A 58,483-nucleotide genomic window follows, 5' to 3' on the forward strand; every position below is an offset into this window, starting at 1 on the left:
GGGCTAAGCAGATGAGCTGAGGGGGCAGACAGCAAATGCAGAGATTTGGCAAGAGCTCCAGGGACCCCAGATGAGGAAGGTGTCTGTGTGCCTGTGGCAGAGGGGGAAAAAGCGTGGGCTGAGCCGGAGAGAGTGTAAGCCTTAAGCGTGGCACAACCTGCCTGGAGGGTGTGAGCGGCTTCCTGCCTTTGGTGCCCAGATGTCTGAGGAGCCCGGAAAGGCCCTCCACGTTTCTCTTCTCGGGGTGTGAGTGTGTGTGTGTGTGTGTGTGTGTGTGTGTGTGTACGTACGTGTGCGTGCCCACGCTTATGGGTATGTGTGTGTGTGTGCCCGTGTGTCTGTGTGCGAGTTTGTGCTGGCGTGTCTGGGCGTGCTTGGGCTCCTTGGGGGAATGGAGGGAGGTGGGGGCCTCACTGCTCTCTGGCGGTGCCCAGTCCCGCTCGTGCAAAGGGCTCTGTGCAGAGGAGACTGCGACACGTGGGGCTGCAGGCCTCTTGGCCTCCTCGTCTGCAGAGGCCCCGGCCGGCCGCTGTCCCCACCGCCCCCACCTCAGGCTCACCAAGGCACAGGGCATGACAGTTCACCTTGAGTAGACAGGGGTGCCCGGGGACGCGCTGTGGAGCGTCCTTTGCTTGAGGCGGATGTCACCGCTCAGCAGTGGGGGAGAGGCCACGGCCAGCTCTGCGTGCCTGCCACGCGGGAGCCCGGTGAGCACTGGCCCGAGGCGCAAGCCTGGGCCTTGGCTGGACGGGCTCCCGTGCCTTTGGGGCGGGCAAGGGGACTGGGGGATGAGCTAGCTGGGTGGAGGACGCAGGCGGCCAGCGGTGCCTGAGGGTGGCCGCCACCCCAGTGGAGGATGCCTGGCCTCGGTGCGAGCCGCTGGCAGCTGCCCACCCGACCCCCGACCCCGACTGTGGGTCTCCGTCTGGGCGGCCAGCAGAGCCAACGTTCGGGGGCGCTGGGCACGCAGCACACAGAAACCTGTGGCAAGGCCTCGGTGGGCGCCTGGGCGGGGATCCGAACCGGACCCCGCAGTGGGCATGTTCTCTTGCGGCCTGGGCCCCTCGGGAAGCCATGGAGTTGCGCCCTCCCGCCCCTCTGCCAGGGGAGTCCCGCCGGGGCGGGCGTGGCAGAGGCTGCAGCCATGCCCGCACCCCACCCCTCCTGGGCTGGCCTGCCTGTGGACCCCTGTCGCCGTCCTGTCTGCGGGGGCCTCTGAGAGTCCGGGCCAAGCCCCAGGGCCACCGTCTCCCGCCACCGGGGGCGCAGCCGTGGCGCGGAGGGTGGGGGAATCCAGGTGCTTCCGGCTGGCGCCCCGACAGGGACCTCAGCCGGACCCCGTGGCGTGGCCTGGCTGCTGCGCCTCTGCCCTTGGAGGTCGCCTGCTGGCCGCCCAGGCCGGATCTCCCGCTGCCCTCCCCTGTCGCCGCCCTCCTCCAGCCCACCCCGGCCCACCCCGGCCCACCCCGGCGCACCGACCCGGGCCGTGCACTCGGGGCTCCCCCGCAGCTTTCAGACCACCCGGGCGGCGCGGGCATCCCGCACGCCGGGCCACAGCGAGAGGCCACGACGGGCAAGAGGGCCGAGGCCGTGGGCGCGGATGCCACCCACTCAATCACAGACGCACTGCCCGCCCGCCCCGGTGCCCGCCCCGGTGCCCGCCCCGGTGCCCGCCCCGGCTGCCGCAACCGCTTCGCCCCCGGGCTGGGCTCCGCCCGCAAAGCAGAGCCACACCCGGGCTCCAGTCTCCCGGCTGGCTGCCCACTCCCACTCCCAGTCCCAGGCCCGCGGACCTCTGGCCTTCCGGGGCCTCGGCCTCCCTGGGCTCCGGAAAACCGCGCGCCCAGGCCCCGGAGACGTGCACCCTTCGATAGCTCAGCTGGTAGAGCGGAGGACTGTAGCCCCAACAGCCATCTGTGGACATCCTTAGGTCGCTGGTTCGATTCCGGCTCGAAGGACGTGCCTGACGCTTTTGCGTGCACACCCGCGGCGCGGCGCGGCGCGGCGCCCTGCCTGCCCACTCTCACCCAGCGCTCCGGACACCGCCACCCCGGCTTCCTGGCGCGAGCTGCACCCACGGACCCCTGGGGAAGCCGCCTGTCGCCTCCTCCCCTGCTGAGGCATCTGCGCCTTTGCCCCATCCGGAGGCACACTCGCTGGGCCAGGCCAGCCACCACCAGAGCGCAAACACACACACGCAAACACACACACACACACACACACACACACACACAAGCTCCAGACCCGCTCTTTTCATTTTAGCCCGAGGGGAGGCCGCCTCCCCTTGCACCCTCCACATGCCCTCCGGCTCCGCCACTTTGCTCTACGCTGCAGCCTTCTGCCACCTCAGACCCTCCAGCTCTCCGGACACGCCAACTGGCCCTGCACACCGCGCGCCCACCTGCGCCACACAGCCCAGGGGTGGACCCACCTGGCACGCCCCTCACCCTGCCTGCTCCACTCCACACCCCTGCCTCCCGCCTCCCTCCTTCCACACACCAAGGAGCCATCTCTTGCTGCCTCTGTCTCCCACTGCTTCCAATTGCCCAGGCTGCGCTGCTCCACACACCCTATCTGTCTCCCTCTGGCCCTCACCCTGGGTTTGGGTCTTGCTGCCTTCCTGTGTGGATCTCTGTCCAGCTCTCGGGCTAGTTTTCGTTCTCACTCTCACTCTCTTTCATTCTCTGTTTCCCTGTCTCTCTGTCTCTGGGTCTCTCTGTCTGTCTGTCTGTCTGTCTGTCTGTCTCTTTCTCTCTCTCTCTGTCTCTTTCTCTCTCTGCGTGTGTCTCTCTCTCCTTGTGATTCTTCTGAAGTGTGCCTATGGATCTAGCTGCATTTGGTATGAAGTCTCCGGGTGCTGGGCCAGGAGGCCCATGCTTGCTTCATTCCGGATGATGGTGGCAGAGATGGACGGAGGGCTGACATGTGTTTCCGGTGGCCTCCTGGCTGGAGATGGCAGTTGGCTTGCCCTGCCTAAGGTCCGCAGCCTCTCGTGCCTCACCTCGTTCCAGTCTTCCCACCACTTCCGGAGGCCGCCACCATACTGTTAGGGGAAGTCTCTGGAAGAGCAAGGCTCCCTGAGAGCTCGGTGGGAAGGGGATACAATCCCCTAGTCCCATCGGCCTGCCCCCGAGCTGAGGGCTAAGCAGATGCGCTGAGGGGGCAGAGAGCAAATGCAGAGATTTGGCAAGAGCTCCAGGGACCCCAGATGAGGAAGGTGTCTGTGTGCCTGTGGCAGAGGGGGAAAAGGCGTGGGCTGAGCCGGAGAGAGTGTAAGCCTTAAGCGTGGCACAACCTGCCTGGAGGGTGTGAGCGGCTTCCTGCCTTTGGTGCCCAGATGTCTGAGGAGCCCGGAAAGACCCTCCACGTTTCTCTTCTCGGGGTGTGTGTGTGTGTGTGTGTGTGTGTGTGTGTGTACGTACGTGTGCGTGCCCACGCTTATGGGTATGTGTGTGTGTGTGCCCGTGTGTCTGTGTGCGAGTTTGTGCTGGCGTGTCTGGGCGTGCTTGGGCTCCTTGGGGGAATGGAGGGAGGTGGGGGCCTCACTGCTCTCTGGCGGTGCCCAGTCCCGCTCGTGCAAAGGGCTCTGTGCAGAGGAGACTGCGACACGTGGGGCTGCAGGCCTCTTGGCCTCCTCGTCTGCAGAGGCCCCGGCCGGCCGCTGTCCCCACCGCCCCCACCTCAGGCTCACCAAGGCACAGGGCATGACAGTTCACCTTGAGTAGACAGGGGTGCCCGGGGACGCGCTGTGGAGCGTCCTTTGCTTGAGGCGGATGTCACCGCTCAGCAGTGGGGGAGAGGCCACGGCCAGCTCTGCGTGCCTGCCACGCGGGAGCCCGGTGAGCACTGGCCCGAGGCGCAAGCCTGGGCCTTGGCTGGACGGGCTCCCGTGCCTTTGGGGCGGGCAAGGGGACTGGGGGATGAGCTAGCTGGGTGGAGGACGCAGGCGGCCAGCGGTGCCTGAGGGTGGCCGCCACCCCAGTGGAGGATGCCTGGCCTCGGTGCGAGCCGCTGGCAGCTGCCCACCCGACCCCCGACCCCGACTGTGGGTCTCCGTCTGGGCGGCCAGCAGAGCCAACGTTCGGGGGCGCTGGGCACGCAGCACACAGAAACCTGTGGCAAGGCCTCGGTGGGCGCCTGGGCGGGGATCCGAACCGGACCCCGCAGTGGGCATGTTCTCTTGCGGCCTGGGCCCCTCGGGAAGCCATGGAGTTGCGCCCTCCCGCCCCTCTGCCAGGGGAGTCCCGCCGGGGCGGGCGTGGCAGAGGCTGCAGCCATGCCCGCACCCCACCCCTCCTGGGCTGGCCTGCCTGTGGACCCCTGTCGCCGTCCTGTCTGCGGGGGCCTCTGAGAGTCCGGGCCAAGCCCCAGGGCCACCGTCTCCCGCCACCGGGGGCGCAGCCGTGGCGCGGAGGGTGGGGGAATCCAGGTGCTTCCGGCTGGCGCCCCGACAGGGACCTCAGCCGGACCCCGTGGCGTGGCCTGGCTGCTGCGCCTCTGCCCTTGGAGGTCGCCTGCTGGCCGCCCAGGCCGGATCTCCCGCTGCCCTCCCCTGTCGCCGCCCTCCTCCAGCCCACCCCGGCCCACCCCGGCCCACCCCGGCGCACCGACCCGGGCCGTGCACTCGGGGCTCCCCCGCAGCTTTCAGACCACCCGGGCGGCGCGGGCATCCCGCACGCCGGGCCACAGCGAGAGGCCACGACGGGCAAGAGGGCCGAGGCCGTGGGCGCGGATGCCACCCACTCAATCACAGACGCACTGCCCGCCCGCCCCGGTGCCCGCCCCGGTGCCCGCCCCGGTGCCCGCCCCGGCTGCCGCAACCGCTTCGCCCCTGGGCTGGGCTCCGCCCGCAAAGCAGAGCCACACCCGGGCTCCAGTCTCCCGGCTGGCTGCCCACTCCCACTCCCAGTCCCAGGCCCGCGGACCTCTGGCCTTCCGGGGCCTCGGCCTCCCTGGGCTCCGGAAAACCGCGCGCCCAGGCCCCGGAGACGTGCACCCTTCGATAGCTCAGCTGGTAGAGCGGAGGACTGTAGCCCCAACAGCCATCTGTGGACATCCTTAGGTCGCTGGTTCGATTCCGGCTCGAAGGACGTGCCTGACGCTTTTGCGCGCACACCCGCGGCGCGGCGCGGCGCGGCGCCCTGCCTGCCCACTCTCACCCAGCGCTCCGGACCCCGCCACCCCGGCTTCCTGGCTCGAGCTGCACCCACGGACCCCTGGGGAAGCCGCCTGTCGCCTCCTCCCCTGCTGAGGCATCTGCGCCTTTGCCCCATCCGGAGGCACACTCGCTGGGCCAGGCCAGCCACCACCAGAGCGCAAACACACACACGCAAACACACACACACACACACACAAGCTCCAGACCCGCTCTTTTCATTTTAGCCCGAGGGGAGGCCGCCTCCCCTTGCACCCTCCACATGCCCTCCGGCTCCGCCACTTTGCTCTACGCTGCAGCCTTCTGCCACCTCAGACCCTCCAGCTCTCCGGACACGCCAACTGGCCCTGCACACCGCGCGCCCACCTGCGCCACACAGCCCAGGGGTGGACCCACCTGGCACGCCCCTCACCCTGCCTGCTCCACTCCACACCCCTGCCTCCCGCCTCCCTCCTTCCACACACCAAGGAGCCATCTCTTGCTGCCTCTGTCTCCCACTGCTTCCAATTGCCCAGGCTGCGCTGCTCCACACACCCTATCTGTCTCCCTCTGGCCCTCACCCTGGGTTTGGGTCTTGCTGCCTTCCTGTGTGGATCTCTGTCCAGCTCTCGGGCTAGTTTTTGTTCTCACTCTCACTCTCTTTCATTCTCTGTTTCCCTGTCTCTCTGTCTCTGGGTCTCTCTGTCTGTCTGTCTGTCTCTTTCTCTCTCTCTCTGTCTCTTTCTCTCTCTGCGTGTGTCTCTCTCTCCTTGTGATTCTTCTGAAGTGTGCCTATGGATCTAGCTGCATTTGGTATGAAGTCTCCGGGTGCTGGGCCAGGAGGCCCATGCTTGCTTCATTCCGGATGATGGTGGCAGAGATGGACGGAGGGCTGACATGTGTTTCCGGTGGCCTCCTGGCTGGAGATGGCAGTTGGCTTGCCCTGCCTAAGGTCCCCAGCCTCTCGTGCCTCACCTCGTTCCAGTCTTCCCACCACTTCCGGAGGCCGCCACCATACTGTTAGGGGAAGTCTCTGGAAGAGCAAGGCTCCCTGAGAGCTCGGTGGGAAGGGGATACAATCCCCTAGTCCCATCGGCCTGCCCCCGAGCTGAGGGCTAAGCAGATGAGCTGAGGGGGCAGACAGCAAATGCAGAGATTTGGCAAGAGCTCCAGGGACCCCAGATGAGGAAGGTGTCTGTGTGCCTGTGGCAGAGGGGGAAAAAGCGTGGGCTGAGCCGGAGAGAGTGTAAGCCTTAAGCGTGGCACAACCTGCCTGGAGGGTGTGAGCGGCTTCCTGCCTTTGGTGCCCAGATGTCTGAGGAGCCCGGAAAGGCCCTCCACGTTTCTCTTCTCGGGGTGTGAGTGTGTGTGTGTGTGTGTGTGTGTGTGTGTACGTACGTGTGCGTGCCCACGCTTATGGGTATGTGTGTGTGTGTGCCCGTGTGTCTGTGTGCGAGTTTGTGCTGGCGTGTCTGGGCGTGCTTGGGCTCCTTGGGGGAATGGAGGGAGGTGGGGGCCTCACTGCTCTCTGGCGGTGCCCAGTCCCGCTCGTGCAAAGGGCTCTGTGCAGAGGAGACTGCGACACGTGGGGCTGCAGGCCTCTTGGCCTCCTCGTCTGCAGAGGCCCCGGCCGGCCGCTGTCCCCACCGCCCCCACCTCAGGCTCACCAAGGCACAGGGCATGACAGTTCACCTTGAGTAGACAGGGGTGCCCGGGGACGCGCTGTGGAGCGTCCTTTGCTTGAGGCGGATGTCACCGCTCAGCAGTGGGGGAGAGGCCACGGCCAGCTCTGCGTGCCTGCCACGCGGGAGCCCGGTGAGCACTGGCCCGAGGCGCAAGCCTGGGCCTTGGCTGGACGGGCTCCCGTGCCTTTGGGGCGGGCAAGGGGACTGGGGGATGAGCTAGCTGGGTGGAGGACGCAGGCGGCCAGCGGTGCCTGAGGGTGGCCGCCACCCCAGTGGAGGATGCCTGGCCTCGGTGCGAGCCGCTGGCAGCTGCCCACCCGACCCCCGACCCCGACTGTGGGTCTCCGTCTGGGCGGCCAGCAGAGCCAACGTTCGGGGGCGCTGGGCACGCAGCACACAGAAACCTGTGGCAAGGCCTCGGTGGGCGCCTGGGCGGGGATCCGAACCGGACCCCGCAGTGGGCATGTTCTCTTGCGGCCTGGGCCCCTCGGGAAGCCATGGAGTTGCGCCCTCCCGCCCCTCTGCCAGGGGAGTCCCGCCGGGGCGGGCGTGGCAGAGGCTGCAGCCATGCCCGCACCCCACCCCTCCTGGGCTGGCCTGCCTGTGGACCCCTGTCGCCGTCCTGTCTGCGGGGGCCTCTGAGAGTCCGGGCCAAGCCCCAGGGCCACCGTCTCCCGCCACCGGGGGCGCAGCCGTGGCGCGGAGGGTGGGGGAATCCAGGTGCTTCCGGCTGGCGCCCCGACAGGGACCTCAGCCGGACCCCGTGGCGTGGCCTGGCTGCTGCGCCTCTGCCCTTGGAGGTCGCCTGCTGGCCGCCCAGGCCGGATCTCCCGCTGCCCTCCCCTGTCGCCGCCCTCCTCCAGCCCACCCCGGCCCACCCCGGCCCACCCCGGCGCACCGACCCGGGCCGTGCACTCGGGGCTCCCCCGCAGCTTTCAGACCACCCGGGCGGCGCGGGCATCCCGCACGCCGGGCCACAGCGAGAGGCCACGACGGGCAAGAGGGCCGAGGCCGTGGGCGCGGATGCCACCCACTCAATCACAGACGCACTGCCCGCCCGCCCCGGTGCCCGCCCCGGTGCCCGCCCCGGCTGCCGCAACCGCTTCGCCCCCGGGCTGGGCTCCGCCCGCAAAGCAGAGCCACACCCGGGCTCCAGTCTCCCGGCTGGCTGCCCACTCCCACTCCCAGTCCCAGGCCCGCGGACCTCTGGCCTTCCGGGGCCTCGGCCTCCCTGGGCTCCGGAAAACCGCGCGCCCAGGCCCCGGAGACGTGCACCCTTCGATAGCTCAGCTGGTAGAGCGGAGGACTGTAGCCCCAACAGCCATCTGTGGACATCCTTAGGTCGCTGGTTCGATTCCGGCTCGAAGGACGTGCCTGACGCTTTTGCGCGCACACCCGCGGCGCGGCGCGGCGCGGCGCCCTGCCTGCCCACTCTCACCCAGCGCTCCGGACACCGCCACCCCGGCTTCCTGGCGCGAGCTGCACCCACGGACCCCTGGGGAAGCCGCCTGTCGCCTCCTCCCCTGCTGAGGCATCTGCGCCTTTGCCCCATCCGGAGGCACACTCGCTGGGCCAGGCCAGCCACCACCAGGGCGCAAACACACACACACACACACACACACACACACACACACAAGCTCCAGACCCGCTCTTTTCATTTTAGCCCGAGGGGAGGCCGCCTCCCCTTGCACCCTCCACATGCCCTCCGGCTCCGCCACTTTGCTCTACGCTGCAGCCTTCTGCCACCTCAGACCCTCCAGCTCTCCGGACACGCCAACTGGCCCTGCACACCGCGCGCCCACCTGCGCCACACAGCCCAGGGGTGGACCCACCTGGCACGCCCCTCACCCTGCCTGCTCCACTCCACACCCCTGCCTCCCGCCTCCCTCCTTCCACACACCAAGGAGCCATCTCTTGCTGCCTCTGTCTCCCACTGCTTCCAATTGCCCAGGCTGCGCTGCTCCACACACCCTATCTGTCTCCCTCTGGCCCTCACCCTGGGTTTGGGTCTTGCTGCCTTCCTGTGTGGATCTCTGTCCAGCTCTCGGGCTAGTTTTCGTTCTCACTCTCACTCTCTTTCATTCTCTGTTTCCCTGTCTCTCTGTCTCTGGGTCTCTCTGTCTGTCTGTCTGTCTGTCTGTCTGTCTCTTTCTCTCTCTCTCTGTCTCTTTCTCTCTCTGCGTGTGTCTCTCTCTCCTTGTGATTCTTCTGAAGTGTGCCTATGGATCTAGCTGCATTTGGTATGAAGTCTCCGGGTGCTGGGCCAGGAGGCCCATGCTTGCTTCATTCCGGATGATGGTGGCAGAGATGGACGGAGGGCTGACATGTGTTTCCGGTGGCCTCCTGGCTGGAGATGGCAGTTGGCTTGCCCTGCCTAAGGTCCCCAGCCTCTCGTGCCTCACCTCGTTCCAGTCTTCCCACCACTTCCGGAGGCCGCCACCATACTGTTAGGGGAAGTCTCTGGAAGAGCAAGGCTCCCTGAGAGCTCGGTGGGAAGGGGATACAATCCCCTAGTCCCATCGGCCTGCCCCCGAGCTGAGGGCTAAGCAGATGCGCTGAGGGGGCAGAGAGCAAATGCAGAGATTTGGCAAGAGCTCCAGGGACCCCAGATGAGGAAGGTGTCTGTGTGCCTGTGGCAGAGGGGGAAAAGGCGTGGGCTGAGCCGGAGAGAGTGTAAGCCTTAAGCGTGGCACAACCTGCCTGGAGGGTGTGAGCGGCTTCCTGCCTTTGGTGCCCAGATGTCTGAGGAGCCCGGAAAGACCCTCCACGTTTCTCTTCTCGGGGTGTGTGTGTGTGTGTGTGTGTGTGTGTGTGTGTGTGTACGTACGTGTGCGTGCCCACGCTTATGGGTATGTGTGTGTGTGTGCCCGTGTGTCTGTGTGCGAGTTTGTGCTGGCGTGTCTGGGCGTGCTTGGGCTCCTTGGGGGAATGGAGGGAGGTGGGGGCCTCACTGCTCTCTGGCGGTGCCCAGTCCCGCTCGTGCAAAGGGCTCTGTGCAGAGGAGACTGCGACACGTGGGGCTGCAGGCCTCTTGGCCTCCTCGTCTGCAGAGGCCCCGGCCGGCCGCTGTCCCCACCGCCCCCACCTCAGGCTCACCAAGGCACAGGGCATGACAGTTCACCTTGAGTAGACAGGGGTGCCCGGGGACGCGCTGTGGAGCGTCCTTTGCTTGAGGCGGATGTCACCGCTCAGCAGTGGGGGAGAGGCCACGGCCAGCTCTGCGTGCCTGCCACGCGGGAGCCCGGTGAGCACTGGCCCGAGGCGCAAGCCTGGGCCTTGGCTGGACGGGCTCCCGTGCCTTTGGGGCGGGCAAGGGGACTGGGGGATGAGCTAGCTGGGTGGAGGACGCAGGCGGCCAGCGGTGCCTGAGGGTGGCCACCACCCCAGTGGAGGATGCCTGGCCTCGGTGCGAGCCGCTGGCAGCTGCCCACCCGACCCCCGACCCCGACTGTGGGTCTCCGTCTGGGCGGCCAGCAGAGCCAACGTTCGGGGGCGCTGGGCACGCAGCACACAGAAACCTGTGGCAAGGCCTCGGTGGGCGCCTGGGCGGGGATCCGAACCGGACCCCGCAGTGGGCATGTTCTCTTGCGGCCTGGGCCCCTCGGGAAGCCATGGAGTTGCGCCCTCCCGCCCCTCTGCCAGGGGAGTCCCGCCGGGGCGGGCGTGGCAGAGGCTGCAGCCATGCCCGCACCCCACCCCTCCTGGGCTGGCCTGCCTGTGGACCCCTGTCGCCGTCCTGTCTGCGGGGGCCTCTGAGAGTCCGGGCCAAGCCCCAGGGCCACCGTCTCCTGCCACCGGGGGCGCAGCCGTGGCGCTGAGGGTGGGGGAATCCAGGTGCTTCCGGCTGGCGCCCCGACAGGGACCTCAGCCGGACCCCGTGGCGTGGCCTGGCTGCTGCGCCTCTGCCCTTGGAGGTCGCCTGCTGGCCGCCCAGGCCGGATCTCCCGCTGCCCTCCCCTGTCGCCGCCCTCCTCCAGCCCACCCCGGCCCACCCCGGCCCACCCCGGCGCACCGACCCGGGCCGTGCACTCGGGGCTCCCCCGCAGCTTTCAGACCACCCGGGCGGCGCGGGCATCCCGCACGCCGGGCCACAGCGAGAGGCCACGACGGGCAAGAGGGCCGAGGCCGTGGGCGCGGATGCCACCCACTCAATCACAGACGCACTGCCCGCCCGCCCCGGTGCCCGCCCCGGTGCCCCCCCCCCCCGGCTGCCGCAACCGCTTCGCCCCCAGGCTGGGCTCCGCCCGCAAAGCAGAGCCACACCCGGGCTCCAGTCTCCCGGCTGGCTGCCCACTCCCACTCCCAGTCCCAGGCCCGCGGACCTCTGGCCTTCCGGGGCCTCGGCCTCCCTGGGCTCCGGAAAACCGCGCGCCCAGGCCCCGGAGACGTGCACCCTTCGATAGCTCAGCTGGTAGAGCGGAGGACTGTAGCCCCAACAGCCATCTGTGGACATCCTTAGGTCGCTGGTTCGATTCCGGCTCGAAGGACGTGCCTGACGCTTTTGCGCGCACACCCGCGGCGCGGCGCGGCGCGGCGCCCTGCCTGCCCACTCTCACCCAGCGCTCCGGACACCGCCACCCCGGCTTCCTGGCTCGAGCTGCACCCACGGACCCCTGGGGAAGCCGCCTGTCGCCTCCTCCCCTGCTGAGGCATCTGCGCCTTTGCCCCATCCGGAGGCACACTCGCTGGGCCAGGCCAGCCACCACCAGAGCGCAAACACACACACGCAAACACACACACACACACACACAAGCTCCAGACCCGCTCTTTTCATTTTAGCCCGAGGGGAGGCCGCCTCCCCTTGCACCCTCCACATGCGCTCCGGCTCCGCCACTTTGCTCTACGCTGCAGCCTTCTGCCACCTCAGACCCTCCAGCTCTCCGGACACGCCAACTGGCCCTGCACACCGCGCGCCCACCTGCGCCACACAGCCCAGGGGTGGACCCACCTGGCACGCCCCTCACCCTGCCTGCTCCACTCCACACCCCTGCCTCCCGCCTCCCTCCTTCCACACACCAAGGAGCCATCTCTTGCTGCCTCTGTCTCCCACTGCTTCCAATTGCCCAGGCTGCGCTGCTCCACACACCCTATCTGTCTCCCTCTGGCCCTCACCCTGGGTTTGGGTCTTGCTGCCTTCCTGTGTGGATCTCTGTCCAGCTCTCGGGCTAGTTTTCGTTCTCACTCTCACTCTCTTTCATTCTCTGTTTCCCTGTCTCTCTGTCTCTGGGTCTCTCTGTCTGTCTGTCTGTCTGTCTGTCTGTCTGTCTGTCTCTTTCTCTCTCTCTCTGTCTCTTTCTCTCTCTGCGTGTGTCTCTCTCTCCTTGTGATTCTTCTGAAGTGTGCCTATGGATCTAGCTGCATTTGGTATGAAGTCTCCGGGTGCTGGGCCAGGAGGCCCATGCTTGCTTCATTCCGGATGATGGTGGCAGAGATGGACGGAGGGCTGACATGTGTTTCCGGTGGCCTCCTGGCTGGAGATGGCAGTTGGCTTGCCCTGCCTAAGGTCCGCAGCCTCTCGTGCCTCACCTCGTTCCAGTCTTCCCACCACTTCCGGAGGCCGCCACCATACTGTTAGGGGAAGTCTCTGGAAGAGCAAGGCTCCCTGAGAGCTCGGTGGGAAGGGGATACAATCCCCTAGTCCCATCGGCCTGCCCCCGAGCTGAGGGCTAAGCAGATGCGCTGAGGGGGCAGAGAGCAAATGCAGAGATTTGGCAAGAGCTCCAGAGACCCCAGATGAGGAAGGTGTCTGTGTGCCTGTGGCAGAGGGGGAAAAAGCGTGGGCTGAGCCGGAGAGAGTGTAAGCCTTAAGCGTGGCACAACCTGCCTGGAGGGTGTGAGCGGCTTCCTGCCTTTGGTGCCCAGATGTCTGAGGAGCCCGGAAAGGCCCTCCACGTTTCTCTTCTCGGGGTGTGTGTGTGTGTGTGTGTGTGTGTGTGTACGTACGTGTGCGTGCCCACGCTTATGGGTATGTGTGTGTGTGTGCCCGTGTGTTTGTGTGCGAGTTTGTGCTGGCGTGTCTGGGCGTGCTTGGGCTCCTTGGGGGAATGGAGGGAGGTGGGGGCCTCACTGCTCTCTGGCGGTGCCCAGTCCCGCTCGTGCAAAGGGCTCTGTGCAGAGGAGACTGCGACACGTGGGGCTGCAGGCCTCTTGGCCTCCTCGTCTGCAGAGGCCCCGGCCGGCCGCTGTCCCCACCGCCCCCACCTCAGGCTCACCAAGGCACAGGGCATGACAGTTCACCTTGAGTAGACAGGGGTGCCCGGGGACGCGCTGTGGAGCGTCCTTTGCTTGAGGCGGATGTCACCGCTCAGCAGTGGGGGAGAGGCCACGGCCAGCTCTGCGTGCCTGCCACGCGGGAGCCCGGTGAGCACTGGCCCGAGGCGCAAGCCTGGGCCTTGGCTGGACGGGCTCCCGTGCCTTTGGGGCGGGCAAGGGGACTGGGGGATGAGCTAGCTGGGTGGAGGACGCAGGCGGCCAGCGGTGCCTGAGGGTGGCCGCCACCCCAGTGGAGGATGCCTGGCCTCGGTGCGAGCCGCTGGCAGCTGCCCACCCGACCCCCGACCCCGACTGTGGGTCTCCGTCTGGGCGGCCAGCAGAGCCAACGTTCGGGGGCGCTGGGCACGCAGCACACAGAAACCTGTGGCAAGGCCTCGGTGGGCGCCTGGGCGGGGATCCGAACCGGACCCCGCAGTGGGCATGTTCTCTTGCGGCCTGGGCCCCTCGGGAAGCCATGGAGTTGCGCCCTCCCGCCCCTCTGCCAGGGGAGTCCCGCCGGGGCGGGCGTGGCAGAGGCTGCAGCCATGCCCGCACCCCACCCCTCCTGGGCTGGCCTGCCTGTGGACCCCTGTCGCCGTCCTGTCTGCGGGGGCCTCTGAGAGTCCGGGCCAAGCCCCAGGGCCACCGTCTCCCGCCACCGGGGGCGCAGCCGTGGCGCGGAGGGTGGGGGAATCCAGGTGCTTCCGGCTGGCGCCCCGACAGGGACCTCAGCCGGACCCCGTGGCGTGGCCTGGCTGCTGCGCCTCTGCCCTTGGAGGTCGCCTGCTGGCCGCCCAGGCCGGATCTCCCGCTGCCCTCCCCTGTCGCCGCCCTCCTCCAGCCCACCCCGGCCCACCCCGGCCCACCCCGGCGCACCGACCCGGGCCGTGCACTCGGGGCTCCCCCGCAGCTTTCAGACCACCCGGGCGGCGCGGGCATCCCGCACGCCGGGCCACAGCGAGAGGCCACGACGGGCAAGAGGGCCGAGGCCGTGGGCGCGGATGCCACCCACTCAATCACAGACGCACTGCCCGCCCGCCCCGGTGCCCGCCCCGGTGCCCGCCCCGGCTGCCGCAACCGCTTCGCCCCCGGGCTGGGCTCCGCCCGCAAAGCAGAGCCACACCCGGGCTCCAGTCTCCCGGCTGGCTGCCCACTCCCACTCCCAGTCCCAGGCCCGCGGACCTCTGGCCTTCCGGGGCCTCGGCCTCCCTGGGCTCCGGAAAACCGCGCGCCCAGGCCCCGGAGACGTGCACCCTTCGATAGCTCAGCTGGTAGAGCGGAGGACTGTAGCCCCAACAGCCATCTGTGGACATCCTTAGGTCGCTGGTTCGATTCCGGCTCGAAGGACGTGCCTGACGCTTTTGCGCGCACACCCGCGGCGCGGCGCGGCGCGGCGCCCTGCCTGCCCACTCTCACCCAGCGCTCCGGACACCGCCACCCCGGCTTCCTGGCGCGAGCTGCACCCACGGACCCCTGGGGAAGCCGCCTGTCGCCTCCTCCCCTGCTGAGGCATCTGCGCCTTTGCCCCATCCGGAGGCACACTCGCTGGGCCAGGCCAGCCACCACCAGAGCGCAAACACACACACGCAAACACACACACACACACACACAAGCTCCAGACCCGCTCTTTTCATTTTAGCCCGAGGGGAGGCCGCCTCCCCTTGCACCCTCCACATGCCCTCCGGCTCCGCCACTTTGCTCTACGCTGCAGCCTTCTGCCACCTCAGACCCTCCAGCTCTCCGGACACGCCAACTGGCCCTGCACACCGCGCGCCCACCTGCGCCACACAGCCCAGGGGTGGACCCACCTGGCACGCCCCTCACCCTGCCTGCTCCACTCCACACCCCTGCCTCCCGCCTCCCTCCTTCCACACACCAAGGAGCCATCTCTTGCTGCCTCTGTCTCCCACTGCTTCCAATTGCCCAGGCTGCGCTGCTCCACACACCCTATCTGTCTCCCTCTGGCCCTCACCCTGGGTTTGGGTCTTGCTGCCTTCCTGTGTGGATCTCTGTCCAGCTCTCGGGCTAGTTTTCGTTCTCACTCTCACTCTCTTTCATTCTCTGTTTCCCTGTCTCTCTGTCTCTGGGTCTCTCTGTCTGTCTGTCTGTCTGTCTGTCTGTCTGTCTCTTTCTCTCTCTCTCTGTCTCTTTCTCTCTCTGCGTGTGTCTCTCTCTCCTTGTGATTCTTCTGAAGTGTGCCTATGGATCTAGCTGCATTTGGTATGAAGTCTCCGGGTGCTGGGCCAGGAGGCCCATGCTTGCTTCATTCCGGATGATGGTGGCAGAGATGGACGGAGGGCTGACATGTGTTTCCGGTGGCCTCCTGGCTGGAGATGGCAGTTGGCTTGCCCTGCCTAAGGTCCGCAGCCTCTCGTGCCTCACCTCGTTCCAGTCTTCCCACCACTTCCGGAGGCCGCCACCATACTGTTAGGGGAAGTCTCTGGAAGAGCAAGGCTCCCTGAGAGCTCGGTGGGAAGGGGATACAATCCCCTAGTCCCATCGGCCTGCCCCCGAGCTGAGGGCTAAGCAGATGCGCTGAGGGGGCAGAGAGCAAACGCAGAGATTTGGCAAGAGCTCCAGAGACCCCAGATGAGGAAGGTGTCTGTGTGCCTGTGGCAGAGGGGGAAAAAGCGTGGGCTGAGCCGGAGAGAGTGTAAGCCTTAAGCGTGGCACAACCTGCCTGGAGGGTGTGAGCGGCTTCCTGCCTTTGGTGCCCAGATGTCTGAGGAGCCCGGAAAGGCCCTCCACGTTTCTCTTCTCGGGGTGTGTGTGTGTGTGTGTGTGTGTGTGTGTACGTACGTGTGCGTGCCCACGCTTATGGGTATGTGTGTGTGTGTGCCCGTGTGTTTGTGTGCGAGTTTGTGCTGGCGTGTCTGGGCGTGCTTGGGCTCCTTGGGGGAATGGAGGGAGGTGGGGGCCTCACTGCTCTCTGGCGGTGCCCAGTCCCGCTCGTGCAAAGGGCTCTGTGCAGAGGAGACTGCGACACGTGGGGCTGCAGGCCTCTTGGCCTCCTCGTCTGCAGAGGCCCCGGCCGGCCGCTGTCCCCACCGCCCCCACCTCAGGCTCACCAAGGCACAGGGCATGACAGTTCACCTTGAGTAGACAGGGGTGCCCGGGGACGCGCTGTGGAGCGTCCTTTGCTTGAGGCGGATGTCACCGCTCAGCAGTGGGGGAGAGGCCACGGCCAGCTCTGCGTGCCTGCCACGCGGGAGCCCGGTGAGCACTGGCCCGAGGCGCAAGCCTGGGCCTTGGCTGGACGGGCTCCCGTGCCTTTGGGGCGGGCAAGGGGACTGGGGGATGAGCTAGCTGGGTGGAGGACGCAGGCGGCCAGCGGTGCCTGAGGGTGGCCGCCACCCCAGTGGAGGATGCCTGGCCTCGGTGCGAGCCGCTGGCAGCTGCCCACCCGACCCCCGACCCCGACTGTGGGTCTCCGTCTGGGCGGCCAGCAGAGCCAACGTTCGGGGGCGCTGGGCACGCAGCACACAGAAACCTGTGGCAAGGCCTCGGTGGGCGCCTGGGCGGGGATCCGAACCGGACCCCGCAGTGGGCATGTTCTCTTGCGGCCTGGGCCCCTCGGGAAGCCATGGAGTTGCGCCCTCCCGCCCCTCTGCCAGGGGAGTCCCGCCGGGGCGGGCGTGGCAGAGGCTGCAGCCATGCCCGCACCCCACCCCTCCTGGGCTGGCCTGCCTGTGGACCCCTGTCGCCGTCCTGTCTGCGGGGGCCTCTGAGAGTCCGGGCCAAGCCCCAGGGCCACCGTCTCCCGCCACCGGGGGCGCAGCCGTGGCGCGGAGGGTGGGGGAATCCAGGTGCTTCCGGCTGGCGCCCCGACAGGGACCTCAGCCGGACCACGTGGCGTGGCCTGGCTGCTGCGCCTCTGCCCTTGGAGGTCGCCTGCTGGCCGCCCAGGCCGGATCTCCCGCTGCCCTCCCCTGTCGCCGCCCTCCTCCAGCCCACCCCGGCCCACCCCGGCCCACCCCGGCGCACCGACCCGGGCCGTGCACTCGGGGCTCCCCCGCAGCTTTCAGACCACCCGGGCGGCGCGGGCATCCCGCACGCCGGGCCACAGCGAGAGGCCACGACGGGCAAGAGGGCCGAGGCCGTGGGCGCGGATGCCACCCACTCAATCACAGACGCACTGCCCGCCCGCCCCGGTGCCCGCCCCGGTGCCCGCCCCGGCTGCCGCAACCGCTTCGCCCCCGGGCTGGGCTCCGCCCGCAAAGCAGAGCCACACCCGGGCTCCAGTCTCCCGGCTGGCTGCCCACTCCCACTCCCAGTCCCAGGCCCGCGGACCTCTGGCCTTCCGGGGCCTCGGCCTCCCTGGGCTCCGGAAAACCGCGCGCCCAGGCCCCGGAGACGTGCACCCTTCGATAGCTCAGCTGGTAGAGCGGAGGACTGTAGCCCCAACAGCCATCTGTGGACATCCTTAGGTCGCTGGTTCGATTCCGGCTCGAAGGACGTGCCTGACGCTTTTGCGCGCACACCCGCGGCGCGGCGCGGCGCGGCGCCCTGCCTGCCCACTCTCACCCAGCGCTCCGGACACCGCCACCCCGGCTTCCTGGCGCGAGCTGCACCCACGGACCCCTGGGGAAGCCGCCTGTCGCCTCCTCCCCTGCTGAGGCATCTGCGCCTTTGCCCCATCCGGAGGCACACTCGCTGGGCCAGGCCAGCCACCACCAGAGCGCAAACACACACACGCAAACACACACACACACACACACAAGCTCCAGACCCGCTCTTTTCATTTTAGCCCGAGGGGAGGCCGCCTCCCCTTGCACCCTCCACATGCCCTCCGGCTCCGCCACTTTGCTCTACGCTGCAGCCTTCTGCCACCTCAGACCCTCCAGCTCTCCGGACACGCCAACTGGCCCTGCACACCGCGCGCCCACCTGCGCCACACAGCCCAGGGGTGGACCCACCTGGCACGCCCCTCACCCTGCCTGCTCCACTCCACACCCCTGCCTCCCGCCTCCCTCCTTCCACACACCAAGGAGCCATCTCTTGCTGCCTCTGTCTCCCACTGCTTCCAATTGCCCAGGCTGCGCTGCTCCACACACCCTATCTGTCTCCCTCTGGCCCTCACCCTGGGTTTGGGTCTTGCTGCCTTCCTGTGTGGATCTCTGTCCAGCTCTCGGGCTAGTTTTCGTTCTCACTCTCACTCTCTTTCATTCTCTGTTTCCCTGTCTCTCTGTCTCTGGGTCTCTCTGTCTGTCTGTCTGTCTGTCTGTCTGTCTGTCTCTTTCTCTCTCTCTCTGTCTCTTTCTCTCTCTGCGTGTGTCTCTCTCTCCTTGTGATTCTTCTGAAGTGTGCCTATGGATCTAGCTGCATTTGGTATGAAGTCTCCGGGTGCTGGGCCAGGAGGCCCATGCTTGCTTCATTCCGGATGATGGTGGCAGAGATGGACGGAGGGCTGACATGTGTTTCCGGTGGCCTCCTGGCTGGAGATGGCAGTTGGCTTGCCCTGCCTAAGGTCCGCAGCCTCTCGTGCCTCACCTCGTTCCAGTCTTCCCACCACTTCCGGAGGCCGCCACCATACTGTTAGGGGAAGTCTCTGGAAGAGCAAGGCTCCCTGAGAGCTCGGTGGGAAGGGGATACAATCCCCTAGTCCCATCGGCCTGCCCCCGAGCTGAGGGCTAAGCAGATGCGCTGAGGGGGCAGAGAGCAAACGCAGAGATTTGGCAAGAGCTCCAGAGACCCCAGATGAGGAAGGTGTCTGTGTGCCTGTGGCAGAGGGGGAAAAAGCGTGGGCTGAGCCGGAGAGAGTGTAAGCCTTAAGCGTGGCACAACCTGCCTGGAGGGTGTGAGCGGCTTCCTGCCTTTGGTGCCCAGATGTCTGAGGAGCCCGGAAAGGCCCTCCACGTTTCTCTTCTCGGGGTGTGTGTGTGTGTGTGTGTGTGTGTGTGTACGTACGTGTGCGTGCCCACGCTTATGGGTATGTGTGTGTGTGTGCCCGTGTGTTTGTGTGCGAGTTTGTGCTGGCGTGTCTGGGCGTGCTTGGGCTCCTTGGGGGAATGGAGGGAGGTGGGGGCCTCACTGCTCTCTGGCGGTGCCCAGTCCCGCTCGTGCAAAGGGCTCTGTGCAGAGGAGACTGCGACACGTGGGGCTGCAGGCCTCTTGGCCTCCTCGTCTGCAGAGGCCCCGGCCGGCCGCTGTCCCCACCGCCCCCACCTCAGGCTCACCAAGGCACAGGGCATGACAGTTCACCTTGAGTAGACAGGGGTGCCCGGGGACGCGCTGTGGAGCGTCCTTTGCTTGAGGCGGATGTCACCGCTCAGCAGTGGGGGAGAGGCCACGGCCAGCTCTGCGTGCCTGCCACGCGGGAGCCCGGTGAGCACTGGCCCGAGGCGCAAGCCTGGGCCTTGGCTGGACGGGCTCCCGTGCCTTTGGGGCGGGCAAGGGGACTGGGGGATGAGCTAGCTGGGTGGAGGACGCAGGCGGCCAGCGGTGCCTGAGGGTGGCCGCCACCCCAGTGGAGGATGCCTGGCCTCGGTGCGAGCCGCTGGCAGCTGCCCACCCGACCCCCGACCCCGACTGTGGGTCTCCGTCTGGGCGGCCAGCAGAGCCAACGTTCGGGGGCGCTGGGCACGCAGCACACAGAAACCTGTGGCAAGGCCTCGGTGGGCGCCTGGGCGGGGATCCGAACCGGACCCCGCAGTGGGCATGTTCTCTTGCGGCCTGGGCCCCTCGGGAAGCCATGGAGTTGCGCCCTCCCGCCCCTCTGCCAGGGGAGTCCCGCCGGGGCGGGCGTGGCAGAGGCTGCAGCCATGCCCGCACCCCACCCCTCCTGGGCTGGCCTGCCTGTGGACCCCTGTCGCCGTCCTGTCTGCGGGGGCCTCTGAGAGTCCGGGCCAAGCCCCAGGGCCACCGTCTCCCGCCACCGGGGGCGCAGCCGTGGCGCGGAGGGTGGGGGAATCCAGGTGCTTCCGGCTGGCGCCCCGACAGGGACCTCAGCCGGACCCCGTGGCGTGGCCTGGCTGCTGCGCCTCTGCCCTTGGAGGTCGCCTGCTGGCCGCCCAGGCCGGATCTCCCGCTGCCCTCCCCTGTCGCCGCCCTCCTCCAGCCCACCCCGGCCCACCCCGGCCCACCCCGGCGCACCGACCCGGGCCGTGCACTCGGGGCTCCCCCGCAGCTTTCAGACCACCCGGGCGGCGCGGGCATCCCGCACGCCGGGCCACAGCGAGAGGCCACGACGGGCAAGAGGGCCGAGGCCGTGGGCGCGGATGCCACCCACTCAATCACAGACGCACTGCCCGCCCGCCCCGGTGCCCGCCCCGGTGCCCGCCCCGGTGCCCGCCCCGGCTGCCGCAACCGCTTCGCCCCCGGGCTGGGCTCCGCCCGCAAAGCAGAGCCACACCCGGGCTCCAGTCTCCCGGCTGGCTGCCCACTCCCACTCCCAGTCCCAGGCCCGCGGACCTCTGGCCTTCCGGGGCCTCGGCCTCCCTGGGCTCCGGAAAACCGCGCGCCCAGGCCCCGGAGACGTGCACCCTTCGATAGCTCAGCTGGTAGAGCGGAGGACTGTAGCCCCAACAGCCATCTGTGGACATCCTTAGGTCGCTGGTTCGATTCCGGCTCGAAGGACGTGCCTGACGCTTTTGCGTGCACACCCGCGGCGCGGCGCGGCGCGGCGCCCTGCCTGCCCACTCTCACCCAGCGCTCCGGACACCGCCACCCCGGCTTCCTGGCGCGAGCTGCACCCACGGACCCCTGGGGAAGCCGCCTGTCGCCTCCTCCCCTGCTGAGGCATCTGCGCCTTTGCCCCATCCGGAGGCACACTCGCTGGGCCAGGCCAGCCACCACCAGAGCGCAAACACACACACGCAAACACACACACACACACACACAAGCTCCAGACCCGCTCTTTTCATTTTAGCCCGAGGGGAGGCCGCCTCCCCTTGCACCCTCCACATGCCCTCCGGCTCCGCCACTTTGCTCTACGCTGCAGCCTTCTGCCACCTCAGACCCTCCAGCTCTCCGGACACGCCAACTGGCCCTGCACACCGCGCGCCCACCTGCGCCACACAGCCCAGGGGTGGACCCACCTGGCACGCCCCTCACCCTGCCTGCTCCACTCCACACCCCTGCCTCCCGCCTCCCTCCTTCCACACACCAAGGAGCCATCTCTTGCTGCCTCTGTCTCCCACTGCTTCCAATTGCCCAGGCTGCGCTGCTCCACACACCCTATCTGTCTCCCTCTGGCCCTCACCCTGGGTTTGGGTCTTGCTGCCTTCCTGTGTGGATCTCTGTCCAGCTCTCGGGCTAGTTTTCGTTCTCACTCTCACTCTCTTTCATTCTCTGTTTCCCTGTCTCTCTGTCTCTGGGTCTCTCTGTCTGTCTGTCTGTCTGTCTGTCTGTCTGTCTCTTTCTCTCTCTCTCTGTCTCTTTCTCTCTCTGCGTGTGTCTCTCTCTCCTTGTGATTCTTCTGAAGTGTGCCTATGGATCTAGCTGCATTTGGTATGAAGTCTCCGGGTGCTGGGCCAGGAGGCCCATGCTTGCTTCATTCCGGATGATGGTGGCAGAGATGGACGGAGGGCTGACATGTGTTTCCGGTGGCCTCCTGGCTGGAGATGGCAGTTGGCTTGCCCTGCCTAAGGTCCGCAGCCTCTCGTGCCTCACCTCGTTCCAGTCTTCCCACCACTTCCGGAGGCCGCCACCATACTGTTAGGGGAAGTCTCTGGAAGAGCAAGGCTCCCTGAGAGCTCGGTGGGAAGGGGATACAATCCCCTAGTCCCATCGGCCTGCCCCCGAGCTGAGGGCTAAGCAGATGCGCTGAGGGGGCAGAGAGCAAACGCAGAGATTTGGCAAGAGCTCCAGAGACCCCAGATGAGGAAGGTGTCTGTGTGCCTGTGGCAGAGGGGGAAAAAGCGTGGGCTGAGCCGGAGAGAGTGTAAGCCTTAAGCGTGGCACAACCTGCCTGGAGGGTGTGAGCGGCTTCCTGCCTTTGGTGCCCAGATGTCTGAGGAGCCCGGAAAGGCCCTCCACGTTTCTCTTCTCGGGGTGTGTGTGTGTGTGTGTGTGTGTGTGTGTACGTACGTGTGCGTGCCCACGCTTATGGGTATGTGTGTGTGTGTGCCCGTGTGTTTGTGTGCGAGTTTGTGCTGGCGTGTCTGGGCGTGCTTGGGCTCCTTGGGGGAATGGAGGGAGGTGGGGGCCTCACTGCTCTCTGGCGGTGCCCAGTCCCGCTCGTGCAAAGGGCTCTGTGCAGAGGAGACTGCGACACGTGGGGCTGCAGGCCTCTTGGCCTCCTCGTCTGCAGAGGCCCCGGCCGGCCGCTGTCCCCACCGCCCCCACCTCAGGCTCACCAAGGCACAGGGCATGACAGTTCACCTTGAGTAGACAGGGGTGCCCGGGGACGCGCTGTGGAGCGTCCTTTGCTTGAGGCGGATGTCACCGCTCAGCAGTGGGGGAGAGGCCACGGCCAGCTCTGCGTGCCTGCCACGCGGGAGCCCGGTGAGCACTGGCCCGAGGCGCAAGCCTGGGCCTTGGCTGGACGGGCTCCCGTGCCTTTGGGGCGGGCAAGGGGACTGGGGGATGAGCTAGCTGGGTGGAGGACGCAGGCGGCCAGCGGTGCCTGAGGGTGGCCGCCACCCCAGTGGAGGATGCCTGGCCTCGGTGCGAGCCGCTGGCAGCTGCCCACCCGACCCCCGACCCCGACTGTGGGTCTCCGTCTGGGCGGCCAGCAGAGCCAACGTTCGGGGGCGCTGGGCACGCAGCACACAGAAACCTGTGGCAAGGCCTCGGTGGGCGCCTGGGCGGGGATCCGAACCGGACCCCGCAGTGGGCATGTTCTCTTGCGGCCTGGGCCCCTCGGGAAGCCATGGAGTTGCGCCCTCCCGCCCCTCTGCCAGGGGAGTCCCGCCGGGGCGGGCGTGGCAGAGGCTGCAGCCATGCCCGCACCCCACCCCTCCTGGGCTGGCCTGCCTGTGGACCCCTGTCGCCGTCCTGTCTGCGGGGGCCTCTGAGAGTCCGGGCCAAGCCCCAGGGCCACCGTCTCCCGCCACCGGGGGCGCAGCCGTGGCGCGGAGGGTGGGGGAATCCAGGTGCTTCCGGCTGGCGCCCCGACAGGGACCTCAGCCGGACCCCGTGGCGTGGCCTGGCTGCTGCGCCTCTGCCCTTGGAGGTCGCCTGCTGGCCGCCCAGGCCGGATCTCCCGCTGCCCTCCCCTGTCGCCGCCCTCCTCCAGCCCACCCCGGCCCACCCCGGCCCACCCCGGCGCACCGACCCGGGCCGTGCACTCGGGGCTCCCCCGCAGCTTTCAGACCACCCGGGCGGCGCGGGCATCCCGCACGCCGGGCCACAGCGAGAGGCCACGACGGGCAAGAGGGCCGAGGCCGTGGGCGCGGATGCCACCCACTCAATCACAGACGCACTGCCCGCCCGCCCCGGTGCCCGCCCCGGCTGCCGCAACCGCTTCGCCCCCGGGCTGGGCTCCGCCCGCAAAGCAGAGCCACACCCGGGCTCCAGTCTCCCGGCTGGCTGCCCACTCCCACTCCCAGTCCCAGGCCCGCGGACCTCTGGCCTTCCGGGGCCTCGGCCTCCCTGGGCTCCGGAAAACTGCGCGCCCAGGCCCCGGAGACGTGCACCCTTCGATAGCTCAGCTGGTAGAGCGGAGGACTGTAGCCCCAACAGCCATCTGTTCACTTCCTAGGTTGCTGTTTGGATTCCACTTGGAAGGGTGTGTGTGATGCAAGTGTCTCAGTTTATTTTATCTGTTGCGTAGTGGCATTTTTTTTAGTGAGGCTCGCTGCATAGCAATCTAAAACATCTCTCTTTTACGTATAGCTGTTGTACGTTTTCTTTTATCGTTTCTCCCTCTCGTTGTTATCGCTTCTGTTTAATGTTTTGCCTGTTTATCGCAATATATGTTTCACAGTTCTTTTCTTGTTTCCGCTTTGATTTCTCACCATAGTGAAGTAAGTGCGTTTGTACTTCAGGTGATCTGATGTAATTTTTTTCTGTGTATTTTTTAATCAGTTTATGTATAAAAGTCTCAGGTTTACCCTTGTGCATGCCTGTGTGCACCTCTGGCATATAACAAAACCACATCTTTTTATCCATCCCTTGTTTGATGTTCTTGTGGTTTATTTACAAGTTTTCACTATTACAAATTGTTGTGCTATGTATATGGGTGCACATATATTGATGTGGTTTGTTGTTTTTGATTCTTCTGTGGAGATACCCTAAAGAGTTATAGTTGGTTTCGCTGGGACTTCTCTTCCTAGTTATTAAGTGTTCTCTACACTTACTTCCACAGTGTTTACATCAGTGTGTGCTCCCATAAGCAGTGGATAAAATTTCCTTTTCCCCCATCAGTCCCTCTAGCATTTGTTATTGTTTGACTTCTTGCTATTAATCATTCTTTCTGGAGATCAATGGAATCAGCACTGTCTTAATTTGCACCTCTCAAAATGACCAGTGATGCTGAACATTATTTTTGTGTATTTATTTGTCCTTTGTATTTCTCTTCCTCTGAGGAGTGTGTGTTCATTTCAGATGCCCATTTTTGGATTGAGTCTTTGAGTTTAGGGCATCTGATTTTGTTCACTTCTTTATATGTGCTAGATATAAGTCCTTTGCCTGTGGGAAACTAAGTATAATTTTTCCACTCTGTGGGTTTTGTTTTTGCTCTGTTGGCGACTGCTTTTGCTGTACAAAAATTTTCATAAGGTAAGTTCCCATTAGTTGATTCTTTGAACTATTTCCCTTGCAGTCTTGGTTTTGTTCGTGTAGTATCTGCCTGTCCTCAAGTTTTCTGCCTATTTTCTCTTCTAGTACATTTAATATTTCAGTTTGAATATTTAGATCTCTGATTTATTTTGACTTTAGTGTATGGTGATGGGCGTGGGTCCAGTTTTAGTCTTTGACATGTGGAGAGCCACTTTTTCCAGCAACATTTATTCAGAGGCTGCCTTTCAGTGAACATGTTCTTCTCCTTTGTCAAAGACAAAGTATCTGGTGTGTTTGTAGTTGTGTCTACACCTGCTATTCTATTCCATTGATCCTCAGGCCTCTGAGGATTGCAATGTTCCCTGTCTTGCCTTTGTTACCCAGAACTGTCTTTGCTATCCTAGATCTCTTCTGGTTCCAAATGAATATTTGGAATATTTTGTCTAGATCTGTGAGTTATGTTGATGGTATTTTTATTTGGATTGCTTTAAATCTGTATTGCAGTTTTTGGAGTATAACCATTTTCACTATGTTGATACTTCCTATCTATGAGCAAGGGATATGTTTCCATTTTTTGATGGCCTCTTCCTCAACTGTTTTTTAAAGATATTTTAATTTTTTACTGTGCAGATCTTTTATATCCTTTGGTTAGGTTGATTCCCAAGGATTTCATTTTTTAGATGCTATTGTAAAGTGTGTTTTCCTGTTTTCTCTCTCTGTGGGTTTGTTGCTTGTGTACAGGAATACTACTGATTGTTGAGTGTTGACTTTGTATGTGACTACCCTACTGAATTTGGATATTAAGTCTAAAAGTTTTTGGCAGTATTTTTGGGGTCTTTTACGTAGAGTATCATATCATCTGCAAATAATGTTAATTCAACTTTCTCATCTTTATTCTTCTCACTTTTTCCTCGTGTCTAATTGATCTGGTGAATGTTTCCAGAACTATATTGAATACGAGTGGTGATAAAGGACATCCTGATCTTGTTCCTGATTTTAGACAAGCTTTCAGTTTTTGACTGTTTAATATGATATTAGCTCTTGGTTTATTCTAGATGGTTTTAAAACATTGAGGTTAAGGCCATGTATTTCAATTTTCTGTAGGATTTTTATCATGAATTAGTGTTGGACTTTGTCAAATGATTTTTCTGCACCTATTGAGATGATCATGTGACTTTTGGTTTGGGTTCTGTTAATATGATGTATTATATTTTTTTTAAAAAAAATTTATTGATTTGCATGTGTTGAACCATCCCTGCATCCCTGGGATGAATACTACTTGGTCATGATGATTTACCGTATTTGATGATTTACTGTATTTGCCAGTAGCTAGTTAAGGATTTTTGCATCAGTGCTCATTAGAGCGATTGATCTGTAGTTTTCTTTCTTGGTTGGGTTCTTCTTTAGTTTTGGAATCAGGATAATACTTGCTTCCAGGAATGACTGTGGAAGTAGTGCTTCCCTTTCAACTTCTTTGAAGAATTTCATCATTAGAGGATTAGTTCTTCTCTAAAGTTCTTATGGAACTCAGTAGTGAATCCATCAGTTCCTGGGCTTTCCTTTGTTGGTAAATCTTTAATTACATTTTCTATTTCACTGGCTGATATTGGTTTATGTAGTGTTTGTTTTTCCTTGATTTAGTTCTGGCAATTTGTGTCTAGGAAAATGTCCATTTTTTTCTGTTTTCCATCTTATTAGAATACAGGTTCTCATAGTAGATTTCGTTGATATCCTGGATTTCTGTGAAATCTGTTGTGATTTTCCCCTTTCATTTCTAATTGCTGAAATTTGTATTTTTTCTTTCCTCTTTTTAATGAGGTTGACTATTGGCTTATCAATTTAATTTATTCTTTCAAAGAATAAACTTTTCAATTCATTGAGTCTTTGTATTGTTTTCTCCATCTTTATCTTATAAATTTATGCTCTTATTTTCTTATTTCCTCCCTCGTACAAACTTTGCGTTTGATTTGTTCTTTTTCTAGAAGTTTGAGGTTCAACATTAGGTTGTGGTTTTGGTTTTATTTTTATTTTGAAGGGAACAAAACAAAGCAATAAAATGGAATAAAACAAAGCAATGAGAACAATATTGGATTTCCAAAACAAGAAAGAAAGAAATTCCCTATGATTGCTATAGTGCATAGCTCAGACTACCAGCTTTAGACCTGCAAAATCAATCAGTCAATACAAGCATGAAGTTGTTTTTGTACTTCAGTTGCTAACATCCCGGCCTGTGTTCCTATAAATTAGCAGGTTGCCGATGGTGGTGGTGGGTTCTCTTCTTGTCTTCCAGCCAAGGACCAGATGCTTATAGGAAGGCAGGGTGTTGACTTTTTGGTTCTCTTCCCAGCCCACGTGCTAGGTTGTTTATTTGAGCTCATTCTGTTTTCCTGATGTATGAATTCTTCACTATTAATTTCCCTCATAGGACTGCTTTCATTGCATCCTATAAGTTCCAGTATGTTGCACCAGCATTATCATTTAATTACATACATCATTTAATTTTGTCTCTAATTTCCTCTGTGGCTTATTGGTTGTTCAGAAGTGTGTTGTTTAATTTCCATGTGTTAATATAGGTTTTGTGGTTTCCTTTGTTGTTGATTTCCAGTTTCATTGTGCCATGGTCAGATGGTATGCATGGGATGATTTCAATTCCCTTACTTAAACATGTTTTGTCAGATAATACATGATCTATTTTGGAGAACATCTCATGTGCAGTTGATAAGAATATGTAGTATGATACTTTGGAGTGGAACACTCTGTAGACGTGTGGCAAGTATATTTGATTACAGGCAGTTTAATTCTAATATTTCTTTGTTGATTTTTTTTGTTTAGTTGATCTACCCATTTGTGAGAATGATACATTAAGGTCCCCCATTACAATTATGTTAGTGCTTATTTAGTTTTTCATGCCAGTTAATATTTGTTTTATGTAGTTAGGTGGACCTGTGTTTCATGTACAAACATTCATGATTGTTTTCTCTTCTTTTTGGAGTTTTGGCTTACTGAATATTTAGTGACCTTCTTTCATTAGTTTTGGCTTAAAATTTGCATTGTCTGCAAATGGAATAGCTATCTTTGCCTTTTTCTGTGTTCCTGTGGCATGGAGAATTGTTTTCCATTCTTTGACTTTTAGTCTATGAACTTCTTTTTGAGTTAAATGCATTTCTTGAATATAGCACGTTGTTGTATCTTGCTTCTTGATCCATTCTGTCAGTCTGTTTCTTTTGGTTGGTGAGTTGAGACCCTTTACACTGATTATAACTGATATGTATTGGCTTTTATTTTTCATGTTGTTTCCTTGTTGTTTGTTCTGTGTATTTCTGCTCATTTAATTGCCTGTCCTGCCTGGCAGCTTCTTTCTACTGTTGTTTCTGTTTGTGGTCTTCATTATTTCTTTCTAACATATTTTTCAGAGCATTCTATAGAACTGATTTGGTGTCATAAATGTCTTAAGTTATTTTTTGTCATGAGAGTATCTTATTTCTCCATCAATTTTGAAAGATGCTTTTGTGGGGTAAATTAATCCAGGTTGCAGATCATTTTCCTTTAGAGCTTGAAATACTTCACTTCAATCTCTTTTTTTAGGGTTTGTGTTGAGAAGTCTGCTGTGATTCTGATTGACTTTTCTCTATAGGTGATATGTCTCTTCTCTGTTTTTAATATTTTGCTCTTGTGCTGAACTTCTGGAATCTTGATTATTATACGCCTTGATGTAGATTTATTTAGGTCATGGCTATTTGGAGTTCTATATGCTTCATTTATTTGTATGTCAAATTCTGTATCCGCGTTTGAGAAGTTTTCTGCCATTATTTCTGTGAAGAGGTTTTTAAATGGTTTTTGCACTGTCTCCAGCTTTCTCCCTGACTCAAATCAACTTATGTCGTTCTTTGCTTTATTCTGCAGCTGTTGGACTGATTTTTCATGGTCTCATGCAATTTTTAAAATACCTTTCTTTTCTTGATCACTAGTTGCATTCCTGTGTTCCAGATCTGATTTTCTACCCTCATCTCTATTCAATGTGCTGCATATACTTTCAATGGAGTTTTTAATCGCCTGTATTTCTGCTTGGATTTGTTTCATTAATTTCACTGCTTGCCTGTGTTTAGCATTCATGGTTTCTTTCCATCATTTTCCTGAATTCCTCTAATTGTTTATCTGTATATGTTTTATGTCTTATTGTGATAGTCATTTCTTTTTGAACCTTAGAAATTATTTTCTCTATGATTTCTTCCATTTGTTTTTTCAGTTTGCTGCTATCATTTCAGAGAGTTCCATCTCTTGGCTTCTGATTGCCTCAAGCTCTTTGTATTCTGGCCTTGCCCTACATGGGCCGGACAGCTGGGATTGCATATTTGCTTTTTTGTCTGATCATTTTTATTTTGTCTTTTTGTTTTCTGAGTTTTCTGAGCTTTTAGATTTTTGACGTTAGATAGCCTTACCACTGATGTCAAGGCTTTCCTAGGAGATGTCTGACCCTCAGGATGTCTCGTGTAGCTGGTACTGTCATCCTGGAGCAATGGGGGAAGCACATCACTTGATGGCAGCACTGTCCTGGGCCAACGTAGAAGTGCAGAGTATGGACTTACATTCCTTTCTGTTTCATTTTTGATATTATCAATTTATACCTTTTATACTATTTAGAGTTTTATAAATTTAATAGTTGATTTGTGGATTTCTTGCAGTTCTATTAAGTTTTGTCTCATGTACTCTGAGGTTATACTGTTAGGTGCATGCACATTATTAAGGATTGTTATCTCCTCTTGGACAGTGGACCCTTTATTATTATGTAATGTCCCCTCATCCTTTACTATTTTCTTTACTTTGAAGTGCACTTTGTTTGAAATTAGCATAGCTACTCCTTTCCTTCATCTGGTATTAGCATGGAACTATCTTTCCCACTCCTTCATTTTTTAATGTGCTTGCATCTTTATATTTAAAATGTGTTTCTTTGAGACAACATATAATTGGGCCTAATTACTTTTATTCACTTTGATAGTCTCTGCCATTGGAATGGTAGAGACCACCATTCCACTTGCAATGAAAATAATGATTTAAATAATTGGATAAATACTTACATATTTTAGCAAATATATTTATTGTCCCACCTCACTGGATCTTTTCTTTGTCTACTTTTTGTGGCTTTAATTTAGCATTAGGTATGATTACATTATCTTAGTATATTAATTATACTGCACTTAAAATTTTTAATTGCTCTAGAGTGTATAATTTTTATTGTAAATAAGTGTATTAGTTTTTATTACTGTACAAATAAATGAGTGCTGTGTTTTGTATCTCAAATATACCCCAAAGGCCCTTATGCTTAGAGACTTGGTCACCAGTCTGTGACAATCATGGAAGTGGTGGAACCCTTAGGAAGGGGACCTAATGAAAGAATGCTAGATAAATGAAGGTTTACCTTTGAAGGCAATACTGAGACCTTGTTCTCTCTGTCTCTCCCACCTCTTTATCTCCTTTCCCTCCCTGTCTTTCTCTATTTCTGGCTGGTCAAGAGGTAAGTACATCCCCCACTTTGTGATAGGATTCCATCTGTTCTCCTATGTTACTAAAAATTAAAAAGGAAGAAAATAAAAGACAAAATATTAATTTCATTTTAAGGAATTCATCAGGTTGAAAAAAATAGGCTTCTGGACTTTATTATTTTAGTCCAACTTCCCCATTCTGAACTGCATTCTGTATATATATGTAGGTTTCTTTATTGTTCCTCCTGAATCTGAAGCAAGTTGTTGTTGCTGGGGTTGAATTCCTCTTGGAGTGGGTAGTTCATTATAATATTATATTTCTTGGGCTTTGGATAGCCTACATGGTATTTGAGATTCCCCAGTGATTGGTTGTTAATCTTGTGGAATTTGTTCTCATCTTTAGGGAAATATTTTTGACATTCATTAATTTTTAACCAAATAAACTTTGTATTTATAAAAAATTCCTAAAGACTTCTTTAAGTAGATGCCTGATTGTTGCTGCATACTTCTGAGCACTTTTATTATGGAACATTTCAAACACACTAAAAATAACTAGATTATTTGTAGATGACATGATACTCTACATAAAAGAGCCCAAAAACTGTACCAAAAAAAGGCTTCTAGATTTAATAAGGAAACTCAGTGGTATAGTTGTATACAAAGTCACCACTCAAAACTTGTGTTACTGGCACACAAGTAACAAACCCACTGAGAGAGAAATTAGGGAAACAATATCTTTCACAATAGTATGGGAAAAAGTAAAATACTTAGGAATCAAACAAAGGAAGTAAAAGGTCTCTACACAGAAAACTACAGTAGTCTGAAAAAGGAAATGAAAGATCATATCAGAAAATGGAAAGATATTCTTTGTTCTTGGGTAGGAAGAACCAACATAGTGAAAATTGATACACTTCTAAAATTGTTACACAAATTTAATGCAGTCCCAATGAAATTAGTATACCTTACAGAACTAGGCGGGGGGTGGGGTGAGTATCACAATCCTTGACTTGAAATTACCTACAAAGCTACTATGATAAGAACAGCATGGTACTTGCAAAAACAAAGAGAGGAAACCAGAACTGAGGCCCAATAGAACAAATTAGAAGATGCAAAAACAACTCTAAAATCTCTCAGTTACCTTATCTGACAAAGGGACCAAACATCTTCACTGGAAGGTAGTCTCTTTAATAAATGGGGCTGAAAGTACATTTCCACATACCAATGACTAAAACTAGACCCTTGTCTAGCACCGTGAATGAAACTAAAAGCTAAATAGATCAAAGATCTAAATGTTAAAATTGAAATGTTAAATCTGCTGGAATATAGGTACAACTCTTGAAGACATAACTATAGGCAAAGACTTCATGAGCAAAACTGCCTACATGGGAAATACTTCAAAGAATCAACAACTAGGTCTCATCCTACCAAAAAGCTTTTGCACAGTGTAAGAAATCACCAACAGAGAGAAAAGACAACCCACAGAGTGGGAAAAATTTCAATTAATTTTTCCTAGGAGAGAGGACTTACATCTAGGACATATAAAGAACTGAACAAAATCAGACCCTCTAAACTCAAAGATTCAATCCAAAAATGGGCATCTGAGATGAATATGCTCTCCTCAGAGGAAAGGAAATACAAATGGCAAATAAATATATGAAAATAATGTTCAGCATCACTGGTCATTTGAGCAATGCAAATTAAAACAATGCTGATTCCATGTAACTCCAGAAAGAATGACTGTTATCAAGAAGTCTAACAATAACAAATGCTGGAGGGGCTGCAAGGAAAAAGGAAGTCTTCTCCACTCTTCAAGGGAGTATAGACTGGTACAACCACTGTGGAAATTAGTGTAGAGGTTCCTCAAAAACATTAGGACCAGAGGTTCTATTTGACCCAGCTATTCTGCTTTTGGGCATCTTCCTAAAAAAATTAAAAGCATCAAACTACAGCAATATATGTGTGCACCATGGTTATAGCAGCACAGTTTTTAATACCTAAATCTTGGAAACAACACAAATGCCCATCAATTGATGAATAGATAAAGAAGATGCAGAATTTCTATACAATGGTGGACTACTCAATCACAAAGAATAAATGAGACAATTCTAAGTAAATGGATGCACCTTGATACCATCTTCTTACATGAAATAAATTAGACAAACACATGCAAATATGGCATTGCCTCTCTGGTATGAGAAACTGAAAGTGTAAATAAGAATTAACTGTCTAATAAATATTGTAAAATAGCAAGAAATTGTTCAAAAGAAAAGGGGAACTGGGAGTAGGGAGCGTGAAAAGAACAAAAGGAAAAGAGAAAACAAGAAAAGATGGATAAAATGGAAACAAAACTTTGTAAATAAGGAGGGGAAGAGGTCCATCACATATAGATTTCCTATGATGAAAGTGATTGCTGTGTACATCTAAAATGTAGCAATAGAAAACTCGGCGCCTGGCCTTCGGTGAGCGGAGGAGGAGCTGCGCGGACCCGGAGCCGCCTGCAGAGGCCCCGTCCTTTGTCTGGAGGAGGAAGGGTCCCGGGTTCCTGGGGCACCTCGGCCCGTACCCAGCCGCGCCTGGCCTTCGGTGAGCGGAGGAGGAGCTGCGCGGACCCGGAGCCGCCCGCAGAGGCCCCGTCCTTTGTCTGGAGGAGGAAGGGTCCCGGGTTCCGGGGGCACCTCGGCCCGTACCCAGCAGCGCCTGGCCATCGGTGTGCGGAGGAGGAGCTGCGCGGATCCGGAGCCGCCTGCAGAGGCCCCGTCCTTTGTCTGGAGGAGGAAGGGTCCCGGGTTCCGGGGGCACCTCGGCCCGTACCCAGCAGCGCCTGGCCGTCGGTGAGCGGAGGAGGAGCTGCGCGGACCCGGAGCCGCCTGCAGAGGCCCCGTCCTTTGTCTGGAGGAGGAGGGGTCCCGGGTTCCTGGGGCACCTCGGCCCGTACCCAGCCGCGCCTGGCCTTCGGTGAGCGGAGGAGGAGCTGCGCGGACCCGGAGCCGCCTGCAGAGGCCCCGTCCTTTGTCTGGAGGAGGAAGGGTCCCGGGTTCCGGGGGCACCTCGGCCCGTACCCAGCAGCGCCTGGCCGTCGGTGAGCGGAGGAGGAGCTGCGCGGACCCGGAGCCGCCTGCAGAGGCCCCGTCCTTTGTCTGGAGGAGGAGGGGTCCCGGGTTCCTGGGGCACCTCGGCCCGTACCCAGCCGCGCCTGGCCTTCGGTGAGCGGAGGAGGAGCTGCGCGGACCCGGAGCCGCCTGCAGAGGCCCCGTCCTTTGTCTGGAGGAGGAGGGGTCCCGGGTTCCTGGGGCACCTCGGCCCGTACCCAGCAGCGCCTGGCCATCGGTGTGCGGAGGAGGAGCTGCGCGGACCCGGAGCCGCCTGCAGAGGCCCCTTCCTTTGTCTGGAGGAGGAGGGGTCCCGGGTTCCTGAGGCACCTCGGCCTGAGCCCAGCCGCGCATAGCCATCTGCGTGCAGAGGAGGAGCGGGGTAGATCCGGAGTGCCCGCAGGAGGCCCTTCCTTTGTCTGGAGGTTTGTGGATATCTCTGCAAGCAGGGAGGGATCACAGGCTCCTGAGGCACTGCGGTCTGTGGTGAGTACCCTAACCCGGCTGCGATCCAAGAGCTGTGGATCTACCAAGGGGCAGGTGGGTGCACAGTGTCCCTGAGGCCCAGCTTGTCTGGAACCGCGGAGTTCTGACCAAGCAGAGAAGGGCCATTGGTTCTGCAGGCCCAATGGCCTGGGGTAGAGGGGTGCCAGAGTCTCAGTAGCTGCAAACATAGAAGGGGATTTTCAACAGATCCTGAGGAGGCTTTCAAATAACACTTGAAACACAGAAATATAGGAAAATGACAAAACGAAAGACCAAATTACAACCTCAAACCTCCAGCCCAACTCAGGAAACCCTAGGAGAAGTGTATTTAGAAGAAAATATATCCCATCCTCCTCATATATTAGACACAATAGCTACTGAAGTTGACAAGCAACTCCAGGAAGCTTTAAAGAAATTCAAACTCGAAATAATTTCTCAGATAAAAGAAGAAATGATAAAAGAAATGAAAGAGATTCTAAATATGTCTAAAGAAAACACAGATAAAAAATTGGAGGAATTAAACAAAAAGATAGAATCCCTAGACGAGCAATATAAGAAACAAACAGAATACATAATGCAGATGCACAGAGATATACAGGAAATAAAAAACTCCACTGAAAGTTGTAAAAACCGCCTTAATGAAAGTGAAGACAGAATTTCAGACCTTGAAGACAGGATTGCAGCAAGTGAACAGGAAAGGAAAGATCTTTTAAAAATAACAAGGAATCAGGAAATAACAATTCAACAACTGCAAGATGATGCAAAGAAGAATAACATAAGAATGATAGGGATTAATGAAAAAGAAGGAGACAACATAAAGGATATCAAGAGGATATTTAGAGAAGCAATAGCTGAAAACTTCCCAAGCATGAGATCAGAAACTGACATCAGGATCAGTGAAGCATATAGAACTCCAAATAGTCATAACCAAAATAAAACTACACCCAGACATATAATAATCACCATCCCAGAAATCCAACACAAGAATAGATTATTAAAAGCTGTCAGAGAGAAAAGACAGATCACTTATAAAGGAAAACCTATCAGAATCACAGCAGACTTCTCAGCACAAACAATAAAGTCAAGAAGAGCATGGAGTGAAGTATTCCAGATCCTAAAGCAAAATGATTTCCAACCTAGACTGATATATCCTGCAACACTATCATTTAAAATAGATGGTGAAATACGAAACTTCCATGACAAAGAACAGCTGAAGAACTTCATGAACACCAAACCAACCCTGCAAAAAATATTGAAAGACAGTTTAGATACACAAAGGAAAAAACCACTAAGCAAAGCAAATAATTAAACAGAACCGAAAGATAAAGATGCAACAGCAGAGAGATAAGAATCCTACAATTAAACAACATTTAACAGTAATAACCATTAATGTAAATGGTCTCAATGCACCAATCAAAAGAAACAGACTAGCAGAATGGATCAAGAAACAAAATCCAACCATATGCTGTTTACAGGAAACCCATCTAACCCAGAAGGATACTCACAGACTGAAAGTCAAAGGATGGAAAACAATTCTTCATGCAGCAGGAATCCAAAAAAAGGCAGGAGTAGCCATTCTGTTTGCAGACAACGTGAACTTTAAACCAACAATGACCATAAAGGACAAAGAAGGTCACTACATACTCGTAAGGGGAAAACTCCAAGAGGAAGAGATAACTATCTTAAATATATACGCACCAAACTCCAGAGCGCCCAGTTATATAAAACAATTATTAACAGAAATGAAAACTCAAATTATCAGTAACACAATTGTAACGGGAGACCTTAATACGCCATTGACACCAAGGGACAGATCGACCAGACAGAAAATGAGTAAAGAAATAACAGAACTGAATCATACCTGTGAACAAATGGGTTTGATAGACATATACAGAATGTTCCACCCAACAACATCAGAATACACATTCTTCTCAGCAGTACATGGATCATTTTCTAAAATAGACCATATATTAGCTCATAAAACATATTTAAACAAGTGCAAAAGAGCTGAAATCATCCCTTGCATGTTATCGGATCACAGCGCTCTGAAGTTAGAAATTAATGATAAAAGATACCGCAAAAATCCCACAAACACATGGAAACTGAATAACACACTCTTGAGTAATCAGTGGGTCACAGAAGAAATTAAAGAAGAAATCAAACAATACCTAAAAGAAAATGAAAATGCAGATACAACTTACCGGAATCTGTGGGATACAATGAAAGCCGTTCTGAGAGGAAAATTTATTGCACTGAGTTCCCACATCAGGAAAACAGAACGAATACAAATAAATAACTTGATGCTACACCTCAAACAGCTAGAAAAGGAAGAGCAAGTCAAGCCCAAAGCCAAAAGAAGAGAGGAAATTATAAAAATCAGAGCAGAAATCAATGCAATAGAGACTAAGAAAACAATCCAAAGGATCAACAAATCAAAGAGTTGGTTCTTTGAAAGAATAAATAAAATCGATAAGCCCCTAGCCAACCTTATTAAAAAAAGGGAAGAAAAAGCTCAAATTCATGCAATAAGAAATGAAAAAGGAGAAGTCACTACAGACCCAATAGAAATACAGAAGATCATCAACACCTATTTTGAAAACCTCTACTCTCAAAAGTTTGATAACACAGAAGAAATAGACAGTTTCTTAGAAGCATATGAAGTGCCAAAGCTAGATCAAGAGGATGTAAAACTGTTGAATAACCCAATCTCGGTTACTGAAATTGAAAATGTAATTAAGTCCTTACCCACCAAGAAGAGCCCAGGCCCAGATGGATTCACTGCAGAATTCTACAAGAAATACAAAGAAGACCTAATGCCGACACTCCTCAAACTATTCAATGAAATTGAAAGGGAAGCAATCCTGCCTAAGTCATTCCTGGAAGCAAATATCACTCTAGTACCAAAACCTGAGAAAGACCCAACTAAAAAAGAGAACTATAGACCGATCTCCCTAATGAACACAGATGCAAAAATCCTCAATAAAATATTGGCAAATAGGATCCAGCAAATCATCAAGAAGATTATACACCATGACCAAGTGGGATTCATCCCAGGAATGCAAGGATGGTTCAACATACGCAAATCAATAAATGTAATTCACCATATCAATAAAGCCAAAAATAAGAATCACATGATCATTTCTATAGATGCAGAAAAAGCCTTCGATAAGGTCCAACATTTATTCATGATAAAAACTCTACAGAAAATTGGAATAGATGGTCTTTACCTCAATATAATAAAGGCCATTTATGACAAACCAACAGCCAGCATCATACTAAATGGCCAAAAATTGAAAGCCTTTACTTTAAAATCAGGCACAAGACAAGGATGTCCTTTATCACCACTCCTATTTAATATAGTACTGGAAGTACTAGCCAGAGCAATTAGGCAAGAAAGAGAAATAAAAGGGGTAAAGATAGGAAAAGAAGAAGTTAAGTTGTCATTGTTTGCAGATGACATGATACTCTACATAGAAGACCCCCTAAGCTCCATTGAAAGACTCTTAGATACAATAAATAAATTCAGTAATGTGGCTGGATACAAAATCAATACTCAGAAATCAATAGCATTCCTATACACAAACAACAAAACCACAGAGAGGGAAATAAGGGAAACTGGTCTATTCACATTAGCAAGCAAAAAAATGAAATATTTAGGAATTACTCTTACAAAAGAAGTGAAAGACTTATACAGTGAAAACTATATTACACTGAAAAAGGAAATTGAAGATGATCTCAGAAAATGGAAAGACATCCCTTGCTCATGGATAGGAAGAACAAACATTGTGAAGATGGCCATTCTCCCAAAACTCTTATACAGATTCAATGCAATCCCAATAGAAATACCATCAACATACCTTATAGATCTAGAGAAATCACTCCTAAATTTCATCTGGAACCAGAAGAGACCTAGAATCGCAAAAGCAATTCTAAGCAGCAAAGACAAAGCAGGAGGCATCACAATCCCTGACTTGAAATTATACTACAAAGCAACAGTAGTAAAATCAACATGGTATTGGAATCAAAACAGAGCTGAAGATCAATGGAATAGATTAGAAGATACAACCACAACTACAAACACACTCAACCACCTTATCTTCGATAAAGGAGCCAAGCAGGTTCACTGGAAGAACGACAGTCTCTTTAATAAATGGTGCTGGAAAAACTGGCTCTCCATTTGCCGAAAACTAAAGCTAGACCCATGTCTATCACCATGTACTAAATTAAAATCTAAATGGGTCAAAGATCTGAATATTAAAACAGAAACGCTAAATCTATTGGAAGACAAATTGGGTAGAAACCTTGGAGGCATAGGAGTAGGTAGAGAATTCATGAATAGGACTCAAACTGCACGGGAAATACTTCCCAGAATCAATAACTGGGACCTCTTCTTATTAAAAAGTTTTTGCATGTCAAAAGAAATCTCCAGCATAGTGAAAAGAAAACCCACAAACTGGGAAAAGATTTTAGTGAACTCTCTCTCAGACAAGGGCCTCTTGTCTAAAACATATAAAGAATTAAAAAAACTCAGACCTTCAAAATTCAAAGATCCAATCCAAAAATGGGCATCTGAGATGAATACGCAATTCTCAGATGAAGAAATGCAAATGGCAAATAAATACATGAAAAAATGCTCATCATCATTGGCCATTAGAGAAATGCAAATTAAAACCACACTGAGATACCATCTCACTCCTGAAAGAATGGCCAGGATCAAGAAAACCAACAACAACAAATGCTGGAGAGGCTGTGGGGAAAAAGGAACTCTCCTGCACTGTTGGTGGGAGTGTAGACTGGTACAGCCTTTGTGGAGATCTGTCTGGAGGTTTCTCAAAAAGTTGGGATTGGAAATCCCATTTATTCCAGCTATTCCACTTCTAGGCATATTCCCAGAAGAACTGAAAGCATCATACCACAGGGATATATGTGCACCTATGTTTATAGCAGCACAATTTGTAATCGCCAGATCTTGGAAACAACCCAAGTGTCCATCAACTGAGGAATGGATAAAAAAGTTGTGGTATTTCTATACAATGGAGTATTATTCAGCTATAAAGAAGGATTGCATTGAGATATTTATCAATAAATGGGCGCAGCTTGAGACCATACTCATAAGTGAAATAAATCAATCTCGCATGTATGAATACCGAATAGTTTCCCTAATGTAAGTAATGATTCAAATATATAAAAATATGTGATAATCATGATTCCCCATTATGTGGCCTTGAAGCCTTATAAAATTTTCACTTATTAATTAGAAAGGCTTTACTCTGGGCTTTTTGATATGGAAATATTTGAAGCTATAGTATATGAAGTTTTATCCAAATATTTTAAGGAAAAAGACAGACACTATGGTAACTACTATTCTTTAAAAAAAATTATTTAGCTATTTCTTATGTTTATTTTAATTAAGGGAAAAACTTAAAAAATTAGGATATATAGTAGTAACTCTTTTTGATCTCCTATTAACTTGTTTTGAAGTCCTGTAATACTCCCAAGATCTTGTTTTGACTGATTAGACTCTGTTCCATTCTGTGCGACAGTAGCAAGTTTGAAGGTATAGGCAACTAATTTGAAGGCAATAAGATTCACAAAGATGCCCATTCTGGTTTGACTATTGTCTCCTTTGGAAGTCCTGCAATGTTCACAATGCCTAAGTTTTATTGGTCTTGTTCTCCACTGTTTTGTCCAACTTTATAATATCTAATGAGATAGACAATTCCTTTTAAGGAAACAAGAGACAATGTTGATAACCATTGTTGATGACCTTGTACTCTGTTCTACATCATGTACTATGTCTATCCTTGGTTTGGACTTACAGCTTTGTTTTGCCATATTTGACTTTATTATCTCCCCCCCAAGAGAGTAATGAGAACTGAGGAGTAATAAAATCCAAAATGTGTAAATTTTGTTATAAAAAAGAGAGGGAGGGAAAAAAAAAAAGAGCTCTAACGGATATAACAACAAGTGTGTTTAGGGATGTTAAATAGCTGACTATATTAATGTTTTTGGATCATTGAACACAGCTGTTTGCAGTCTCTCCGTTTGAATGTCTACTTTGTATTCTTTGATACTGTGATTTGAGCAACTATTTCCAAGATGATATTATGTAATCTATTAACAGGTGATTTCTTACTGTTATGTTTATTTTTTTTTTGTAGTTCTGTATTATGTGTAACCTTACACTGCTTTGTCTTGTTTTGTGTTTTTCTCTTTTTCCTCTTAAATAAAAAAAAAAAAAAAAAAAAAAAAAAAAACAAAACAAAAAAAAAAAAAAAAAAAAAAAAAAAAAATAAAATGTAGCAATAAACTTTGTAATAATAAAAATAAAAAGTAGCTAGAGTAATATAGTGAATCACAGTGTAACCGTCATATAGCTCCATGAATTACAAAATTATGGCCAAGATAGTTTTATTTATACTCTGGGTTTATTTTGAAGAAAATAGATATTTGCCATAATTTATATTCATTTATGAAGCAAAATTTAAATTCTGATGTAAGTCCACCATAATAGTGTTTTTACTCATGTGGAAAATTGAAGCAAATGAATTCTCAAACAATAACTATAGCAGAAGAAATTTAGTTCAGGAATGTTGCAGACCATTCATCAGAGTTGTCATGCTAGTAGTCTCCTTAGTTTAAACATTTTCTTTCTGCTCTGGAATTACAGAAACAAATAATTTGCCAGGGTATCTTAAAAACAGGAAAAAAAGTACAGACAGAGTAAGAAAGTTGCTAGTACTTAAACATTTCATCACATATGTACACATAAAAACACTGGAAGAATGCAGATAAAATATGAAAATGGTCAATTAGAGGAGGAGAATGAAGTGGATCTGAGGAAGAGAAGATCAGAACTTTTTCTTTCTTTTTGTTTTTCCTTCTGGGCTGGGAATGGAACCCAGGGCTTTATACAAGTTAGACAAGTGCTCTATCATTGAGTTATACTTTCAGCACTGCTAATCTATATAATGTTGTATTTTTACCTCTGAACCATGTATATTTTAAAATCTAAAACATTATACTATAATAGATATAGATAAATAAAAAATCTTTCTCCTAATATGCTTATTGTCATGCAAACATTAGGAAAACCTTAGGCTCAAGTAGGTTTGGAAGTACTATTAACCATATACCAAAGCCATTGTGAATTGGACAAGTATCTTTGTAATGCATGCTTAGAAATTACCTGACTTTGATCTCATCTCTTTCTGTGGTAACTTCAAAAGTTATATTTCAATTCAGGTCTAAAAACACCTAGAACTTACTGTTTTTGCTACCAGCTCTCAGACTTTGTGTATCTTTTTCTTAGACGACTCCTTCCGCTGGATCAACAAATAAGAGCTTCAGTTTCTAGTTTGGTTTAGTTTAGCTTAGTTTGATTTAGATCCACCAATTCTCCTAGTCTTTGCTCCTATTCCTTTCCTTAGAATCTAGTGATGACACTTCCCATGCTATATCCATGCTTCAGTTTAACTATTGTCTTTTCTCTAAAAGGATTATGTCTAGCAAGGATGGAAGGCAGCCAAACTGTGACTCAGAGAGACTCTTCCCTGTATTCTTCTTCTCAGCCCAAGATTTAATTGGCATTCATCTCCAAAGAGTAACTTTTCTTTGAGTCTACCACTCAGAGCAGTTTAGTTTACAAGGCATTTTTTAAAGCATCAAATGCAGTGGTGGCAAACCTATGGTACATGAGTTATTTTTCTTTAAAACAAAAGATATTAAATGTAAGACTTGGGGTTTTTTTTTTCCTTAACTAAAACCTCAGTATTCAGGTCTAATTGCAATGCAGGCACATTGTGATAAGTAAATGGGTTTTGGGTTGCAGTTTGGGCTCTCTAAAAGGTTTGTCATCATTGATCTGACATGTGCCGGGCACTGTGCCATGTACTAGATATGCAGAGAGGAAAATATTCTTGCCTTAGGGAGTCGGAGACTAGCAATGGAAATAGACCAGAAAGCAAAGTTATGAGGTGGTAAATCAAATATTGTTTGAGGTCAGCAGAATTTGTCATGATCAGGTTACAGTGGTGGGATTGAAAGGGGGTGAGTAGGAGAACCTTATCAGGAGAACGATGAATAGAAGGTTGACTATGAATAGAAGGTAGTCTGTAGGCAGAGGACACAGATGGAAAAGTGAGATAGTCCAGAATTCTAAATAATGTTCTGGGTATGTGGAACCTTATATAGTATCAGAAATGAATAAAGTGTAAGCAGGGGAAACAATAGAAAAAGATAGGGAGCCTTCCCCTATCTTATTATACCCTTGGGGCTCCCATCATTTACTAACCTGGAAGCCAAGGAAGGGAGTCCCAGCATAATTTTAAGTCCTCAGAGAGGAGAGAAGATCTGTGCTACTTGGGATACAAGCATTTCCTCTGGGTGTCAGGCAGAAGGAAGGTGACGGTAGTCATAACTTCCCACGACTGGCCACACCGTGCTGGCCTCCCTTCCCATCGTTCATGCTCTTTTCGAAGAGTTCACGCTCTTGTCTTGAGGTGGTTGACAGGCAAATGCTGAAATATTCCTGGCTACCCTCTGTTACATCAAGGGCCATTCTTTTTTTCATGATTTATCAGACAGGAGTCTGGGAAGCTTTTGGAGGACTGTGAATCTCTTTGGCATTATTTTTTTTCTTTCTCTTTGTCATTACACCGATCTCACCATCTGGGTAGTCTTTCTTCAGATAGTGCTGCTGCAAGAGAGGTTCCTGATGCTGGATCAGTGTTCATTGGATGCATCTCTACTGAAAGCCAATTACGTCTAACAGATCATACCTTTCAATAGAAATATTGATTAGAAACCAATGGCTTCAGCCTGCTTTCTTGCTTTCAAGGAATGCCAGGAAGGGTGAGGTTTAAAAGAAGAAAACTGAAACTCTGTACGTGGAATTCATTAGCAAAGAAGTGAAGGCATGGCCCCAAATGGAACATTTTTTCAACCACGGGAGATGAAAAGAACTGTGTTAAGTGTGGCAAGTCCTTTGACAGTCAGAAGATCCATAGCTTAGCCCTCTGTGTTCACCCCTACCTCTCCAGCCTGTGATGTTCTTATAGTGCATATCTCAGAGCATTGTGAGCTAGCTGTCTAGCCCCTGAATTGCAGCTGCTGGAGCTCAAGGCAGTGATTACATTTCAGGAGACACGGAAGGGAGAATGGATCCTGACGGTTGATTAGTTCATGGGCACAAGATGGAGCAGGTGACAAAGCTCCTCTTTCGTTACTGTTGTTGCTGTACTGAGATTACATGTATGTGCCACTAAGCCTGACTATGGTACAGGTTCGTTAGGATGAGAAAGTCTCTTTTTCACTAGGCAGAAGATCAGAATCTGAGGAAACATACCAGAGAGAACCACCCAGTAAGAGAAGCAGATTGCCCAACTCCTCCCTGCTTCTCCAAGCATTATACCCATTTTCTGGAACTCCAAATATGCTGGGCCATGGTCAGCTTCATAGGACAGAGTGTGAGAAGAGATCTGCGAGTTGGAATCCTAAACAGGGAAAAAGAATTCAGGGTTGCCCCCATCTAAAAGGAGACAATCAGTGCAATCAGGTCAGAGGAATTCCTTCCACATTTCAATTGAAAGTCAACTTAACTTTCCTGTCATTTAAGATACAGTTTAGGGTTTGGGGCCATGCAGTGTCTTCACAAGGACCAACAAAGGACCAGGAACTGTTCCCTTTGAGGTGAGCAGTGCTATCTCTTTATAGTCCACCCTTTGTGTGTTAGCTCAGAGGAACTGTTTTCATGCTGTTCATTTGTTTTTAAGACCATCCTTTTCTCTTGTAAAATCCACACGTATATTCTAGCATTTATCTTAGGCATAAGCTTTCTCTCTAAGTCTCATTGTGATTCCCATCTTATTAGGCAATAAACTACATAACCATAGAAACAGTATCTCCTTCATATCTTTACCACCAAGAGTACAATTTGGTTCATAATAATGAAAGGTAAAAGTCGAATGACAAGTTAATTTCTATAGAACTTATAGAGGAGATCATAAATGAATCTCTAAGGAAAAAACCCATAGAACTGTGGTAAATGTTAAGTTGAGACTAATGTTTGCTGAGAACAAAAACTCTCGGGGTATGCTAGAGAATAACAGCACTGACAGAGGACTGAGGATCTTAAAATTAATTCTTATACTCTGTAGGCTTACAAGGAACCAGCATTCTCCTGATAACTGAGGCTTTATAAATGGTGTTTCAGAATATAATTCATTTGCTTTTATCACTTGCAGTCTTCAGAACTGCAAGAACTTGAATCAAAGTTCATTTCTGATGTCATTAATACTTGCAGCCAGGAATGCACAAATCTTTTCTGACAAATAATTTAGTAAAGCCCAGGTTTGCAAAAGGGTGTTGAGCTGGAGTTCCAATAGGGGTAGTATCATGGATGGAAAAAGCTTGAGGAAGTCATCTTAGTATTCCCCATAATACTTATCTTGAAGATGATACTGAATTAGTGCCTGTGGATAACTGTACTAATGATAGATTAGAGTAGTGGACTGAATGACTCAGTATAATGTATTCTTTTCTCCCTTTTTTGCATGGCACAACTTGATGTACAAATGCAAGCGTTTTGTGGAGATCTGAATTCTAGACCTTTGGGTTGTTCTCTATGAAAAGGATAACTTCATAGAAAACTTTATGAGTGGCTAGATTCCTATGACTCATAGTATTGCTGCACAGTTGAAGTTCAAAGACAGCCTAGTTTTCCAATGGTAGTAGCAGACCAAGCCTAGATTCCAGTGTACTAACTTGTAGGCCAGGGCTTTTTCTACAACAACATTTGTCAGTTTAATGTTAGAAACTGTTTTAAATCCTTTAAATAGTTTTCATTATTATTTAATTTCCTCCTCGCAGAATTCTATAATCGGGGAGCACAGAGAGTTACTCAGCCAGTAAGTGGAGGTGCAGGAATTCACAGATAAGCAATCTGGCTCAAGTTCTGGGTTAGATGGAAGTCATATTCTTCACAAAAAAGTGATATTTCTGGTGTTTTTCTTTACCAAATCCTGTGTTCATTGATGTTGCTACTATAATAACAAGGTAGGATCGTTTACGATCTGAGAATAAGGGATCTGAAGATAGAGACTCCTGGAAATTTCTTCCTTAAGCTTTAACTACCCTTTACAGAGAATCTTCTCTAGCTCTACAGTCAATCGGGTGATGATTTCAGGTGCTTTGTATATTAACAGGATCTGTGGTAGTCAGGTAGATTGGTGGTAGTCAGCATATGTGGACCACATGAATGAAAAATGTTTCAGAACTGTTAAAAAAAAAAAAAGACTTCTTTCACCAGAATCCTGTTCATACTGTTGCAGAGGTAAAAAAGGCAATGGCTCTTGGTGGGAACCAGAGTGGTGGGATGACAGAGTTTATCCTGGAAGGCTTCCCAGATCTCAATAGTACAAGAATGGAACTGTTTTCTGTGTTCCTGTTTGTCTATCTGCTGACTCTAACAGGCAATGTGTTGATCGTGGGAGTGGTAGGAGCTGATGCTCGCCTACAAACCCCCATGTACTTTTTTCTGGGTAACCTGTCCTGTCTGGAGATTCTGATCACTTCAGTCATCATTCCTAAGATGCTGAGCAATTTCCTCTCAAGGAAACACACCATTTCCTTTGTGGCATGTATTACTCAATTTTATTTTTATTTCTTCCTTGGGGCTTCAGAGTTTCTCCTGTTGGCTGTCATGTCTGTGGATCGCTACCTGGCCATCTGTCATCCTCTGCGCTATCCCTTGCTCATGAGTGGAGCTACGTGCTCTCGCATGGCCGCGGCCTGCTGGGTGGGGGGACTCTTCCCTGTGCTTGGTCCTACAGTGGCAGTGGCCTTGCTCCCATTCTGTAAACAAGGTGCTGTGGTGCAGCACTTCTTCTGTGACAGCGGCCCACTGCTCCAGCTGGCATGCACCAACACCAAGAAGCTGGAGGAAACTGACTTCATCCTGGCCTCCCTTGTTATCATATCATCACTGACAATTACTGCTGCATCCTATGGCCACATAATCCTGGCTGTCCTACGCATTCCCTCTGCTTCAGGCCGCCAGAAAGCCTTCTCCACCTGCACATCCCACTTGATGGTGGTGACCCTCTTCTATGGAAGCGCCATTTTTCTCTACGTGCGACCATCACAGAGTGGCTCTGTGGACACTAACTGGGCAGTGACAATGATAACAACATTTGTAACACCACTGCTGAACCCGTTCATCTATGCCTTACGCAACAAGCAAGTCAAGGAAGCTTTGAAAGATGTGTTCAGGAAGTTGGTAGCGGGCTTTTTACGTAGCCTCTCACTTGCTGAAAACTTCCTTAAGAAAATGGCAGAGTGAAGGTGGAGGAACTCAGCAACAAGTCTGAGGTTCAGATAGCTTCTGGGTCACTTTTCCCATCATCATCGCCATGGACATCACCAAAAAACTGAATTCTGGAACCATTAATGAACTTCGAAGGTATCAGGCCTATCCCCCTTCTGTTTAAGGCAAAATTTATTGATCCTACATCATAGCTGAGAAGAACCAGTAATATTTTATATATCATGATCATCATTTCATAAGACCTTCTAACCTATAAGTATTTTTGGTCACTTAGAGAAGCTAAGGATATGTTTCAGAAAATTTGTAAGTCCATTGGTACCTAAATTGTATGTTTGAACACACATCCATTTTTGTTTGGAAGGGCATCTGTAACTTTAATCCAGTATGTAGATAGAGATACCTGTGTGTACCCTCTCTTTTGATTATGAGTCCCAGTTAAACCTTCTAATTGTTTATGCAAATCAAGAATTTTAAGACAAATGCCACTGTAATAAACAAGAAGACAAATAGTCTTATTTGAAACAGAACATTCTTAGAATATTCTTGTCTTTTTATTCCCCCTGGAACCACACATGTTTGATTTTCCTTCATTTTCAGTTGCTTTCTTTTTGTTTTGTCTTTGTTTTCTCTTGCAAGTATAGCTCCCTCAATAAAGTTATTAAATAATAGAACATCTTGAGGTATAACACTAGAGGCTTCTTCTTTATTCTGTCCTTATACTTTCTAGGACATTTCATCCAAACCACAGTTACTGATTTTTTGTTCTGTTTTGTTTCTGGTTTTTTGAGACAGGATCTAGCTATGAAGCTCAGATTGGCCTCAAACTCTTTATCTTCCTGATGTGGCCTTGCAAGTACTGGAATTATAGGCAGCATGCCTGCCTAATAGCACAGTTTTAATAACTAAATACTGATGACTGCCATGTTTATATCTTCAGGCCTAATATCTGAGTTCCAAATGTATAGAAGAGACTGTTTACGTAACACCCCCACAGGGATGCCTCCAGCTCAACATGTGCACGATCGAACTCATCATTCCTCTGCTTCCCATCACCAACCGTGGTCACTTTCCCAGCTCTTTGTCTCAGCAAATGCAGTGGATCATTACTGGTTACATAAATCAGAAAACAAAGCACCAGACCAATTCATTCTTATATTGTGTAGAATTTTCCTTTCTGTATTGATTTAGATTTTCTATATGGAGCTATATGGAGAAATCTGCAGTGATATTTGGAAAGCATGGGTGGTTTAGAGGGAATTTAACAGCATGATGATCTCACTGGTTGGCAGGGGCTGGAACAGGACCCAAAACTCTTTTCTCTCCTCCAGCTCTTGGGACAGGTGCACAGGTAGTTCCATGATAAGAGGTGACAGCTTTTCTTGCAGTTCATTCACTTTCACAAAGCTGGAGATGCTGAAAGAATGGTAGAGATTCCAATTTGCCTTTTCCATTTCTGTTTGTGACTTCAGTTCATGTCCAGATTTCCTTTCCAAATGATCACCCTGCTGAGCTAGAGACTTGGGATTAACACCACTTATAGAAGCAAGAATCTTACATAGACATCCTTTCTAGCTACCACAATTATGTAAGGGCTAATTCTTATCGTAACTTGTTTATTATCACTATAGTAGTTCCACGGTTTTGATTCTTACCTCATACTTGCTCTTGTAAAAATATTAGCTGTACTGATTTTCCTGTTTGATCATTAGATTGCAAATCCCTTGAAGACACAGATATGGTCAAATTTGAGTTTGTTTTTATGTCACTCAGAAAAGTACCTGGTAATCTGGAACATTAAATCTCTGATGCTTTGCAAGGAAAGAGATATGAAACAGTGTCAAATAGCAATGCTCACTATCGATTTCTTGACAATACTTTCAGCAAAATATTGGAAGCCTACAATGGTAGAAAAATGTCAGAGTTATTTCTCAAGAGTGAGAAAAACACAATGTAATGACTCTAGCTAAGGTTGTACAGCCATAGCTCTGCTGGCTGAATTTCTGAGTATTTCCTGGAACAGACAAGTTCGGTAGTCCTTCCTTAAAGAACTCTATTCTATAGACAAAAAAATAGACAATAAGATAGAAACGGTAATAAAAACCCTGCTAAGCAAAACCAGGAACCTGATGAATTCACTGCAGAATTCTACAGAACTTTAGGGAAGATCTAATGTCAGTACTTTTCAAACTCTTCCACGAAGCTGAAAGAGAAGATTCACTGCCAAACTCATTCCTGGACGCTAGCAATACTCTGATACTAAAATAAGATAAGAACTTAACAAAAAGGAAGGAAGGAAGGAAGGAAGGAAGGAAGGAAGGAAGGAAGGAAGGAAGGAAGGAAGGGAACTCAAAGGTCTAATGGATTTTTGCCAGACAAAAATGACAATCAATTTGTTTCATTGTGTTTAGAAAAATACCTCTAGGAAATAATTCAGTTAAACTCCCTCTGAACAGAATAGGCTATGTCTTTTAAGTTCTGGGGCCACCCAGTGATGCAGCTTTGTATCCAGGATCGGCACCTCCACAAGTGAGCTTCATGATTCTAGCTACCTGTCTTTTCAGCAGGAACTAATGAGAAGGGTTCCCCGTCACTGCCTCACTCCAAGCGGCAAGGAAAGAATGACCCAGCACCCGACCCACTGATGCAGACAGGACTAAAAACATAAGCATTGAATTCAGGACCTCTCACATTCAAAGCCACGCTGATACCACTAGACGAAGCAGCCAGCCCTAGAATGTTTTTACTCTTAATCAGTGTTCATTTATATGGTAACTTGTAGCCCAGTGAAGGATTCTGATTGTTTTCCTAAGCACAGTGATTTCCTGTGGACTCCTCTGTCATTAACAGTTTTGTTTGGAAAGCCACAGTGTTCCAAAGATTTAAGAAAGAACATTTTTTTTTTTCATTTCAAGTACTAGGCTAAGCAAGATATCAATCCGAAGGGTCTTAGTACAGTACTTCAGTTAGGGCCAGCCTCTCTGGTGGCCTGGAATCAGAAAACCCAGGAAAAATAAGGATTGTCATCTTCGTGGAACTAGCAGGAGAAGACCTGGAACCCCAGGGACTAATTGTTAGTCCACTCAGATATGCCACCTCGAGCTGTGTAAGTGTGTGCTTGCAACTTCTTTTCAGCTTTATTTGATTATCAAGGGAGCACAGGCGGTGCCATCAGAGGAAAGGTGGTCACTTCCAGGACCACCATCTTCAGAATCCATTACTGAACTACCCAAAAGACTATGGGTGGGCGTGATACACAGGGCTGGTCCTCACTTTGCAGTCCCTCCTGCTTAAGAAACAAGTATCTGGGCTGTTGCTTTAACATCCCTAGGCCCAAGCAGCACCTGCCTCTGTCACAGTGCCTCCCCGGAGTTGTGTACCTTCTGACTTATCAGAGAAAGCTGGAAAAAGAGTTGTTGAATGAACACTGAACTCATGGACTAGGCACCAGTCTCCAGGCCAGGCCAGACCAGAGGAGCAAAGGGGGAAGGGACTCTCTAACTTCCCTATGCAACATCATTTTCTATTTGTTTTAGATCCCAAATTGGGAGCCTAGAAGACTCCAGAGGCCCAGAGAGAAACTGCCACCCTTCCAAGGCTAGGAAAAAGGGCACAGAAGGACCAAAGAAAGGCCTAGTCTTTTTTAGCCTGCTTCTGTTTCAAGAAATTGTAGCTGAATTTGACTTCAAAACAAATTATTTTCTATTGTAATTATATGTTTAAATAATAAGGCAGTCTAGTTTTTTTTATAAACTAACAGAATAAGCACTGTAACAGAAGTGCTGTGGCTTGGCCCTGTAGCTCAGGGGTTAGAGCACTGGTCTTATAAACCAGGGGTCATGAGTTCAAATCTCGCTAGGGCCTGTTCTCTACTTTTTTTAAGGGTTTGCTTTTATTTTACCTATGGTCGTAAAGAATGACTTTTATGTATTTTCCTGAAAGTTTGAGAAGGACTTAGAGTCGAAGCTTCTCTGATCGGTCCGGAGATCTTCACACCCTTAAGTAAATGAAGGGAAAGCTGGGTGCTCACGCACCATGGAGAAAACTCACAGTAGTGGAGCCCTTGCCCTTGTGTTGCGAAACCAGGCTCCTGGAGTCCTGCGTATTTCCTGCTTTCATCTGCCTGGCGCCAAAGTTTCTCTGGGGCTTTTGGCGTGAAAATGAATTTGCGGATTTCTCTGAGGCAGCATAGTCCAAAAGCTGCACGGTGCTTCTAATCCAGGAAGGTTTGCTTCGTTTCCACCCTTGACTCCTTGGACTCAGAATTCTTCTTAAGGGCGCTCCCGGGAGTTGGCTTCCTATAGATTTACCTTTCTGGAAAGCCTGACAGTCCGAATCTGAGCCCAGCCCTCAAGCACAGGACCAAAAAAGCAGGCTTCTCGGTGACAAAGAAGCCACATCAACAGCTCCCCACGGCACCCTCTCCCGGTAGTTAGACTGGTAGGGTAGGGAACTGTGGAGGTGTCGTCAGTCCTCATCCTGAGGTTGCCAGGCAGATTCCCAGCTGGAAAGGAGCATTGTGAAAGGTGTGTCCTTCCCAAGTGCTTGAAACTTGCTTTCTTTCACTGTGAAATACTTGTATTTAAATCTATTTTCAGACTTGAAATAATTGTTTTTCGCTGACCACAAATTTAAATTTTGTGTTATTTATTTATTTTGAGACAGTGTCTTGCTATGCAATTCGTGCTAGCCTTGAGCTCCCTGTGTAGCCTAGGTTGTATTCTAGGTTGGCCGCTGAACTCACAGCAAACCTGAGTCAGCTACAGGCTTGGCTGATGTGCCTGGCTGTGTGCTTTTGATGTGGGACCGCGACGCTGCAGTCTGTGTAATTCAATTTACTCACGAGATGTAAATTAATAATCCTTGCTCCAGATCTGAACATTTCAATTTCTAATCTTGCAGACTGGTTTCCATTATTTGGACTCGAGCAACGTCCTTTATCCTCGTGCTGACACTTTTTCATTACAGTAAATAATTCATATGCCAAGTCCATGTTTAAGGAGAAATATTCCAGAAAGCTGTAAATCACACAGAAAATTGCCCGTGCAAAGGTCAACTATGTACCCATAAAATCTTCCTTCATTAACAAGAAAAAAATACTAATTAAAGTGAGGGAACATTATTTTCCCACCACTTAGGAAGTATTTAGTGACAACATTAAGTGACAAGGACATTCCTACAGGAAGTTACTATTACAGCTAGGCATTGTATTTGACCTAGTATTCTTTTTTCTGCTTCTAGAAATTTATCATTTAAAAACGAGCAAAGAAAATATGTGGCTGATTGATTGTATTGTACATTTATTTTGCATTTCTCTAAATATATCACCTGCATATGGTACATTGGGAAAGTTTTTTATTTTACAAAAGGAAGCTTAAAAATATACTATTTCATTATGGAAAGCAGTTTCACGGTTTCTTACAAAAGCAAGACTATTTCCCATGCCATTCAGTGATCACATCCCTAGGCATTTGTTCAAATGCAAAACCTGCACAGCAAGCTTTATAGTGGCTTTATTCAGAGTTGCTAAAATTTGAAAAACACCAAGGAATCCTTTTGTAGACAAACATATGAAAAAACTATGCTACATCCAAACAACTGAAGAATATTCAGCTGCAAAACAGAAATGAATTACCAAGCCCTTAACAGACATGAAGATAAATTTAAATGAATATTAGCAAGTGAAAGAAGCCAATGTGACAGGCTACTCTGTGAGATTCCCACTATATGACGTTCTGGAAAAGGCAAAATTGCAAAGATAGTGAAATAAATTAGCAGTTTTCAGGAGTGAGGAGCGGAGGAAGGTGGACAGAGGAGCTGAAGGCTGTGAAACTGAAGGCTTTGTGTGATATGGTAACAGTGGACGCACTACGTCAAACGTGTCCAGCCACAGAATTCACAGCACTAAGAGTGAACTTTGGCTAATAAGGGTGTGCCAGTGATAACTGGTCACTAGTGATGCAGCAGTACTGGTTGAAACCATTGGACAAGTGAGAGAGGTTGTGTGTTCTGGAGTGGGTGGAAACGCGCGCTTCCTATTCAATTCTTTTTTTCAAATCCCTTTTATTTCAAGGAGAAAAAGAAAAAAAAAAAAAAACCCAAAATTTCAGAACATATCAATAGGGGGCAACAATGGTACAAACAGTGTATATTGTCATCCCCAAATCATTCGCCCAGTGCACAAGACATCTGCATTCAATCATGTGAACAATACTGGCACAAGTCTTGACTCTATTTTATTGTAAACTTGAAGCTACTCTTTAAAAATAAGATCTATCAATTTTTAAAAAAAGGATAATAAAAGCAGCTCTTAGTTTGGTTGAAGGAACTAAATGGATAATGCTGTGTGTTGATATAGTGACATTCCTACTAAACATTCAAAAAACAACTTGGGGGCACAGTTAGGGCCACAAAAAGGAGTGATCAGGATGGTGAAGAGAGATTGAAAAGGATACTGAGCTTGAATTTGACAGAAATATTGATATATTCTTAGGGATACGTGTATGTACTGGGATGGCAACAGTCTTGGGAGAGGTGACAGGAAGAGTGGGGAAGGGACATGGCAGGGGTGCAGCTGGAGGAGTGGCAGGGGGTGTCATGCAGAATAAGGAAAGGGGACAGAGGAAAGGACAGAGGTGCAGGATTAGTTTGGTGCTTGCAGAAGTGATGCAGACAGAGAAAAGTCAGGGCGCAGTGAAAGGTAAGTGGGAATGGCGACAAAGCCAGCCAGCATCCTCCCATCACAAAGGGAATGGAACTGACTGGGACTGTGGGACAGACAGCGGTCTCGGGCAGAAGAAGCAAGGGGATAAACCAGTATGAATGAAAACACTCCAAGGTGGGGCTCTTGAGGGCCGAGAGAGCGCTCCAGTTGTGACTGGAGAGTGTGGAAAGCCCAGCAAAGGGCCTGACTGAGAAGCAGTGGTTGGAAGGGAGGGAGAAGCTTCGGGGTTACTGTTTTTTGAGGAAGATGATGCCCTGTCAGAGGACGTTCTCTAGGCCTATACAAACCTTAAACTAGAAAGATTAGGTTTCTGGGAATCATTGGGAGATGAATAGAAATGCAAATATTTAGTATATCTTAGGATAATGTACAGAATTAAGTGTCAGGAAGAAAGAAAAATAAGCACACAAGATGGAACAACTGCCTGTGGAGAAAAGAATGAGGTCGTAAGGAAACTATGAAGGAGGGACCACAACAGCAGTGTTATGTTTTCCATAAGTTTCCACCCTTTCAAGAGAAACATAAGAGTTCCTGGTTCCAGGGCAGCACGCCTCTATCGAGGACCTAAACTTTACCTATTTCTAAATGTTTTGAGTAGTAAAATCTCTTTCTACCTGTTTCAGAACAGACAAAAGTCAGTGAACCTACCCTTCTTTTACAGGTAGGGTGGGTATAGAGTTACATTTTCCCTTCTGCTTTGGGAACCACCTTAGATCTTGTCCTGTATGGAGAAGCCTTTCTTTTTCCTTTTGTTTGTACCAGAGATCAAACTCACAACGTGGCTCTTGCCAGGCCGGTACTTACACCACTGAACTAAATTCCCAGTCTTGGAAAAGCCCTTCTGAGCAGATGTTACTTAAGTACAAAGACTCCTCTTTCCCTCACTGGGCTACAATTTACACAGCTGGTGTTTCAGAGCCAGAACAGTCTCCAGGTGAGGAGCAGCAGAGGGGCTGAACCAACACTCACAGTGCATCCCCTGAGCCTCACAGCAGTCTGACATGGAGTCAGTTAATAAGCCTTGAAGAGTTTTGGGGTCTGATAAGAGAAAAAACTTGACTTTGATAAGAAGAGAAAATTTCAAGTGATGTGATCCTTAAGGTGTAAGAATGTCTTTTATTTCACCGTTGAATAATCCAGAATAGCCACTAGATTAAAACACACTGCTGGCAGTGGTGGGATTCGAACCCACGTCCCCGAAGAGACTGGAGCCTAAATCCAGCGCCTTAGACCGCTCGGCCACACTACCACGTGATGGAAACGAGCTTGTAACTACAATTTTCCAGCATTTTGCCCTACTGTCTACACACAAAACCTGAATTTTTTTCCATTGGAAGTACAGCAGTCTTTGCTTATCTCTAAAGATCTGAGCAAAGTCCAGAGAGTGGATTGAATTATCGTATCTTTACACTTCATGAGAAGTGGGCAAGAAGACGTTTCAAAATCAAAATGGAGTGTCCTGCATCAACCCTAGCAAAAATAAAACCTGGAGGTTATGAAGGAAATATTCTTAAGCATGATTGTCTGGAGGTCACTGTCACAAGACTGCCAGTAACACAGGATTCTATAGGGGCCACCACAATTTTGTACAAAAAGGACTTCTGCGAGGATTTCTGCCTAGCAAACGCCTGCGCACCCCTACTGGTACCTCTGGAACCAATGACTGGTGTTACTTTTCTGAATGTTGCTTCAGATACCTGACGCCCTCCTCCTCTTGTAATTAAAAGCCCCTCCTTGCCTCAACCCCTCTATACCCACAGCTCACTCCGGCATGTGCATTTCCATTGCAGTATTTTGCTGTTTCCAAAAAAAAAAAAAAAAAAAAAAAAAAAATCAGTATCCTGTGTAGAATCTTTCTGATTTTTTCTCCACACTGGGACAAGTAATCAACAATTACTAGCTGCAATGTTTTTGGAAGATCTCTATCTTTTTCCTTAATGTAAGCAGTAACACACATAAAGGGGGAAATCTCTCAGAGACTTATTGCAGATTATGAGGGAAGATGAAAGAAACAGAACTCCTCGCTGGTTTTTAAGTCTGGGTGGGGATCTTGCGGCGTGCTGTGGGACGGAAGCTCAGGTCCGGTTCCTGCACAGTTCCGGCGAGCCTGCGGTCTTCTGCAGGCTCAGCGCTGCGAAGCTGGGCTTATCCGCCGGTCTCCCTGCTGAGGAGCCGAGCGGCCTCTGGCGCTCCCTGGGCCTGCCTGGGGAGGTAGCGCTGGACGCCTTTCCCGCCACCGATACCGAGGGAGCGAGAACACCCCGGGCCCGGACCCGGCGGTCCCTTCCGTCCAAAGGAAGAGAAGGTGCGTTTGGAGCAGCTTCGGATGCGATGCCCGCTTCCAGAATGAGAATCAGTCTCCTGCCGGCGGAACCCACTGGCACAAGTCCTGGCTGGTGCATGTCTGTGTGCTTGGCCCTTTCCCACGATCCTCGACCACCATCGCTCCAACACCCACACTCCTGTCACGCCTCGTGCCCTCCTTGGCCAAGGCCTTTCCAAGTCTCTCCAAGCCCTGCTGGTCGGGGGCGAGGGTCAAGAGTGGACGCAAAGGGACAAAGTAGGTTTTCACTTTCTAGTCCGTGGGCCTCGCTGCTGGGGTGAGGAGAGGAGTTCTAGAAAGCAGCTTAGAAGGAGGGCTGAGAAGCACGGGATTGCTGCAGGACCGAGGCACCAAAGCGGTGGGGGTCACAGGTCGGCATCCCGCTGCCCTGCGTCCGCGCCCGCCAGTCCGCCCTCCCCCACCGCGTCGGAGCCTCCTCTGGGCTTTTCGTCGCCCCCTGCCGTCCTCCCCTGCATTCCCACTCGCGGGCGGCCGGGAGGGGTGGGGTAGGGAGGGGTGGGGTGGAGTGGGGGGCAGGGCACAGCTGGGCGCTCATCCCTCGGCCTGGATGCAGCTGTGTCCGCAGGAGCAGGAGGGAGACTCGCACTCGCAGCCCGCCAGCACCCTAGGCCCGCGGGCACCGTCTGGCTGGAGCCCAGCTGCTGTCAGTGGCCTGGCCTGCCTGGTCGCTTGGACAGAGAGAGTCAAATTGTCTGTCACCAGCCTCTCACTGAGCAAATGACTTCTAAGATATTTCTCTGTGTTTTCAAACTTTTGGAGGAAATTCGGGAGTCGGGGAGGTGGCCCACGTGGGCTTACTGAATCCGACACCAAGTCCACCAGGGTCAGAGGTGGAAAAGTGAGTGTTACTCTGAAGTTGGAAAGATTTCTAGAAATCATGTGCTGTCACTTCAGTGTGTAAGTGAAGGAGGCAACCGTTTGAAAGAGAAAAGGATCGGAGGGTTTTTATTATTTGAATAGGCTGTGGAGATGAATGGGAGGTCTGGTATGTAACAGCCAGCCAACAGGCCAGGGTCCCTGTAAACCTCTTGTTTTCTTGGCTCAGGGTTCCAGTAAACCTCTTGTTGAGGTTTTGATGAAATCTTCAGATGGGATTATTCAGTCACGTTTATGTCTCTCTGCTACATTACATATTTACATGTATATTTATATGCTATAAAACTGACTTGGTTAAAATATTATATAAATACCCCTCTGTTCTTTCCTTCCAGTGCCAGGGATCAAACTCATAACCTCACACTTATGAGGTAGAAGTTTATACCACTAAGCTAAACCCCCAAACCTCAACTTTTACCTCTTAAGAGCATCTCTTAAGATGGAAATGACCTTCTTTGATCCTCTTTAATGCCAGACTGGACAATAAAAGGAACCAGTCAACAAGAAGAAACCTGGTCATTGCGGCAGAGTTCCATTTGACCCTGCAGTGCTGCAGGTTCAGTTCTCAAACTGACAGAGTTCCTTGTCTTAAAAAAGGATCACTCTCGTGCCCTTGGCTGAAGCTCCTCTACTAACCGGTGGACCTGACTCCCTGTATTCAATCAGTGCTTCCGACTTCAAGGATTAAAGCTTTTCAAAATGAAAAGTTGAGAGGAAATAGGAGATATGTAGAAAAACAGAAAAAATAAGTAATTTTGAATGCTCTTATAATGTCCTTTTAGGATGCCAACTAGGAGGGAAAAATATTCCACATGGACCAGGACACCTGGAAGAGCCCCAGCTTTGACAATGCTCTCCAGTCTGGTATGCCAGCAAAAAGGGCTTTTGAGGTGTCCCAGGCTCAGACACGTCAGCCACAGTGAACCATGGCCAGTCCTGGGCCGGGAGAACTTTTGTGTTTACATTGCAACTCGTGTAGGTTTCTATTTCTGATGTTATTTCTTAGGTTTTGTAAGCAAGTATACATGTGAAAATGTTGATGTCCATTCTAAGCACTCATTATGCATGCAATATTTTATTTTACAGATACCATTTTTCCCCTGCTAAGTGCACCTTGTACAACATAGTAGGAAGCTTCTGGCAAAATAGCAAGAGAGGTGACAAAAATGGCCTGCCACACAGGAAAGCAAAGCTAAGCACATACGCTGTTAGCGAGACATGCAGATGTCCTTCATGTGTGAAGCCTGCCTTGGGTGTGATCATTGAAGTAGAGATTGTTTGTTTTGTAGGGTGCTATTATAGTAATTCCTATAGGAATTTATTTCTGTGGTCCTTTTTTAGACTCTGTACACCAAAAGTCAATCAATGTTGAAAAATTTGATGCTTTTTTATAAAAACTCAGTATTAAAAATCCAACACTTTATTTTTGTGATTTTTTCCTGTGAAGCATTCATTGTTTAATATAACTCATAAAACTAAAATTAATATTTTATTATAAAAAGTCTAAAGAATAAACATGGGTTTGACATACTCATGTTTATTGCCCTTTAGGACAAAAACAAAAACAAACAAACAAAAAAAAACCCCCCGTGTTATGCTGTGCAGTTAGATAGGCAAAGGCAGAACTGGTTCTTCATTTTGGGGTGAGTGATGGGGAGAGCGCCAGAAGCAGTATATTTACGTAACATGAAAGTCAAAAGAGGCAATGCATTTTAAGCTTACAGATTGCTGACAAACATTGTGAGATTAAACAAATGCAAACATTACAAAATAGTGTGTAAGCAGGCCCATGACAGGATACCCGATTCTCACTAAACCGACTTGGTACACTCTTGGAGCTTGTACAGATGAGTGCTTTTTCCTAATCCTTCTATTTGTAGTAAATAGGTACCAATTCTTTCACAGAAAAATATATTTTTAGTTCTTGTTTACCAGATTATGTAAACGAGTTTTCAAAAAAACTGAAAACACAAATTTAAAATAAAAATTATTATTTTTATAGCAAAGATGTGTAAATGTGTGTATGCCTTAAAATCTTTCCCTCCAATGTGCCTTTTTTTCATTTATTCTTTTACCCTGGATTTTGAGAAAGACATTCACAACAACAAAAAACAACAAAGAAAGCAAATTTAAGGATTTGATTTGATGCTGTGGACTCAGAACAAAACCAAAGTGGATCTCTCACCTCCTCCTCTGGATGTTAGCACCGTGGAAACGGAGGCACCATGCTTTGGCAGCGCGCCCTTATGGCTCAGAGGTCTGTTCTGCGCCAGAATATATGAAATTCTTTCATTCCTGCCCTTACGGTGCACCAAAATCTCAGGAAAACGCATCATCTCAGCAACCAAGACAAGGACAGGAAGCCGGCTAGCCCAGTGGTGGCCCTGCTCACAATGATCTTTTGGAGGGGTTCACAGGCACGAGAAAGTT

At 51.2% G+C, this 58,483-nt stretch overlaps 1 protein-coding gene, 1 long non-coding RNA gene and 9 other non-coding genes across 11 annotated transcripts; 10 read left to right on the forward strand and 1 right to left on the reverse strand.

Annotated features, from left to right (window-relative positions):
- The first annotated feature begins 1,864 nt into the window (after positions 1-1,864).
- Trnay-gua (transfer RNA tyrosine (anticodon GUA)) lies at positions 1,865-1,958 on the forward strand. The gene is made up of 2 exons: positions 1,865-1,901; positions 1,923-1,958. It is a non-coding gene; the product is annotated as a tRNA-Tyr (tRNA).
- Positions 1,959-4,996: 3,038 nt separating this feature from the next.
- Positions 4,997-5,090, forward strand: Trnay-gua (transfer RNA tyrosine (anticodon GUA)). The gene is made up of 2 exons: positions 4,997-5,033; positions 5,055-5,090. It is a non-coding gene; the product is annotated as a tRNA-Tyr (tRNA).
- A 3,004-nt stretch (positions 5,091-8,094) lies between these two features.
- On the forward strand, positions 8,095-8,188 carry Trnay-gua (transfer RNA tyrosine (anticodon GUA)). The gene is made up of 2 exons: positions 8,095-8,131; positions 8,153-8,188. It is a non-coding gene; the product is annotated as a tRNA-Tyr (tRNA).
- A 3,024-nt stretch (positions 8,189-11,212) lies between these two features.
- Positions 11,213-11,306, forward strand: Trnay-gua (transfer RNA tyrosine (anticodon GUA)). Its single transcript has 2 exons — positions 11,213-11,249; positions 11,271-11,306. It is a non-coding gene; the product is annotated as a tRNA-Tyr (tRNA).
- Positions 11,307-14,324: 3,018 nt separating this feature from the next.
- Positions 14,325-14,418, forward strand: Trnay-gua (transfer RNA tyrosine (anticodon GUA)). Its single transcript has 2 exons — positions 14,325-14,361; positions 14,383-14,418. It is a non-coding gene; the product is annotated as a tRNA-Tyr (tRNA).
- Positions 14,419-17,432: 3,014 nt separating this feature from the next.
- Positions 17,433-17,526, forward strand: Trnay-gua (transfer RNA tyrosine (anticodon GUA)). Its single transcript has 2 exons — positions 17,433-17,469; positions 17,491-17,526. It is a non-coding gene; the product is annotated as a tRNA-Tyr (tRNA).
- Positions 17,527-20,552: 3,026 nt separating this feature from the next.
- On the forward strand, positions 20,553-20,646 carry Trnay-gua (transfer RNA tyrosine (anticodon GUA)). Its single transcript has 2 exons — positions 20,553-20,589; positions 20,611-20,646. It is a non-coding gene; the product is annotated as a tRNA-Tyr (tRNA).
- Positions 20,647-45,000: 24,354 nt separating this feature from the next.
- Positions 45,001-46,586, forward strand: LOC100722003 (olfactory receptor 6S1). Its single transcript, XM_003474344.2, has one exon. The coding sequence runs from the start codon at positions 45,045-45,047 to the stop codon at positions 46,125-46,127; it is 1,083 nt and encodes a 360-aa protein (XP_003474392.2). The 5' UTR covers positions 45,001-45,044; the 3' UTR covers positions 46,128-46,586.
- Positions 46,587-49,900: 3,314 nt separating this feature from the next.
- Positions 49,901-49,973, forward strand: Trnai-uau (transfer RNA isoleucine (anticodon UAU)). Its single transcript has one exon. It is a non-coding gene; the product is annotated as a tRNA-Ile (tRNA).
- A 4,027-nt stretch (positions 49,974-54,000) lies between these two features.
- Trnal-uag (transfer RNA leucine (anticodon UAG)) lies at positions 54,001-54,082 on the reverse strand. The gene has a single exon. It is a non-coding gene; the product is annotated as a tRNA-Leu (tRNA).
- A 571-nt stretch (positions 54,083-54,653) lies between these two features.
- LOC134473247 (uncharacterized) lies at positions 54,654-58,059 on the forward strand. The gene is made up of 2 exons (XR_010043399.1): positions 54,654-55,393; positions 56,389-58,059. It is a non-coding gene; the product is annotated as an uncharacterized LOC134473247 (long non-coding RNA).
- The last annotated feature ends 424 nt before the right edge of the window (positions 58,060-58,483 follow it).

Source organism: Cavia porcellus, unplaced genomic scaffold (assembly GCF_034190915.1).
Source record: "Cavia porcellus strain 051 isolate PalLab524CR breed Dunkin Hartley unplaced genomic scaffold, mCavPor4.1 scaffold_26, whole genome shotgun sequence".
NCBI classification, from domain to species: domain Eukaryota; kingdom Metazoa; phylum Chordata; class Mammalia; order Rodentia; family Caviidae; genus Cavia; species Cavia porcellus.

Bases quoted from the DNA above. Each gene is read 5' to 3' on its own strand.
- LOC100722003 (XM_003474344.2), top strand. From the start codon at position 45,045: ATGAAAAATGTTTCAGAACTGTTAAAAAAAAAAAAAGACTTCTTTCAC.